Source organism: Prionailurus bengalensis, chromosome B3 (assembly GCF_016509475.1).
Source record: "Prionailurus bengalensis isolate Pbe53 chromosome B3, Fcat_Pben_1.1_paternal_pri, whole genome shotgun sequence".
Classification (NCBI taxonomy): Eukaryota; Metazoa; Chordata; class Mammalia; order Carnivora; family Felidae; genus Prionailurus; species Prionailurus bengalensis.
Window position 1 is genome coordinate 32,315,465 of NC_057355.1, and position 70,513 is coordinate 32,385,977.

Sequence of the window (70,513 nt, forward strand, 5' to 3'; positions counted from 1 at the left end):
GAGCATCTGTGAGTGAGGACGGAGAGAGGCCATCAGCAGGGGACCGAGGGGGTGGATGAGACGTCTTGCCCTTTTGCTTGCAAGTGACGGAAGCCTGGTTCACGCTAGCTTCAGCACAAGTGGGATTTATTGGAAGGGTCCTGGAGCATCTCACAGAATCTAAGTAAGAGTCTGACAGTTGAGACTGCTGTCTCTCTCTGCAGGAGGGGCAGAGAGAGAGGGAGAGCTAGAGAATCCCAAGCAGGCTCCCCACTGTCAGCGCGGAGCCCAGTGCGGGGCCCGATGCGGGGCTTGAACTCACGAACTGAACCGGGAGGTCATGACCTGAGCTGAAACCAAGAGTCCGACCAAGAGTCCCACTAAACCGTCCAGGCGCCCCCTTCTTTTTTACTTCCTGCTGCAGGCCAGCCTCGCTGTTTCCTCTCACTGTAGACTGGTCTCCTCACAGGGCAGAAAATACCACCACTGACAGCTTCCAAGCGTTGGAGTTTGGAGGTTCCGCCACAAGACAGGACTGACTGCCAGTGGCCCCAGAGGAGGCCTGGACAGTTAACCTAGCCCCAGGAGGGCAGCTCCACAGAGAAGCAGCAAAGGACCATCCCGGGAGAAAGAGGCTTGCTGGCCGTCAGACAGTCTGACGCTGGCCTCCTGCAAAGACGTGGCTCCCATTAGAGGTTCTGATGACACTGTGCCCTTCAGCCTCATGAGATCCATGGCAAGGGAAACAACAATAATATAACTAGTAATCATAGCTGGTGTTTACTGTGTGCTTACTGTGTGCCAGGCCCTGGGCTGTGCTCTGGATGAAAAATGTCTTTTATTCCTCACAGAAACCCTATTACTTACACCCATTCGGAGGATGAGGGTCCCGCAGCTTGGAGAGGTCAGGAGCCCAAGGTCATGTGGCTAGTGAGGGGCTGTCCTGGCACTCTGCCCGTGCCTGTCTGGCTCCCCACCCCACCCCACCCTTTTTCACCGTCAAGCTCTCCTGCCTCCCAGACTGAACGGCTGGGCCCTGGTGTTTCCAGAGAAGGAAGGAGAATCTTTCTGATCCGGGGTGTAGTTCCACTGTGTGGACTTACAGGCATCACAGCCAGAGCCTGGGAAACTCCCTGGGACCTGGCCGCATCACCATGAGGTCTCAGAGGGTGGTTAGGAGCATCCGAGATGATTCTGTGGGAAGCCCCTGCTGTGGTCGGTGGAATGGCTGCGTGGCCGGCCCCTCCATCCTGGTGGCTTTGAGGGTAGAAGGAACCCAGGTTCTGGTTTTCCCTCCTCCTGCACTAGAGGGAGGGGTTTCCTTGTCCCTGTCCAACCCCCCCCCCCCCCCCCCAAACCTGGGTTTGCTACAAGGGCTCTAGCTGGGTCCCTTGTAAACTGCAGGCAGCGCTATCCTCAGCAGAGGGCGCCAAAGCCTCTTCACACACCCAAAGCCCAGGCCTGGTGCAGGAGGGGAGAGCAGAGAGGCAGGCTGGCTGAGGGCAGGGGGTGGGGGGGTGGGGGGAGGGCGTGCAGCTGGAGGCTCCCTGCCCATTTCTCCTGCTTCAGTCAGCCTGAGGTGACTGCACCCCTACACCCTGAGCCGCACCCTGAGCTGACAGATACGCGAATGCCCTCGTGGGTGCCCCTGCAGCGTCCAAGGTCAGAATCAGGGTATAGGGACAGATACTTTGTCCATAACAATCCACTGATTTTACAGATCCCAGTAAAGCCATTTTCTGGGCAGGCAGTATAATTCTAGTTTCTGTCCTACTGTGGGGCAGGCAAAGAATGACTTTGCAGGAAAGGAGGTTACCAACCCTGGAGGTCTTGGCCAGGTAGGTCTTGGCTATAAGCTCACCCTTGTCATCCTGGTTGACCATCCCAACAGTCCTGTGAGCCAGGGCAATAGTAGCCTCACTTTACAGCCGAGGATGATGAGGCTCCGAGAGGTTAAGTTACTTGTCTGAGGTCACACAGCTAGGAAGTGGTGAAGCTAAGATCTGAACCCTGGTCTCTCTGATCCCAAAGTACATGCCGGTTTCGCATCCTCAAAACCGGATTTCTCCAACTCGCGTTTTCCTTACGTGCAGACCCCCGACAGTGAAGTTTCAGGAGCCGCAGCTGGCTCGTGGCTGGAATGGCCGAGCTGAGAAATACAAGTTGATGGACTATTAGTGGCCAGTTTGTAGGAGTCAAGGAGTAAGAGACTATATTTAACAGTTTGCTGTGGGCTCGTCAGCTGATAGGGCGTAAGGGCCCAGGCTGGGAGAGAGGAGAGGGAGGCAGAGGCAGTGAGACAGAAATGAGAGAGACAGAGAGACAGAAAGAAAGAGAGGGAGAATGAATATAAGGTGCCCGGCTGCCTGGCCTGGCTTCTCACCCTCACAGTGGGTCTCTGTCGCCAGCTTTGCACAGAAGCACGATGGCTGGTTGAGGTCTCTTTATGAAGGGAAGGCCCAGCAGTACCTCCAGGCTCATGGGACAGAGAACAGGGCTTGCGGAAGAGAATCTTCCAGGCCTGAGGGTGTCTTCTCCGCATCCGTGACTTTGGTGTATGAGCCATTCCAGCTTGGGGGTGCTGGGGCTCTCTCCACCAGCACCTGGCACAGCTCAGGTCCAAACAAGAGTCTCTCAGCACTACAAACATGTCGTAGATGTGGTCAGGCTTTGATTCACCTGACCTCAGTTGCCCCTCCTTGTGGGCGAGGACGTCTCTCTTCTTCCCACAAGAGGAAATCCAGACACTTGCTCTAGATATGCTTGGGCTTGGTTTTCTGGAGCAGTCAGCTTCCAGGGGAACTGAGAGATGAGTTCTGGCCTTCTCACACAGAGGTCTGTGGTTCTGCCCCCGCCTGCCCTTGACATGCTTTCTGGGCATTTCTCTCCACCCCGTCTCCACCCTTCTCCCCACTCAGTTCTCCAGCCTCCCTGCCTGTCCTCAAATCCCTCAAGATGGGTAGCACATAGGCCACCGGTCCCCAGGCCTCGGCTTCCCGAGAAGGCAGTGAAGCTATAAATAACAACAGAACTATGTGGAGAAGTTGCACCAGCTTTCCAGGACTCTCTTAGGCAAACAGAGAGGCACTGGGCTGGAGACCAGGAGACCAGCTGGCCCATCCCATCCGTGTCACTTGTGACTGAGAGCCAGCCACTTCCCTTGCCCGGCCTGCGTTTCCCTGACTGACACTCAGGATTCTCTGCGGTTGCCTGCCGTTCGGGCCAGGGCTCTTCCCTCCAGACCACACTGCCTTGAGGGGAAGCACGAGGGCCCAGCACTCCCACCCAGGCTCTGCCACTTGACCTTCCCCAAAGGGCATTCTGCTCTGCCCCTTGAGGGAGGCTCACACCTGAGCAACCTGGGCACCCTAAATGGGTGGGGGTGAGGGAGGTGGGTGAAGGAACTCACCTGAACGAGGAAAAAGAACCCGTTTGTCGCAGCTACCAATTCCCATGGTGTAAATACTGCCCCCCATGATTGATTTCAAGCTATCAACATGATGCCCCTACATGCAGAATTGGGAAAAGCTATGCAAATAATTTTTTTCGGAGCCAGTACAAGCTGACTGCGGCATGCCACCGACTAAGGGGAAGGGGGTGAATCTGGGGGTCCTAACCTCAAAGATTCGCAGAATCCCATGGCGGAGGGTGGGGGAGCCCCCAGGCGGATCTGTGGGTCTACACGTCCCTCCCCCGGGTTGTTTAAGAAGGAGGAATGAAAAACCCAAGAGAGCATTGGGAAGGAATTTCTTTCAGAAACAATCAAATCACTTCGCGATTTAATTGCCTAAATATTTTTTTACCTAATTTAAAATCACTCGTCATGTGAATAATTGGGCAACGCATTATTGAATTACGGAGGAATTTAGTACCTAAATTGAAGAAGCAATCAAACATTTGCTTTTTGGGTCAAGTAGTTGATTGATACCTGGGGAGGCATCCACACCGTGGCTGTGGGGCCTTGCTCTCCGCTCTCTGGGCCTCTCTTGCAAGTTGCCGCGCACACCCCGGGACCTTGAATGTGGCAGAGCCTCCGTGGGGCTCCCCTGGCCCGGCACCCTCTCCGGCCTCCCCTGTTGCTCCTGTTTTTATTCCATTTTTGCACCACTCCCGAGTTGTCCTTTTTTGTCACTGGATTCTTCCCTCGCTGCCCTTGGCTTTCACGTTTCTGGCTTCTCCCTTTCTCCGGCTGTCTTTCTGCCTCTCCGTCTGCCTCCCTGTTTGCCTTGTCTCACTCCCTTCTCTTCTTCTCTGCGTATGTTGTTTGTCTGTGAGCTTCATCTCTCCACGTCTCTCTTTCTCTTCTCTCCTGGGCTCTTCCTTGCCGTCCCCGTATCTCTTAGTCTCTGTTTTTCCTGGAGTCTCTCTTTACTACACAGACACACGCAGAGACACGGACACGCATGTAGACCCACACACACACAGACACACACACAGACCCACGCGGACACGCATGCACAGACACGAATACACAGACACACACACAGACACACAGAGACACTTAGACCCCCCTGCCAGACACACAGACCCACACAGACACCCGGCTGCACTCTGGTCCCTGGCTCCTGTCTGCATCCATCCGGGCACCACGCTGCCCAGTAGGCGCTCCCCCTCCCCGCCCCTGCTAATTCAGCCCTGCCTCTTGAAGGAAGCCCTGAGCGGAGTCCTGACATAACCATACCGACATCCCTGACATACCGAGATGCCATCACACCTGGGAGCCACAGGCTGTGGGGAGGGGGGGGGGGGAGGGCCAAAGGCCATGATGGCTCGCCGAAGAAAACTAAATCCTTGATTTGCAGCATTTGCCAATTTCCATGGTGTAAATACTCTCACCACAGCTGACGCAGGCTAACCGACACAATGTCAGTTGAACGCAGAGGTGGGAAAAGATGTGCTTTGGTTCTTTCGAGCCGGTGCAAGCTGACTTTAGCACACCACCGGGCAAGGGGAAGGGGCTTCCTGCCTGCCTGCAGGAGCTGGGGGTCTGCTAACGGGGCTGGCCAACGAGCGGCCGCTGTAGTCTCCCTCTGAGCATAAAACAGAAGCGTAGAGGGGGCAAGGCGTTGCAGGCGGAGGGCAAGAGCCAGAGTGGAGGGAAAATCGCTGTCTTGGGCGGCGCAGGTGACCGTGAGCAGTTCAGTGTGGCCAGAGTGTAAGGGCTGAGGATGGGAAAGGTGAGAGGTGCTACAGAAGAGGCAGACGCGGGCCAGGATCCCTGAGGGCCTTGAAGGCTGAATGAAGGAAGAGTCTGATCTTTCCTGGTGGGCAACGAGGAGAGTAACATGATCTGTTGCCTTAGTTTGGCTTCCCAGGAAACAGGTTTGTTGATAAGGATTTGAGTTCAGTCCTTTGCTTGGAGAGGATTTTGGGAAGCAGGTGAGGGAGTGGGGCAGTGAGACCAGATGGCGAGGAAAGCGGAGCAAATGTGTACTATTCCTTCTTCTGTTGGTGATGGGGGTCCAGTCCCAGTGGGGACGTGCCTTAGAACTGTCCAATTGAGGGGCAAGCATCCACCAATTCTCATCCCTTGTTGGGTGGGGGTTGTTCCTGGGGGGGTTAATGCCCTTGGCATTCCAGTCTGACCTATGTGCGGGCCAAGTTCAGTCCAGGGCCAGAGAATGCCCTTGTGAAGAGAGACCAAGAAGCCTATGGCGTGGGCACCAGGGTGGGAAGCAGCAGAGAAGCTTGTTCCGGTCAGTGCCTTTTGAGTGATGCCTTTGGACCAGGTGACACAGAGGTTGCTGGTGACTCTGGGAGGATGGTCTCAGTGGGATAAAGGGGCCGAAGCCAAAGAGGACTGACTCATGGGGAGAAGGAGAGACAATACAGAGAATAGAAGCTATTCTGAAAAGTATGGAAAATGGGAGCCCTATTGGAAGGTACTCGGGGCTGGGGAGCGGGGGAGCTGGGAGCAGGCTGGGGAGTTGCCCATAGCCAGGGAGAGCAAGCGGGTGAACCGCAGGGGCAGGAATGCGCTACTCAACCAGCTGGCAGCCCCAGATGGATGGAAGGGTGGGTGGGCCCTCCCCAGGGAGCCCCAGCCTGCACTGACTCACATAGAACAGCCAGAGCATGTTGCTGACACCTTGTACCCCCATCTTTCATCTTGGGAGCCACGGACAGGCACGGCATGACCCAGTTCTGCAAGCATTTATTTGATCGAGTGGAAGCAGACGAGGCCTCTTCTCTCCAGGGAAGCAGATCCCATGCCAGGCATCGAAGGGGGAGAGGAAATGAGGAAGACCCATTCTCACAGTCTAGGGAAGTTGTAGGTGAGCAACGAGATGCACACAGCAGGCTGGGGGCATATGCACCAGTGGGGGCGCCAGCGAGCACGGTGGAGGCCCAAGAGGAGGCAACTGTTTTGCCTGGGCTGGGGCAGCTGAGCCTTGAAAGATGAACATGTAGAAGCAGAGAAAAGGAGTGGGCATTCCTGGACTTCAAAGCCTCCCCAGCCTGCTTAAGCCTTCCTGGTAGCTGGTTATCACACACCCTCAAGACCAGGGATCTACTTCCATAGCCAGACCCTTCCCCCACTCCTTGGGTGGAATCAGCCTGTCCTTGTTTGGGAGATGGCCAAAAGAGGGTGCTTGGGAGGAGGTGAGCAGCGTCACATTGGGCCTCCAGCTTGAGGGGAGAAGGCTGCTTGCTTGGGTTCGGTTTCTTGGTGTCAAAGGCTATATAATAACACCCTCCCTTCCCTGCAAAATATCCAAATCCTGATCCCCAGAACCTGTTACCTTATATGGCAAAAGGGAGTTGGCAGATGTGATTAAGTTAGGGATCTTGAGATGGGGCGATTCTCCTGGACCATTACTTGTCCGATGTAATGCCAAGGGCCCTTATAAGAGGGGGGACAAGAAGGTCCAAGGAGGAAGTAGGACATATGACAACAGAAACGGAGGTACGCCAAGGATGCTGGCGGCCTCCAGAAGCTAGAAAATGCAAGGAGGGGCACCTGGGTGGCTCAGTAGGTTGGGCGTCTGACTTCAGCTCAGGTCATGATCTCACAGTCTGTGAGTTCGAGCCCCGCGTCAGGCTCTGTGCTGACAGCTCAGAGCCTGGGGCCCGCTTCAGATTCTGTGTCTCCTTCTCTCTCTGCCCCTCCCCTGCTCATGCTCTGTCTCAAAAGTAAATAAAAACATTAAAATAAATTTTTTAAAAAAGGCAAGGAAACAAATTCTCCTTTAGAGCCTCCGAAAGGAACCAGCCCAGTCTCAGTTGAGACTGCTTTTGGACTTCTGGTCCCCAGAACTGTAGGAGAATAACCATGTGTTTTTTATGTGTGTTTTAAGTCACCAAGTTTACAGTGATTTGTTCCAGCACCAGGGGAAGCAGACCCCGTGACGAAGATTTGCATGCTCTTAGAGAGTGCCCCTCTCCCGCGGGGAGTGAAGGGAGCAGCTGAACTGCTGGGGAGTCACAAGCAGTTCCAGATGGACGCAAGAGCACTTGGCACATGACCCACACTCGCTGAACGGGGCTGCCGCGGGCGGGGGGTGTGGCCTTGGATGAGAGCAGTTCTTGGGGAGGGACCGTGAACCCTCTGCAGGCCACACTCACCTGGTCCTGAAGGGGGTCTGGGGGCACAGCTCAGTATCCCCGCAGCTCTGGAAGGTGCCCCACTCCTGAGCCTTCCTCCTCTGGTCTGCAGGCCTGGCACCGGACCACTTTCTAACATTCTAGGCTTCTTCACCTACCAAGGAGCTCCACAGTGTGTCCACATCTTTCCCTGAGCAGGGAACTGGGGTTCTATTCCCAGTTTCTACAGCTGCCAGGCACCGTCCAGGCACCGCTGTCGTTAATCCTGGGAAGAACCCTAGCTGGCATTCCCATCTTACAAATGAGCAAATGGATACTCGGAAGGGTGACACGAATGCCCAAGTTCAGGGCCAAGATGCTCCCTAGGTCTGCCTGGCGCTTCTTCACTGCTCTGTGACTTTGCCTCCCGTCACTCACCATTTTCTTGCCAGCTGTGTTATGTTGAGCGGGCCATTCAACCTTTTGCTTGGCACAAAGGCACCATCTGCCAAGGGGCTGCATCTACCCAGGGGGGGATGGCCTTTTCACATTGTCACAAAAGTCCAGCAGTGGTTCTCAGTGGGCAGGGATGGGTTGGTTTTGCGGGAGGCCATCGTTACAGCTCAGACCTCAGAGCCTGGAATCCAGAGTCTAGAAGGGAAGTAAGAAGCAAATGCCTACCAACTCACTGTCGCAGTAACAGAAGCCACTGGAATCCCTCTGTGGGTGTTACCCAGGCCCTCCCAGAGATACGTGGGGGGAGCCTGGGGACTCCAGGGTGGCCCATTTCTGAGCCTTTGACTCTCTGCCAACCACAGAAGGGCACAAGTCCACATTAACTACCCCAAAGCAGTCACTTCCCTACTCACCTCTCCCTTCTCCCTTCCCAGTCCTCTCTGCATGAGCTCCAGATTGCTGTGCCTCAAAGCCAGACTTTCAGAAACTTCCATGGTTCCACCTTGTCTAGACTGGCGGTTAGTGCACATCTCTCTCTCTCTCTCTCTCTCTCTCTCTCTCACACACACACACACACACACCCTCCAAGGCCAACAGCTGCTCCTTTCTCTCCCCTCATTTCCCTTTGGCTCCCTGCCATCTCCTGTCCCCCAGATCCCACCTCCAGACCTTTGCACAGACTGTTGCCTTCCCGGAACTCTTTCCTTATCTTTTCCACCATCTAAATATTAACATCCCTTACGTGTTACACAAAGGCCCTCTGCTCCTGCGGGGCAGAACGACTTCTGGCATCAGCTGGGCAATGGGCCAGGACAAGGATTCGGGGAGTGTGGCTTGGTGCCTTGAGTGCCCTGGGGACTGGGTTTGAAGAGCGCCCCTGGTGTGCCCTCTGTGGGGCCCGCACCAGATGGCAGCCTCCTCCAGCAGGGTTGATGGCCCTTCTGGCTCTGAGTGGCTTCCAGGGCCCCAGGAGGCTCCCAGGGCCCCCTAACTGGGAGAACCAAAAGTAGAAAAACTAAAGCTCATCAGGCCTTTCAGTCACCGCTGCTGCAGGATTCCCAGGAGACCACCAGCTTGTAAGCCAGTCAACACACATTTATTGAGATTGGGGACCAGAAGATAGCGAGTGTGAGCGACCAACGTGCACTGGCCCATCCAGGAGCCACTAGCCACAGGCGGCTACCGCACACTTTTAATGTGGCTCATCCCAATTAAGACGTATGTGCCGAAAATGTACAATACACACTGGATCTCGAAGACCTAGTAGAAAAAAGAGAGAATGTAAAAATCTCGTGAATAATCTTTATATTGATGGGGCGCCTGGGTGGCTCAGTCGGTTAAGCATCCAACTTTGGCTCAGGTCATGATCTCGCGGTTCGCGAGTTCAAGCCCATATCAGGCTGTACTGTCAGCACAGAGCCCGCTTCCAGATCCTCTGTCCCCCTTGCTCTGCCCCTACCCCCCTCTCTCTCTCAAATGTAAATTAAAATAACATAAAAAAAATTTTTTTAAATACTCTTTATATTGATTACACAGTTGTAACAGTAATATTATGGCTATATTGGGTTAAATAAATCTTCTCACCCGTTTCTTTTTACTTTTTAATGTGGCTACCAAAATATTAAAAGATGCTTCTGTGGCTCACGTTATGTTTCTGTTGGACATTGCTGGTCTTGGGTGGAGAAAACATAGGGGAGGTCCCTGGATGGTTGTTCACACGGTGAAACAGGTAATGTTTAGAAATTGGGTAGAGAAAACAGAGGCGGCCTCCCACTCCAGGTCCACACGGGGACCTGCGGGCAGCTGGAACTGGCCGCAAGCACTGGCCCTGAGGCTCACCCTGCAGCGGGAGGGCAGGGCTGGCGCGGCTGCTGGCTGTGGGGGCGTGTCCTGGAGCACGGCCTTTGCTAGTGGGGACAGCGCATCCTGGGTGTGTGAGAGGGGCGGGGGTCGTGGATGGAGGCCTGCGGGCTCAGGGAGGAGTCTGACAGATCCTCTACAGGTGGTCCTCATTACTACCCCGAGATGATGACTCTGCTAGGTCCCGCTCTCCTCAGGCCACCCTGGGTGGTGATGGTCCACAGGCCATCAGGACGATTCTCATCACTCACAGTGAATGATGCTGGACCACGCACTGTGTGCGTGTTTTGGGAAGGGAGGGGAATTCCCAGTCAAGAAGGGGGGCCTGGGAGAGGGCACGGTGCTCCCTGCACCTGCTCACGGGGCTCTGGGGCTGTCCAGAGATGCTTCCAAGGGGATCCCAGGGGCTCCTCCTTCTCAAGCTAACGGCAGGCTCCCGGCAAATCTGCAGCCAGAGTAGAAGGCTTAGGACTTCTGAGAGCCAAGAACAACAGATTCCTTCCCTCTGCTCCCCTTCCAGTCCCCCAAAACAGTTCTGGCCCAGGGGACTAGGCTTCCTCCCCTGCAACCCCTCCACCCAGCCAGAGCAGGGGAACTTCTGGGCAGGTTGCCTTCTCCTTGGAGCAGCCTTGCCTTCCGGGTGGGATCCTGGTTCGTGGAGGAGGCGCGCCCTCTACAGGACGAACGTGCAAGTGCAGGTTCCACAAGAAGGAGGTGGCTTATTGTAGAGGCTATACCTTGGGGTTGTGGGAAGTCATGGGTCCTGGAGATGCCCTCTCCTGTGGCTACTTCTTCTGGGCTGACAGAATAAGTGATACTGGTGCACCTTACTCCTGCAGTATCTTCCCGACAGCTATGGGGTCTCTAAGTTGACGTTTGCTGGACCAAACACATTTATAGACATCCATGCTATAATCTATAAGGTAGGTATTTTTATTTCTAATTTATAAGTGAGAAAACAGAGGCGCAAAGAGGCTTATTGTCCAGGCTCATCCAGCTATTACCTGGAATCTGATTCCGGAGCCTATGGACTATAGGGTGTGGCCTTTTAGGAGGGAAATAGAGCTGTGAGCATAGTGTCAGACCCACAGCTCTGGAACCTTTCACTGAAGGGACCGAGATGAAGGGAGGGTGATGGAGAAGTGCAGAGGATCCGGGCCATGGGGTAGGAGAGACACTGGGAGTTTCCAAGTTCTCCCGAGGAGACATTTGTCAATGTCTCCCAAGCCCCAGTTACTGTGTGCTATTTTTCGACACTCACCCCTCTTCCCCGCTCCACAAGGCAGCTTCATTCCAGAGTCCGTGACCCTGCCATCAGCCACCTCTGCTGGGCATGGAAAGAGAGAACAAACTCACCTGTTCACTTGGTGGTCACACTTCCTCCCACTTCACAGAGCTCAGTGGGGCTGTGATTTCTCCAACCGTGGGGTCACTTGCACACCTTCCCTGAGCGGAACTGGGGTGTAACAGCCGAGTCTTTGCCAAGGAGACAGAAGTCAGGAGTTGTCTCTGAGCTTTCTCTGGGTCTGTCGTTGGGGGCTTCCCCCGACTCTCCCGTCCCCATCATGGCAGACCTTGTCTGTCCTCTTCACATTCCCCCCTGGTCCCCCTGCTTTCATCTGACAGGTTCTCAAACACCCTCCCCTGCTGAGGTGAAGGGTTTTGAGAGCCCGTTTTCACCAGCTCCCCCTCCCCATCTTCTCCTCTGTCGCATCTCCACCCGTCGGTCAGCTCATATTGGTCACACAATGACCGTCACCACCCATCACTCCACCCGGGGCCACCTATGCTACCGGCATCGTGGCCACGGTCACCCACCACCGTCACAACCACTGCCCTTCACTCTCTCCCAGCACCCCTGCATCACTGTCCTCCTCCTCCCCACTGCATTCCTTTCCCTCACGACTACTGTTAACATTACCTCTGTCATCGCCACTTTGCCCCCAGTGTCGCCTGCGATATTGCCAATGCCGTTATCGTCACCACCACTGCCGCTACCATCCCCTCCCAGCCCATGTTCACCACCCCGTCATCACCACCGTCGCCAGAAACACCACCCCCCTCACCTCTGCCTTATCCTCAATTATTTCCACCTCATCCCTTCCCACTATCACCTCTCCTTTTGCCTCAGCCACCTCCGCCATCCGTGTCACCACCTCTCTCCTCCACAGCTCTGCCTGGCCTTGAACCTGGGACTTGGGCAAGGAGCCCAGTCAAAGAACATCCCCCTGCCTGGCGGACCGCCCCCCTCCCCGCCCCCCAGATTTCTCAGAGAAGATCATCAACAGGCCAGTGTCAGAACAGTAGCTTCTCTTGATCCTTCCTCGGGATGCTTCTGACAGGCCTCCCTGTCGGCCATGCCTGTACCTGAAGAGACAGCTGCTGTCTGGTTGAAGGATGGAGGCCATTAATCCGGGGCTGCCCTTGTTTGCATAATGATTGCATACATTTGCATCCCATTTGCTCCCAGCTTCTGAGTGCTGCACCGTGGGTGTTCAGGTGCCATTTGCATATCACTGCAAGTGAGGGTCAGGCCTTTGAGACTTGGGCACTTATTAATTCCCTAAAGAGATCTTTTTTTTTTAATGTACTGGTGCAGAAAAGGTGGGATGCTTAATTCTAGAGTCGTTCAGCTTCAGGGCTCTAAGGTGGGGAGGTGGGGCAGTTCGGGAAAGAGCTGGCGAGGCAGGGGCAGCCGGAGGCTTTGGTGTGGTCCAGGGTTGGACCAGTGGTGGGGGGCTTGGCTGCAGTGACCTTGTGGGCTCTGCCCCATGGTATTGGTATCAGTTCAGGATAGTGCCCTGTGTCGCCACTCCTGTCCTCTCCAGGCCATGATTCACTTCCTGTGTGACCTTGGGCAAGTCTCTTCCCATCCTGAGTGGAAGGAGGGCGTTAAACCACGAATCCCACTCCATCCAACACCTGCTCTGAGCACCGGGGTTCTCATTCCTGGCTGCATATTGGAATCATGGAGGGGGGGGGATTTCTAAACAATACCAGTGTCCTGGCCCCACCCCCAGAAATTCCAATTTCATCAGTGGGCCTTGGGCATGGGTTGTTTTTAAAAGCTTCCTGGACGGGGCGCCTGGGTGGCGCAGTCGGTTAAGCGTCCGACTTCAGCTCAGGTCATGATCTTGCGGTCCGTGAGTTCGAGCCCCGCGTCAGGCTCTGGGCTGATGGCTCAGAGCCTGGAGCCTGCTTCCGATTCTGTGTCTCCTTCTCTCTCTGCCCCTCCCCCCTTCATGCTCTGTCTCTCTCTGTCTCAAAAATAAATAGACGTTTAAAAAACTTAAAAAATAAATAAATAAAAGCTTCCTGGTGATTCCATTGGGTCACCAAGATTAAAAGCTACTGCTTGTGACTTTACCTTCCCACCTTGCCCCCAGCCTCCTGCTGCCTCCCTTTGACCCACCTCCCTCATTTCTGGTTGCTGCTAATCTTTTCCCCACTATAGGCTCACTAGCCCCAGGGTCTGGCAAGACAGTGTGGCTGGTAGTGCTTTTGTTTCAGGTCTCAGAAATAACTCCTTTCCCCTCCTGGGTAAGGAAGCTGGGTAATGTGGCATTGTACTTGGCAATGACTGGAACTTCCCCACTCTCCACTTTGGTCTCATTCCATTACCACCTCCGGCCCAGGGCCGGTCCAGAGCGGGGTGGCAGGGGCTGGGGTGGGGTGGGCTAATCCTGTGCGGCTCTTCTCTACCCCACCTCTCCCACACTCACATGTCTGGCTCATTCTGGCCTCACAGGCTTTGCCGCCACCGTTTTGCACCTGGCAAAGAGGCTCGGCAGCCCCTCTTGGGTCCTCACGTTCACCCTTGCGCACCGACGTCCTTATAATCCCAGAGCCCCAGCTCAGCCCTTGCCCCATAGAAGGAATGACCGGAGTAACCTGAACTTGGTTGCAAAACAAGATGTGGGAAACATGGCTCTGGTCTGGCCTTCTCCAAACTTCCGGGGGTCATAGCAGGCATGGGCAGGCTGAGGGAAGTGGCACAGAGTCTCCTGCATGTTCCCCAGTTGTCCAGCCCTACATCATCTCCCCACCCCCCCTTCCCCCCGTGGGTCCTCAGTTGCCAAGGGCAGGGGTGGCCTGTGAGGTGGGGGGTCTGGCAGAGGACCGGACGGGAGACGGGTGTGGGCCATGGGGTAGACGGCACACCTGAGGCTGAGAGCAGGCAAGGAGGTGAACACAGGGCACCGCCCCAGAGCCAGTACTGTGGTGTTAATAGTGTAAGCTCCCGGGTTTGCCTGCCAGCGTTCATATTCTGACTCTGCATTCGTGGGCCGTGCACCCCAGCGCCTCTGGTTCCTCACCAGGAAAAAGGGGGTAGTGATGGTGTCTGTCTTCTGAATGAGGCCATGGGAGAGAAGGCTTATGATGCGCTTAGCACGGGGCTTGGGACATAGTAATCACTCAGCAAGTGCAGCTGTGACAACCGTGAGGGTTAGGACCACAGCACCCTCCCTGTTCCTGACCTCCGGGAACTCCAGCCCACTCCTCATTGTCATGGTCCCCTCCCTCTGGGGCTTCAGGCTCCTCGGGGATCAGTGGGAAGGTGGGATCTGGGAAGACGTGCTCCCTTGTCCTCTGGGGTGGGGGCTGCAGCTCCAGATTCGAGGGCCAGGCTACTTGGTGGGGTTCTGGCCATGGCACCGAGGCATGGCCTCTGACCATGGCTCAGACCTCGGCACTGATGAGCTCTGGCCTTGCAGACCCTGGCCTGTATCCACCCAGAAGGAAGAGGGTCAGAGGGCAGGTGGTCACCTATCCTCCCCCAGCAGTTCCAGAACCGGCTGGTCCACGTAGGGGCGAACAGGCAGGACTCAGGTGAGGAATTGAATGAAGTGTGTGTGTTGGGGGGTGGCGAGTGCCTGCAGTCAGGGAGGAGGAGAACTCCTTTGGTCTAGATGGATCCAAACGGCCTTTTTCTGAAAAGCAGACAAAAAGAAGACGTTTCCAAACCAGACGTAGTCACATCCCAATCCGGTTAAACAACAAAATCTCCAGGGGTACCTGGAGGCTGCAGTGTGAGTGTATGGTTGGGTCTGGGGGGGGGGGAGGGGTCTGGGAGACACATCAGTGAGCAGCAGTGGCCTTGAGGATCACTACACAGGTGCCATTTGTCACTTTGCCATGTTCCGCCTACATTGCTGGCTCTGTGGATGGTCCGTGACGTGAGTGGCAGGCGTTAGTTAGCTGAAGAAGAGACTTCATATTCCCTCCCATTTCACTCCCTCCCTCCATTTGCTAAAACTTCTCTTTTTCCTGCTTTTCCTTCTTTCTCACTGTCCTCTTCACAGGCCAGTGCTCCAGCCTCCAGTCTGGTCACTGGGGCTGGGTCCTGGGGAGTGGAGCCCCCGCCCCTGCTCCTCCCCCCCCCAACTACATGCTTCCTCCTGCAGCTAGGGGGAGCCCTTCCCCCTCGCTGGACACGGGTCTGTAGCCGCAGCCCAGGCCCAGGCTCTGTGGGCCTCCTCCACCTCCTTTCCCCCTCTGAGTCTGAAACACAGGCTCTGCGGCCCCGAGAACTTGGATCTTTATACATGCCGCCTCTGCAAAGCTCTTAGTGGGTAAAGAGCCACTATCCTGGCTCCAGGAACAAAGAGTGGGCTGGGGGTCACTCAAGGTGGGCAGAGAGGGGAGAACGAACCACCTCTGGAGAGAGAGAGAGAGAGAGAGAGAGAGAGAATCTCAAGCAGGTTCCATACTCAGCGTGGAGCCCAATGAGGGCACAATCCCACAACCCTGGGATTATGACCTGAGCCAAAATCCAGAGTCAGGGATTCAACTGACTGAGCCAGCCAGATGCCCCAGGCTCTAGGGTTCCAGAGCTTCCCATAGGTCTATCTCTGGTCTGGACCTTACTAAGAAAAACATAACACTGGATGATAAAGTGATAAACGAAGTGAGGAGAAGCCTGGGCCGTCTCTATGATATGCATAGCAGCACAGTGGGCCGATTCTAATCCACACCCCACCGGCCAGGGGTGCTGCAGATGAGCCGAGAAAAGTCCGCTCTTCTAAGATCTTTACTCCCATCGCTACATAGCCTGGAATTTCTCTGACCCTGGGTCAATTCAGGGTCGGGACTTAATCCAGGTCATGTGTAACACCAACAGAGGTTTCAAACGTGCTCCCAGTAGGCCAGAGGTTCCACAGGGAATGACGCGAGGGTCGAGGAGGGGCCTGAGAGAGATCACAGGGAGGAGGGCCCTGGACTCCCCACCCAAACCTCAAACACTGGGCTCCTGAGGAAAATTGTATAACGGTGGTCTTAAAAACACATGCTTTTATTTTTTTTTTAATTTTTATTTATTTTTGAGACAGAGAGAGACAGAGCATGAAGGGGGGAGGGGCAGAGAGAGAGGGAGACACAGAATTGGAGGCAGGCTCCAGGCTCTGAGCCATCAGCCCAGAGCCTGACGCGGGGCTCCAACTCGCGGACCGTGAGATCGTGACCTGAGCTGAAGTCGGACGCTCAACCGACTGAGCCACCCAGGCGCCCCAAAACACATGCTTTTAAAAACAGGTTTGAAAACCATCAGCCTAGAGAGTGACTTCTTGAGTATTTTGGTTTTGGAATAGATGTCTGGCATTGTGTATACGTCTGAGCCAACAATCATAGGCCAACTAATGCTACCAGGCCAAAGGACGCGTTAGGAACAGCACATCTCCTGTGTTTATGGACTCTCCCCAAGGTCACGGTTTGCGCGCGGAAATGTCTCTTACTCTGGTTCTTTGGTAAAATGAAAACACAGTTTTGTTTCTGGAGAACTGTATGCCATGCAGGAACCCTTACTTAAATAACCTGTCTTGGGAACATAAACCCAAGAAGAGTAGTACATGAACTTACCCATGTGCCTTCTTGCCCGGCAAGCACTGGCTCTTTGGCCATGCAGAAAAGACGCTGGTGGGGGAACGGGGCCGCACTCTTCAGCAACACCCCCCACCCCCAGAAGACATACGGCAGCCAAGAGACTCAGAGCCAGCCATGGATGGGGATTGTCACTTGAGGGGAAGGAGACCAGACATTAGTTGGGGACGTAGTGCCTTTTGAGTGACGGTCACTGAGAATGATAGGATGGGAAAGAAGGGGGAAGCTGGGGAAGAGTGAGGATAGTTATGCCTCCTCCTGAGGGCCAGGGTCACAGCAAAACCGGTGGATCCTTCCTGCCCATCCGTCAGCCCCTCTGAAAAGGTGTAACCCCCGGGCCGGGGTGTGTGTGTGCGTGCATGTGCACACAGGCGAGCAGATGAACACACTTGCAGAGCAGATATGGGGGCACCAGGCCAGCCCCGGCCCCTCTGCAGGTTCAGCCCCTTCTGGCCAATCTTCACGTCTGCCCCCAGGGCACAGCAGGCTGGGCAGGGGGCTCAGGGCTGTGGCACGGTCCGGTCCTGGGAGGGCACCCAGGGGGCAATCGATATGCCTGGGCCAGGGGACGGTTGTCTGGAGAAACTGAGTGAGGCTGAAGAAAAGAGTTTGGTTTGCGGATGCATTCCAGGCTGAGAAGGGACCGCGTGACCGGGAGGCTTTGAACCCAGGAGGGGAATGGCCTGTCCTGGGGAATGGCCTGCTAGCCAGAGACTTGGGCTGTGTCCTTCCTCAGACAGCCGGGGAAAGCCCTGGAAAAACACCTTAATGTGTGGCCGCCGTGTTGGGAGGAAGGGGGAAGACGCGGGTCGTGTGTGCAGAGGTGTGTGGTCAGGCCCTCCTCTCGGGACCTGGTCCCGGGGATTGATCAGACCTATTAGACACGTTCAGTTTGTCTTCCACAGGAGGCAGGGAGGCTCTCAAAGTCACTTACATCCTTACCCATTTGCGTCCGAGTGTGGAACCACTGTAGCCTTGGAAAGCCCTCAGCTGTGGAAGAGTTGTGACCCGCAAGGTCTCCCTGGTGGGCCTGCCCTCTCTCCAGCTCGTGATGGCCCTTCTCGCCCCCCAGGCCTCTCTTCTTATCAGACAATCCTCTCTGCCCTTACGTGTCGCCAGGCGATACACTGCCCACCACAAACTGTGAGCCCAGAGCCTGTTTCTATTGTAGTTGTATTACCTACACTCTCACCCTAACGCCCCGTCAGACTTCATGGCTGAAGCACCACCTTCCTTCTGTCCTTTGAGGGCATCTGTCCATCGTGAGAGTCTTCAGAGAAAGAAATCCTTTAATGGCTGAGGAGCCTGGGGAAGAGGAGGGTTCTGGCAGATTGAGGTGGACAGACATTGTTCTGTTGATCTCACTCTTCACGTTTGTCCAGCTAGTGACATTCTACAGAACCCCTGGGTGCTCAGTCCTGTGCCTGATCCACTGGGAGGGACACAGGGAACCAGGGGCGAGGGCCGTGTCCTCGGGCAGTGCAGTCTCCTTGGGGAGGCAGGAGTTGCAGATGGAAAGCAGCAAAGAACCAGACACAAACTGTGTCTCTGAAGCCGAATATGCCTGCCGGGTGCTTGGGCTGGGCTTGGGAAATCAGAGGAGGCTTCTTGGAGGAGGAAGACAAATAATCGGGGCAACTTACATCTCTTTGGATGAGCTCAGCGTAAATCAAGCAGGCAGCAGAGATCAGCACATCAGCATCAAGGTCAATGAGGTTGTTGCAGGCCTGTGCAGAGAGAGGAAGCTGGGACGAAGCAGGTCTCCTTGGGCACAGGCGGCTGCCTCCCGCTTCAAGGGACAAGGCGGCTGCCCATGGCAGTCACTGGGGCCACCTGATCTCTCTCCAACCAGCCCAGCACAGTGCCTGATATTTCACCACTGGAACTTGATATATGGGGGAGATGGTAAATGTAGCTTTCCTGCTGGGCTCTAGGGAGTACCAGGGTTCCACTGAGTGATGCAGGGGCTTCTAAGGAGGACCCGTTTTATAATCGGGCTGCTACTCTAGAGCGTGTTGAACGTAGACCTCAGCTGCTTTTTTGAAATGTCAGAAAACTCTCTGTCTTTTGCCGCAGGAGGACCCTAGGGCTAAGGGATTAACTGTGAGGCAGCGAGCACGGACAGTAAGAGGCGTTCAAGGCCTCAGGTTCTTCCTGTGCTAAACAGGGGTGCTGGGGATGGTTATGTCCCTCTGCATCAGGCTTGTCGTGAGGCTTAAATGAGCTGCTCTACAGAAGCACCAGCGCAGTGCTCAGGACATCACAGATTCCCGCCAGGGGCGAAGGGCTGGCCTGGCCCCAGGGCGGGTGCGCTCACCAGGATGATATCATCCCTGGTCATGCTCTCCTGTAGCACCTGCTCGCGCACCATCTGCAGCATGCTGTAGGCCACCAGCACCTGGAAGTTCCTGCAGGGCTTCCCCGTCAGCAGAACCTGCAGGTGGCCGGTGAGTGTCAGCCTGGGCCCCGCAGCCGGAGACCGCAGCGGACCCGAGGATGGTGACCCACCCGCTGACTAGGCACCCGCCCGGGGTCAGCCATTCCTGGACCTCACTACTGACTCCCTCATTGGCTCAAGTGCTATCTCGGGGGTCCTGAGGCTACTGCAGGCTTGGAGAAAAAGGCTTCAGGGAATTCATTAGCTAGGGGGAAGGAAGAGGAGGAGGAGAGAATGAGAGAGGGAAGGAGGGGAAGAGGAAGGGAGGGAGGGAGGGAGGAGAGGGTGAGGGAATGACCCAGTGACTGTAGCATTTGAGTGGAGCTTTGGCAAAGCAACGGTTGATGAGAAGTCAACGATCCAGGGGTGTCAGCAGAGGTCTGGGGGTGGCCATGGACTTGGGCATGGAGACCAGCAGGCCGTGAGGGAGGGATAAGGCAGGTGGGAGTTGACTCGGGGGGGCACTGAATGCCAGGCTGAGGACTGGGCTGGGCTGGGCAGGGCAGAAAGTGGGTGGTGGGTCCGTTCCCAGGGAGCTTCATCTGCTGATGGCCCAAGGGTCTGGTAGCAAAGAACTGCACCTTTGACCTGCCCTTTGGTGGGGGGGCCCTCCTTCTCCAGGAGTGAGGGGCCAGTAGGGAAACAGCACTCAGATGGAGGGGAAGGCAGAGGAAGGGGCAGCTGGGGAAGCAGAGCAGAGGGCGGCCCACCTGGGCAGGTGGTGGGAAAGCAGGCCAGGCTCCCCCCGCCCCCAACACGGGCCAGAGGCCCCTCCTTCCACCCCGATTGCCCTCCAGGAGGTGCTGGTGGGCCTGGATGAACAGATGGACCAGCTGATGTCCTAGCCTCCTCCCACGAGGCGGGAGCAGGGTCGCTGGCCCAGTAAACCCCAAGCTGCCGAAGTCCAACCCAGGCCAGCAATAAAGGGGAGGCGAGGGAAAGGGCTGCCCGCTGCATGCTGGAGGGGTGGGGCCTAGCCCTTCAGTCCAAGGAGGCCTCACCTCCCACAGCCTCCAGACATCTTCGAAGGACTTGAAGGCACGCTGGAAGCAGAAGCAGAACCAGGGGAAGAGGGACCGCACGGTCCCGGCACCCTTCCTTCCTGCGCAGAAGAGACAAGGGCGTCAGCCCAGAGGCCGTGGTCGGAGAACACAGGGACAGCTCACGTGACAGAGCAAAGGCACACAGAGGGCGAAACGACAGCACGCCAACACGCTGGGGAAGTACGAAATGCCTGGCCCTCACTGTTCCAACCGCCTTTGGAGACTGGGGTGAATTTTCAACTGTCCGGATGCCAACGCCGTGCTCCCAGGGCCTGGAGGGAAGACCAAATGACCCGCTCCCGCCCACCATGAGTGGGCCCGGCTGCCTGGGGCTGGGTCCTGGTGCCCCTCATGCCTGCCCTGGTGGTGGGGGGGGGCGACGTACTGTTGCAGGAGGCGGAGGGTCCACTCACTTAGGTGCTCAGCGAACACGGGGTCCAAGAAGTCGATCAGGTCGTTGAGCATGTCTAGGTTCTTGCCCACTCCGATGTTGATGACACAGCAGTGCTCCTGAGAAAGATGGGCGGGAGGGAGGGAAACGGCACCTCTCTCCGTGTGGGGGCACCGGAAGAGCCAGCCCTGCTTCACAGCATCTTGGTTCTGGAGGCCCCGCGCGGGGCTGGCTCCAGGCTGGGCTCATGCCTCTGGATGAGCCTGGCTGCCTGGGTCCGGGCGTGTCTATGTGATCTGTGTCTGTAGGGGTGTTTGTTTGCACATGTGGATGCACCTGTGTGTGTGTGTGTGTGTGTGTGGTGGGGAGGCAGGGATGTTCCAGACGTGGCTCACGTGCAACGCATCCAGTTCTGCCTCTACACACATGCTGTGGGTCAGAACCAGTTGGGACAAGGAAAGAGCAGTGAGCACCTTGCTGCAGGGATGGAGAGAGGGGTGAGGGTAGATGCTGAACAGCCTCTCACAGATCATAAGGAAAGGTTTTCCAGGGAGGATGTTCCAGGGAGCAGCAACTTTAAAAGCCCTCAACGTGGTCATTGTGGGGGTACATCTGGGGAGTACCAAGTCCCCTGCTGTGCCTGAAGTGCAGGGCGTGTGAAGGCGGCAGCGAGAGACAAGGCCAAAGATCGTCCTTGACTGCCTGGCCAAGGTTATTGGACTTTATTCTGGAGGCGATGGGGAGCCATGGAGGATTTGTGGGAGCAGAGCCAGGTTTGGGAAGGGCAATGCCAGGAGAAGAAACCTTCACTGGGACTGGCCAGTTACACTCTTTCAAAGTTTGGGGAGAACTGGACCCAGAGCACCTTTCTAGCCATCTCCTCAACTCCAATGCCTACAACACACACAGCACTGTCCCCCAAAACCTCACTGGTGTTAGTGTTGCCTGTCCAGGCTCCTCTGGGACCCTGAGGGCTGCTTCAGGGCTGAAGGAAACGACCGGGCTGCCAATGCCTGCCTGACCTTAAGGGGTTATTTGGGGAGTGGTAAGGAGGTGGTCCCTGAACTCAGGCCCAGCCCTCACCGTTTTCTGCAGGAAGAACTGGAAAAGCCAGAAGGTCTCATGGTCATGTTCCACCATCAGCTGGAAAAGCATCACCATCTCGTGGAAACCCTGCTGATACTCTGGGGTGGAGGGGGAGGGCAGTGAGGAGGGGCTGGGTGGGGGCAGGGAAGGGATTCCAGGAAGGAACCGAGAAAAGGGGGCTGCGGGGAGGCCCAGCCCTGTGGCCCACCTGCCTGGGTATTGCAGACATAACTCAGGAGCAGGATTTTCTCCAGTCTCTTCTTGTCGATAAGGATGTTGCCTAGGTGGTCTTTGTCGTAGAGTTTCTGAATGTCATATGCTAGGTTGTGGAAAAGAGACAGGTAGGGGGCACCAGATCACCTCCAGCAGGGGGGCCATGAATGAGTTCATTCCCCCAAAGGGTAAGACCCAAAGCACCTTGGGGAGGGGGCTGTGAAAAGTACATCGGCCTACATCTGCCCATGAGACTCTACCTCTCACCATGCCCTGAGCTGTTTGGCCGTGTCCCCACCTCCAAATCTTTGACGAGGCTGTACCCTCTGCCAGGAATGTCCCCCCATCCCACCCCACCGGTTCTGTCCAACTGAAATCTAGCCTAGTTCAAGGCCCAAAGGGGAGAGATGAAGGCGAAGTGGCAGGAATAGGAATCACCCCGGGGGGAAAATGGTGCTGGGCCTCTAGGGGCCCCCAGCAGAGATGGGGGATGGGCTAACCAAGGTTCAGCCAGCAAAATTCCAGGCCCCTGTGGAGGCAGCTCCCAGGAACCAGGGGACCCATCGGCCCCTGGACATGACTCAGGAGGGGGCAGGCATGGCTTTAAGCCCTCCCCTCCACCCCGCCCTGCCCACCCAACTCCGCTCACCAATGTTATTCCGAGTCTCCATAAAGTTCCGGTGCAGGTTTTCCAGAAGGGGCTGAATCTTTTCATATATCTCGCATAAGGCCTTGTAGTTCTTCCTGTGAAGACAGAACTGAGGCTGAAAGAGGCAGCCTCCCCCTCCTGGCAAATCAAGGGAACTCTGCGGAGCACTCTTCAGGAGGCTGCACCCTCTCGCTGTGATGCCCCCTCTCATCCCCACCGGTGCCAGCCCTAACCACACTCTAATGTGCTCCTGGAGGGCAGCATGGAGGCAGGTTCAATCTTGTGGCTCTGGGGTCCCATGGCTGCTCCTGAATCCTGGCTCCACAAATTAATAACTGGGTGTTTGCAACTAGGGTCAGGCCTTGTGGACACCACTATACCTAAGCCTCAGTTTCCTCCTCTGTAGAATGGGGAGAATACTGGCACTTCCGCCTTAGAATCGGAAGGATTGGATGAGGCAGTGTCTAGCGTCCCTTACCAGAATGTGCTTAGGACACGTAGGAGGCTGAATGGTGGCCCTCCAAAAGATATGTCTACGCCTTAGCCACCGAAACTTGTGCTTGTGAACTTATTTTTAAAAGGGCCTTTGCAGATATAATTAAGGATCTCGAGATGAGATCAATCTAGATTATCCAGGTAGACCCTAAATCCAATGACGAGCGTCCTTCCAAGGACACACAGAAACACACAAAGGAGAGACAGAGAGAAGGCGAGTAGGCCATGCGACCATGGAGGCAGAGACTGGAAGAACGCCCAGAGTCAGCAGGAGGAGGCATGGAAGGGTTGTCCCCTGGAGACATCAGGGAATGTGGCCGTGCTGGCACCTTGCTTTTGGGCCTCCGACCTCTGGAACCGAGAAAATACATTTCTGCTGTTGCAAAGCCCCGGTTTGTGGTGCCTTCTTTCAGCAGCCTCAGGAAACTAATACGGGCCTTGTCAGGGCTCTCAGGAATAGAGCATTCCAGGCGGACCCTCAGTTCCCCTACGGCCCTGGATCATTCTCCACTGGCCTCTTGTGTGTGAATCTTCAGCTCAGAGAGGCGCACAGGCTCTAGGAAAGGATGGGATGGGATGGTGGCGGGCCAGAGGAGTTGCTGGAATGAAGCCCATGCAGGGCAGTGTGTGAGCTGCCAAATGGAGCTGGGTGGGAATGTGCTGGCACCTCCCGTGTTCAAGCCCTGGGTCGGGAGCACGTGGGGGTTTTGTCTCTCAGAATAAGAAATCCATCCGAGGGAAGAAGACGGAACTTGCCAGGCTGGGGTGGGCACTCCCACCCACCTGCACTGCCATCCACCCTCCCCTGACAGGATCTGGAATGTTCTACCTCCTTGTGCTGTCCACCGTGAGCCGCTCATCCTGGGAACTCTGCCATGAGTAGTAGCCCGTGAGGAACTTCCAGGCTTCTGTCCTCACGAAGGGGTGCAGACCCTGAGGTGTGGGTGAGAGGTGAGAGGTCACAGGCCCTTGGGGTGCCTGCTGAAAGGGCCTCTCCAAACACCTGCCTGCCCTCTTGCCCACCCATGCCCCCCAGTGCCAGGGCAAGGCCTTGGGGATTGTACCCTTTCCAGGATGTTAACACAAATGGAGTCTCGTGATTTGGCCAACAGACCGTTCTCATCAAAGAAGGCATCCCATTCTGTCTTGTCAATGGGTGGTTTTCTCTTCACCTGGCGAGGACAATCACTTCAGCCTTAGTTAAGAAGCTTTGGTTTTTCTTTTAAGTGTGCTTTTTTTCCTTTATTTTAATGTTTTATTTCTTTCTGAGAGCATGTAAGCAGGGAAGGGGCAAAGAGAGGGGGACAGAGGATCTGAAGTGGGCTCTGTACTAACAGCAGCGAGCCCAAGGTGGGGCTCAAACTCATGAACCATGAGATCATGACCTGAGCCGAAGTCGGATGCTCAAACAACTGAGCCAGCCAAGTGCCCCTAAGTGTGCTTTTTTCAATGTTATACTCTGGAGTTTGTAATATGAGTCAAGTTCCCAGTCTCTGACTCACTTCTGGAAATCTATCCTGAAGAAATTACTGCAAAGTTATACAAAAATGCTGAAAGCACAATAATTTCATTGCACATTACTTACCAAAATGAAAAACGCACGTGCTCTAAACATTATGCAATAAGGGAATAGTTAAATAAACTATAGTTTATATACTCAATGGAATATTGTGAGGCATAAAAAAATGATGCTGACAGGGAATGAATAATAATCTGGAAAAATTTAAATGTTAACAGAAAAAAGCAGAATACAAAATTACACATTCCGTATCTATCCTCTATCTTCCCTATGTGCTATCCTCCTTGTATACCTATGTCATATATTATAAAAACTACACCTCATATACTCTAATATAGAGTGAATTAACATGATTAAGATTCTGGTAGAAAAAAAACTGAAAAGAAAGCCCCCACCAATACCAAAAATCCCCACTAAAAGCAAGAGTGATTGTCTTCGAGAAATAGGATTCTACATAATTTTTTTCCTTTTTCTTGTATTTTTGAACTTTTCTGCAATAATGTCTACTGCTTTGATAATGGAAAAATATAAAATAAGCACAAATTAAACACATCCATGGGCTCCATTTTGCCTTTCTTGGAAGAGTAAAACAATTCATCATAAGGAGTGGTTTCTGGCTTACATAAGAGATGTGTGTGTGTGTGTGTGTGTGTGCGCGTGCGCACGCGCGTGTGTGTGTGTGATATGGGGGGAAAAGAGTGTGCTGCATGCAGAGTGATTAAAAATGCTCATAAGACAGTAACCAGGAGGTAAGAGCTCCTGTCAGGAATCTTCTATTGGAGAGAAGCATGTCTTAAAACGCCATACTGCAGGGGCGCCTGGGTGGTGCAGTCGGTTAAGCGTCCGACTTCAGCCAGGTCACGATCTCGCGGTCCGTGAGTTCGAGCCCCATGTCGGGCTCTGGGCTGATGGCTCAGAGCCTGGAGCCTGTTTCCGATTCTGTGTCTCCCTCTCTCTCTGCCCCTCCCCCGTTCATGCTCTGTCTCTCTCTGTCCCAAAAATAAATAAACGTTGAAAAAAAAATTTTTTGAAATGCCACACTGCAGACATGAAGACATGCTAATGGACAGAGCTTGGCAGGTGACTAGACTTGCCTAATATATACACTCCCAACTTCCTGAGTACACCTGAATAGGCACATGTGTGACTTAAATTCAAATTTGCATATGAGTCACCTGAGGATCTTCATAATATGCAGATTCTGACTCAGAAGGTCGGGTGTTGGGGCCCAGGGTGATGCATTTCTAACAAGCCCCCAGGAGATTTCTTTTTTTTTTTAATTTTTTTTTTTAACATTTATTTATTTTTGAGACAGAGACAGAGCATGAACGGGGGAGGGTCAGAGAGAGGGAGACACAGAATCCGAAACAGGCTCCAGGCTCCGAGCTGTCAGCACAGAGGCCAACGCGGGGCTCAAACTCATGGACCGTGAGATCATGACCTGAGCCAAAGTCAGAAGCCTGAGCCAAAGTTGGAAGCTTAACCGACTGAGCCACGCAGGCGCCCCGCCCCCAGGAGATTTCTGATGCTACTTGTCCTCTGATCACGAGAGACAGGCAAGCTATTAGAAATCCCTTTAGCACTGGAAATGAAACAATAAGAGCCCACAGGCCCAGATTTGGGATAATTTCTATCGACTCCACATTCGATTGGGATGGATTGAGCACCTTTTTAACTCAAACATGCTCTGTCTTCTGAACCAAAATAGGACATGTGGGCCCAAGAAGATATCAGAAAAATCCCACCCTCATTGGAGATGGCCTAACCTTGGGGAGCGGGGTCTGTCCTGATGTCATGTCCCAAGTGCACAGACACTGTTGTCTGGGCAGACCAAAGCCAGGGTTCCATCCCTCCAACTGCCACCATGTTCTCCAAACCTGTACTCAGACTGCAACACTCAGCATGAACTGTGGCAGGAAGCAGGAGGGAATAGGCAAAGTTGGGCTGTGTCCTGGGATCCTTAATTATAAAAAGGAATGCATGGACTTTAGCAATGCATTTCCATATAAATCTTAGTCAACTTGTCAATTTCCACAGTAAAGACAGCTATGATTTTGATGGGGATTGCGCTGAATTTAAAGGTCAATTTGGGGAGCAATGATAATAATATTGAGCTTTCTGATCCATGAACATGGTATATTTCTTCGTCTATTAAGATCTTCTTTAATGTCTCTAAGCATTGTTTTGTAATTTTCGGTATATAGGTTATTCATATATTTTGTCAGATTTATCCCTAACTATTTTGGTTTGGGGGGGTGTTATTTTAAAAGTTGGTGTTTTTAAACTTCTCAACTATTCATTGCTATATATAGAAATACAATGGATTTTTGCATATTGATCTTGTACTCTGCCCCCTTATTAGTCTTAGTGGCTTTTGTGGGATTCCATGGGATTTATTATAGAGGTCAAAAATCAGTAAACTACAACCCATGGACCAAATCTGGCCTGCAACCTATTTTGTTTTTTTTTAAATAAAGCTTTATTGGCACACAGTCATGCCCATTCATTCATGTATTGTCTGTGGCTACTTTCATGCTAAAATAGCAGAGTTAAGTAGTTGTGACAGAAACATTTGATACACAAAGACTAACATACTTACTATCTAGACCTCTGCAGAAAAAGTTTACCAGCCCTGATATAGACAAATTTCTTCTCTTATAATTTCATTGATTTTGGTACCAGGGTAATGTTGGGTTCATAGAATGAGCAGGGATGTATTCTCACTTAAAAACTTCTTAGAATAGTTTGGATAGAATTGATATTATTTCTTTCTTCAATATTTGGTATAACTTACCCATGAAGCCATCTAGGCCTAGGGTATTTTTTTGTAGGAAGATTTTTAACTATAAATTTAATTTTTTTATTAGATTGAAGGATAGAGTCAGAAGAGTTTGTTTTATTTTTTACTTAAAAAATTAGAGATTTATAGGAACAAGGCATTTCCCTTCTAATCCCCTTTAAAAATAAAAGTAAATCATACAGGAAACAACAAGGAATTAAGAAAAGCATAAACGTAAAAAATGATACAAACCCAAAGAAATCAATTATGAAAATTAATGTATTAAATTCTCTGGTTAGTTGTAAACATCTACAAAGCATTGATGAGGTGCCAGGCACTGTTCTAAGCACTTTATATTTATCACTTAATCTTTGCAACCACCCGTGAGGTAGGTGTGGTTATTACACTGTTTTACAGATCAGGGAATTGAGGCTGGAGGAGGGTTGGTTAGTATATCTGAAGTCATACAGTAAATATTAGGGCTGAGATTTGAACCCAGAGCTGTTTGGTGCAAGAATCAGGGAGTTTAACCCCAATCCCATGCTACCAGGGAGAGTAAAAAGCAAGGATTTTCCATTTGAATGGAAAATATGTACCTGATACCTGATACAAGCTGTTAACAAAAGGCATACCTTAAAATCTAATGTCGTAGAAAGATTAAAAAATAAATGATGAACAAAGATATGAAAAAAGGGTAAAATGCGATGAAAGGGTGGCAAAGTAAGTGATGTGCACAGAAACCATAATAAGAGGTATGGCATCAGCACAATAAGGCAGAGATAACTAGAAATGTCACAAGAAGGTGTTTGCCGAGTGCTCAGTGAATTTATATTACTAAACCTCTACCTGCAACAATTGGCCATCCTCCTACTTTGCCATGGCTGAATTTGCTTACAAAAAGCCACTGACTTGTGGGGTGCCTGGGCGGCTCAGTCAGCTGAGTGTCCAACTCTTGATTTTGGCTCAGGCCATGATCCTAGGGTTGTGGGATTGAGCCCTGCGTAGGTCTCCATGCTGAGCACGGAGCCTGCTTAAGATTCTCTCTCTCTCTCTCTCTCTCTCTCTCTAGCCCCTCTCCCCCGCCCTCACTCTCTCATTAAAAAAAGAAAAAAGAAAAGAAAAAGTCACTGACTTCTCCTTCCAGGAAGCTCAATTTCTCTATGTCCACCACTTCTGTGGGCAAAACTTAAACAAACTACAGGCCAACCACAAGAACATCTAAGACATTTGCTAGCAAGCCAAGAACACAAGAAGCTTGTTGACCTGCAGAGGCCTAAAGGGAAAATTTCCACACAGAGGGCCCCTCCCTCTCTTCTCCAGGATATTCACACCACCTGTCTATGCCGGAAATCAGAGACCAGAATCTGTATCTGGGGTCCTTCGAAGTAATAGAGACTGTCAACTCAATAATCTCTCAAATCCGTCTTCCTACTCCCACATTCGCCCATTCCCGGCTCCGCTTACCAGTAACGCCCTGCACCACCATCTGGGTACAATTACCTGGTGATCCAGGAGGGGAGATACATAGGCCATGAGGTGCTGGATACCCTTTAGCTCTGCAGTAGCTTTTTTTCCTGGTCTCTTAGGAACAGGACTGCTAGACGGAGCCGTTGTGAAAATCTCCCACCTCCACGGTGTGCTTAAGTAGGTTAAAACTCCCCACCAGCAAACCTGGGGACACCTTGGCCACGTTTCCTCTAGAGAGGGGGGCCGGAAGTAGGAGTCCTAAGTGGCTCAGTTTCTCTAACATCCTCCTCCTGCCGGAGGCCCGGGCTGTAGGCATACATCTCCCCACCCTCCTTCTCTTCTGCTTCATTGGGTTGAAGATTTTCTCTAGCATTCTTACAAAATAGGAAAGCTACTGGAGGGTAAAGCAAACTTTCCAGGAGGGTTCCTGATGCCATGTTGCTCTGAAAACTCATAGGGACAGAGCCCCCAGTAGGTCTCAGAAGGGTCACAGGCTACTTATGGTTCCCAGCCGCTTCCACTCCAGTTCCCTTGAGGGACAAGACACGCTCTCACCAGTAAGAGTGGCTCATCATGGCAGTGATTCTCACCCAGGGGAGAGCAGGGTGGCCCAAGGAGGGAAGGAATGTTAAAATTGGGGTGGGGGGAAGCATATATGCAACTTGAAAGTTACCTGGGTGATTATTAGCAACCCAGGTGTGGGGGTGTATCATCCATACAGCAGAGCGATTAAATGAATGGTTTAAAATAGTGGTTCTCAAAGTTAGCTCCGGATCATACTCCCCCGGAGTGCTTGTCAAAACACAGATCATTGGCCCTCACCTCCGGAGTTTTTGGTTCAGGTCACCTGGGGATCAAGAGTCTGCATTTCTTACAAGTCCCCCATTGATGCTGATGCTGCAGTTCTGGGCACCACATTTGGAGAGTCACCAATGTAGAATGCCACCTCTGCCACTTAACAGTGTGACTTTACACAACAGTGTGACTTTAGGCAAGTTGCTTAGTCTCTGTGCCGCAACTTTTTCATAAAATGAAGACAATAGCATCCTACACCTCCTATATGGTTACGGTGAGAATAAGGGACTCTAAGTAAAGCATTTAGAATAGCCATTGTACATAATAAAGGCTATGTGACAGTTTGTTATTTTATAATTATCACTCTCTACATTCAGAGAAATGAATAGAGATATAAACAAAATCCAAATCAAGACCTGGTAGTAATCTGCAATAAAGCAATAACATTTAAAACTCAGGGAGAGACCAATATTACCCTATGTGTTAGCTAACTAGAATTTAAAACAAAAACTTGGAACAAAAAAAGGAATATAAAAAATAAAATACAACTCAGGGAGAAAGGTGCCCATTTTGCAGTTCTGCTTTTTTTAATGTATCATTCTCTTAATCCGTATGATTAATGAAACTCAAGATTGGTTAAGGTCATTATAATCAGTTATGATTTTAAAAAATACACTGTGTGGAAAATTTTTATGACTGAGGCTGCCTTTTAATGAATACATTTTATTAAGTGGACTTGAAACCACCTACTAACAAAAGCATTACTGCCACCTGGTGGCAGCATACCAAAATTGTTGGCAAAAGCGCCAAGGAAAATTTATCAGCATCTACAAGTTTGTACTTGCAAACCCAAAACTCATTAAAGTTAGAATATCATATACAGGGAAAGGTAACTGGCTTAGAGAGAAGGGTGAAAGGGAGAAAGACGACCTGTGTTTTTCAGTCCTGTGGTTAGTGCTGATGTGAGATCAAGGTACAGCCTACCCTGCTCAACCTTCCAGGCCAGCTCAGGGTTCTAGTCCTACCCACCCAGCGGGGGAAAGTGGCCCTAATGCAAACCAGAAGTTGGGGAGGGAGGGACTTGGCGTTGATGAAGAACACGCACCAGGATGAAGGAGGCTGACCACCTGGCAGAGAGGCTGTTTTCAGGAGAGAGGGTGGTCATGGCCCCTGTGGTCTGGCTTCAAAGCAGCTTTTGACCAGAGCTCACTTGGAGCCCTAACTGATGCAGGGGAAGGCGGTCTTCTTTTGGGGGGATGAGTTGCATTCCCAGAGGGAACTGGGCCCCTCCTTGACGCCTGAACAGAACCAGCCAGCATGTGTCACAAGGCCCCTGGAACCCTCATCACAGTGACCTTGGAACCTGGGAGCACTCAGCCTCAGAAGTAAGGCACATCCAGGAACTAAGATGACCAGCCAGCCCGAAAAATCACAGGACACACAGGATGTGTGGAGGTTGGGGTCACAGGACGCGCAGACCAATGTGCTGGGCAGGTCAGGGAAGGCTTCCTAGGAGAGGTGGGCCAGGAAGCCTTTCTCCCTGTCTCTGGCTGTCCCTTCTCTGGGTTCCCTTCCCTTGTTATCCCACAGATCAGTACCCAAACCGGGATAACACCCAGAATCTGAGCTTCAGGTTTCTTGCATGTCAATTCCAGAGATTCAGAATCAGCGGCCTGCGTGGGGGACCTGGCGTACTGTGTTTTGAAAAACTCCCTGGCGACTCAGAGTCAGTATTTGAATGGTAGCTTCTGGGGATAGAGACCGGTTTTTCCTATCGTTATATCCAGCGCACTTCAGACAGGGGCCTGCGCGACTGAATGAAGGATTTAATTGAATGGAAGAACGAATGGATCTCTCTTAGATCTCGTCTCCTTGTCCTCTCTGAAGGCATCGCAGAGGTTTCTGTTCCATGTCTTCTCTCCCTTCCAACCCTGGGTTCCTCAGGCCAGGGTCAATGTCGGATTTCCTTTGTGCTTTCCTCCCAGTGCCAATCTCTGCTGCCTGGCACTTGGCAGGTTCTCCGTATTTGAATGAATCTGAGGAGTTGGCTCCTCTCGGCTCCAGCATCACTATTTCTCGACCTTAAGCATGGCTACCCGGGTCCAGGCCATTAAAGGCATCTGGCCCTAAAGCATCCATAGTCATTAGGAGGTAGCAGTAATTAGACCAACTAAATTGGAATCGGGAGCTGGGAGATGGAATTCGGACTCTGACCTTAAATTTGGATGTCCCTCCCCCCCTCCTCAGCCATGGGTCCCCCAGCCACGAAATCAGAACACAGTCAACCTCTGGCTCTCACATCCTTATTAGCATAATGAATCGGCAGCCACGCAGAAGTCTTCGAGTGGACACAATTCGCTGTCTCATTTACGGTTACTGTTCTGCTAGCTTGTGGCACCGCGGGGGTCCTTTGAAATCAAACACCTTATTCTCTGCCTCCCTCCACCACGCCATGCCAGCCCAGCAAAGCATTATAGCCTCTTCCCCTTAATCTGCTGCCCCCAGGTCTTCATGGAGGAGGGGGTGGGCGGCTTTGAGCAGGCAAGGCGTGGAATGAGGGTGAGGCAGCCTCCCACGGCCGGGCGCCTCCATTCTGACGCCTGCAAGAAGCTTCCAAAGCAAACGTCCAGAGCAGGAGGCATGGCGTGAGCATTACTCACCATTTGGGATCATCTATGCCTCTGCTGCTCCACATTAATGATGTCGACAACTGAGAAGCAACTGCCGTTTTCCCCGAAGCTCGGGATCTGGCAGGGGGTTGGAAAAACTGTGCGCTAAATCCGACGTGGTTTCTAAAACGAACGTGATGGCCATAGATCATCTACTGAACTTCCCTTCACCTCTGGCTCCCCATCTGTAAATTGTAGGTAATAACCCTTGCCCAAATTAGCCCGGATAGTTTGGTCATATTACAAAAGCCTCAGAACAACCACGTGGAGGCTTAATATTCAAATGGAACTGCAGGACACTGAGCTGAAGCAGGAAGGGTTTTTGATCCCTTGGACTCTCTTTGCTGATACTTACAAGGGATTTACAAGTGTCAATCTCTTTTCTCCAGGGCTGAACGGTTCCTTTCCGTGTCCATTTATTCACATAATCCCCCAAATTCTTTAGATTCCCCTGTATCGTTTTTTCTCTTATGCATTTTCCCCCCCTCTCCTTGATGGGAGCCCAGTTTTTCTGCTTTACATTTCTGTACTTGGGGGTTCTTCAGGGCACAAGAATCCCAGGCTTTTCAAATATTATTCTTGGTACTGGAGTATGGGCCAAGGACGGAGAGAGCTAGAATTTGCATTAAAGTAGTCCCGGGAGGGAGCAAACCTTGCAGCCCATCTTTTCTCCAGAGGATCTGGTTGTCCACTGGCTGACGGGTGTAGCGGTGAGGCAGGAGGGTGGTGGTGAGGCTTGGAAGGTGCCGGGGGAAGACCCTCTCATCCTCAGAAGTGCAGGGCTCATGCAGTAAGAAAGCCCATGGGCTTTGGTGCCAGAAAAACCCAGGTTCAATTCCTGACCATGCCGCCCAACCAACCACGTGATCTTGGTCCCACCTAGGGAAAGCCATGAAGTCTTTCCACTTCCGCCTGGCCACTCAGGAGGGGGCTCTGGGCCTGGGACACTTCCTTACCAAGAGACAGGGAGTCCTCACAGCCTGTGCTGGATTTATCGCCTCCTGTGGGAACGCCTGCCTCCGTTCCAGATTCAACGTGCACGCTTCTGTTCTGCTTAAGTGTGTGCATCACATGGCGCCTGGCCAATCCCACTGCCGTATCTCTTCCCATCCGGGAGGGAATGGGGTCCTTTGTCTGCGGCATGAGAGAGGTGCGCGTAGATCAGAGCCCTGTGTCCGCTTGTGGGACGAGACCCGCTGGCCATGGCGGACCAACGCCCACTGCTGAAGTTGATCCTGATCTATCTCTTTATGTGAGCGAAGCCTTGTTCCCTCCAGCTCCTGTGTGAGTAGTGTCTTTCCTGGTGATGCTGACCCCTGCAAGCCATGAGTGGGTTGACATGTCGAGATGCTGCGCCTGGAGGCAGGCACTGCTGGGCTACTTGCTCTCCTCCATGCAGCAGGACTCCTCCCCCAAGGGTAGACACCATCTCTTACCCGTCTGAGTGGGCGGAGGGCAGGGGAGGGGAGAGGTGTGATAATACCTCACGGAACTGAAGGGTAGGTGAAGCGATGTGCATGAAGAGCCTGGCCCGGGCCTGGAGCACAGGGCCACCCAGTGCATGGCAGTTATTGTTAATCTCAGCATCACCATTTTCATTACTGATGCCCAGGACATGTCCATACAAATCTCTGTGGACTAGACTTGAATCAAGTGCTGCCTGCTTCCGTGAGGCTTGTAGTAATATCAGTGTGAAGGTTCAAAGATCCCACGAGCCAGACAGTTTCTGTTTCTCTGCCTTTCTCCAGGAGCCCAAGGACCAGGATTACCATAAAAGTGGGTTGAGGCCAGTATTAGAAATTAAGTTCCCTTAAGCTCCTTAGGTCAGTGCAATACAACACAACTCAATGACATGCAGTGTGACAGTGTCCCTGCAACAACTACCCATTCGCCCCTTCAAAGGACACCTACCCATGACTGTCGAAGTCTGGGACATGCTAGTTCTTGGAACAAATCACACACATTTTGATTTTATTTCATTCCAAAGTGCCAGCGATCTTTTATGCTAAAGCGGTATTTTTCTCTTTGCCCCTCGTTGTGAGGAACCAGGATAAGTTTAGATTTCCCACAGCAGGTTTCCTGCCCTCGCCCCCATGGAGCACGGTATTTCTGACAATGCCGGAGACAGCTGCACATCACGTGTCACTAATATGAGGGAAGCGGGGAACGGGGAGCCGGGGACGCAGATGGCTGTCTTCCGAGCACTGTGGTAAGCTGGAATCCCCCAGAGAAATAGCCAGCCACCCCGAAGTCCCCTGAGCTTTTGGAGGGCTTAAGGGTTATCTGCTGCATGTTGGGTCATTTTTTAAAAAATGTTTAATGTTTATTTATGTCTGAGAGAGAGAGAGACAGCAAGCAGGGGAGGCACAGAGAGAGAGGGAGACACAGAATCCCAAGCAGGCTCCAGGCTCTGAGCTGTCAGCACGGAGCCCGATGCGGGGCTCGAACCCACAGACCGAGAGATCATGACTTGAGCTGAAGTCAGATGCTTAACTGACTGAGCCACCCAGGTGCCCCTGCATGTTGGGTCGTTTTCAAGGTCTTGGGGAGCCCTCACTGGCTCCCCAGTCAGTTGAAGATGACACCTCTATTACCTCCCATCCAGCTGTCATGCACACCGGAAATAACCCACAGGAGCAACTCTGGCCAGAAGCCACCATAGTCAGCCAAAGAGGGAAACTCAGCCCTGGGCAGTAAGGCTGAGTCCCAGTGCACTCCCTCCTGCTCTGAAGGAGCCTTGCCCCCTTGGGCTCCTCACCCTCATTCTCCCTGACTCCTGACCTCCAGCCCAGTCTCCTGGGGCACCATCAAGTACTTAGCTCTGACTCTCGCCAAGCCATGGCTGGGTCTTTTATGCTGTCATGTCCACTGATCATTTGGCCCCCACAAGTCCCCTGTTGTCTGCAGATATCTAGATCACAGGGCGCTTGCTCTCTACCTCTGGGAAAGAATTTTATGAATGTCAGTGCTGGCCTTGACCGTCCTGTGAGGGCAACAGAAGCCCAGAGAGGTTAAGTTACTTGCTTGGGATCACCCAGCGAGAAGTGAGGGAGCCAGCCACCTCCTAGCTCTACCCAGCTTTGCCACTAACCGGGCCGTCTCTGTGTCACTTTGGTAGAAGTGGGCATCTCTGCGCCCCTTGCTGGCTCAGGGGACTTGTGATCCCACAACCCAGCGGGGAGGAGGCGGTTTGCCATGGCTCCTTCTTCCAGATTCTAAACTAGTCATTCAGCCCCAAAACAATGCGCCGTGATGGTCGGGGGACGGAGTGTGGAAGTGTCACAATGTAGCTTATAAAGGTGATGGAAAGAGTGAGATGGAGAGGAAAAAGGACAAGAAATTCCAGCAAACTCCAGGGACTGCTAATGGAGAGAAATAATGTGGCTAATTACATCTCTGAAGGCCATCCGTTCCAAGATGAATTTTTAGTGCAAAAATAATGCATTTCCCCTGCTGCTTGAATCAGGGAGGGAAGGGACTGAGCGGTCTCCCAGTGCAGGCCAGAGCAGCTGTGCATGCCAGCGCCTCCCCCTTCACCCGTGTCTCCTCCCAGCGTCCTCATCCCTAGGGTGCCCATGACGCCACAGTGCAAGCCGGGTGCCCCTCACGTGCCCTAGGCTCCAGGAACACCAGTGTGGACAAAGGCCAGTAACTGTCCTCACAGCCTCAAAGCTCCGGGTTTCCCTCCTGCAGCCCCCGGAGGGCTTCCCGAGGTATTCCTCTGCCCACTCCCCTTTCCCCCTCTCCCCACCAGGGAGTCATGGATCTTAGATCCAGGGGTGTAAAGCTCCCCGTGTGAAATGAAACCCTTGCCTCTAACGTTCCAAACGCATCTGTTTGCTACATGTGGGTTTTGCAGGAAATGAGCCCCATTCTCCCCTCTTTCTGGGGGTAATCTATAGATCAGAATGGAAAAGAGAAGCATGAGTTTTAGAGTCAACCAGACCTGGGTTCAGATCCCAGGCTTGAAACTTATTTGTGGTGTGACCCAGAGCAAGTGATTTACTTTTCCAGGCTCAGTTTCCTTACCTGTAAAATGGGGTAACAATATCTGCTCGATAGTACTGCTGTGAAGGTTGAATAGTGTCTGTAAAGTGCCCAGCACAGTGTCTGGCGTTGTCCAAGCGGTGGTTCGCGTTGTTATTATTTGCCCCAGAGCACACCCAAGCTAACCTTGAACCTCGCCCCCCTCCCCTCTGCCCCTCGACACACACACCCAAGAAACTCTGTTCTGAGAACTCCCAGCCTCAGTCAGCTCCGCTTGCCTCCTGGGCAAGCCAGCAAGGACCACAGGGACAGCTGTGATCACTGAGGTTGCTGCTGACCCTTGACCTCAGCTGGGGTGTCTGGTCAAGGGCCCAGCTCACCCTCCAACTTGGAGAAGGCAGCAGGGCGGGAGCCAGCAGGAGGCTCCTCCAGGCAAAGCGGTGACCAAGATACTCCAGATCTCACAGCTACTCCACCCACACTGCCCTCAGGCACATATGTCTCTACAGGCAGTGACAGCGTCCATGGCCACGTGGTCAACCCTTTGTGGGTTCACACTCTCGGCCACTCATTCTCCTACGTGAAAGTTCCAAAATTATACGCAACACCCCTCATATCTGGGAGTACACCAGCACCCCTAAACTGCAGGATCACGCGCTTCAATATCCACTCTTCAACATATTCAGACCCACGGAAACACAAACAGCCCCACAAGATGTGCATACAAACACACACATATACTATAGCGTGTGTGCACTTACGTGCTTCCCCAAACACAGCACAAAACCTATCCAGAGCACCTCACTTCTTTGCAAGACTGTCCCTCTGAAGTGCGTGCACAGAAACATGCCCCCGCCCCCCGGGGGGAATGCGTGGGAGGGGGCCAGGGATGGCACCTTGGGCCCGCATCAGTATTGGCAGTGTTCACAGTGGTTCCCAACCCAGAGAAAGCCCAAGCTGAGGGGGCCAATGAAGGCAGGGAGGCTGGCCCTGGGGGACTCCCTTGGAGGTCAGAGTTCATGAGGGACAGGGTAGAGCAGGAGGGCCCCAGGTGCCCGGAGTGACAGAAGGGGACACACTGAGCTGGGGTCTGAGGAAGTAAAGAAGGGTACTGAAGATCAGCACCAACACCCTCCAGTCCTGGGAGCAGAGAAGGTTCTGGATCCAGACTCACATATGCCAACACCTGGCAGAAGGAGGCAGGCAGTATTTCTTTCCCACCTCGTTCCCTGTTTGTTTCCGTTTCTGGAACTATACTATCCCCCAGACTCTAGGAGACTCTGGGAGATCCCCACATCTGGCCTGCTGAGTAGGTCTGTGAGTGTTCCAGAGACCAGATGCAGCCAGCTTATTACTGGGATTCTCAAAAGGAACAGGAGGAGCAGGGCTCCCGTGGCCTCTGCCCTCTGTGTGGGGGACGTTCTCTGCAAGGCAGGATGTGAAGGGCAGATCTTCCTCTGTGTCTCAAAGTCTTTCACTCACCCAGCTGGGGAGGGGCTGCACCTGCCTGGAGTAAGCCAGCATTCAGGGCACAAGAGGCTCCCTTGACCCTGACCCAAACTCATCAATCTGGTGTCGTCATAAGCACGCGACACCTGGAGGCAGAAGGTTCCAGGACGTTTCTCCTTCCCGTCCTGTCCCTACCCCTACCCCACTCTCCACCCCGCTCCAAGCCCCATACTCTTCTTTCCTTCAGCCTTTCAGGCCAGAGTGGCCCTGCAAGCTTCTCTTTGAAGTCTTTGACCAAGCTGGGGACAGTGCTGTCATGGGAATTGTTCCTGCCCCTCATGGGCAGATCCCACAGACTCGGGATGCTGCTCTGCTGGCAAAGCATTTCTTTTCCATGAATGGGATTGTTGCAGAAAAACATGTGGCCAAGAACATGAAGCCAGTCAGTGTTATGGGGGCAATTTTCTGAGACGGAATCTGAGAAAGACAATTTTATAACCTGAACCCACATGGACCCTGACCTTGGCCAAGACTGGTCTTGACCACAGAATCTTAAATCGAGGCCTAAAAAACATTTACCGAAACTCTACTTCACAGATAGAGAAATGAAGCTTCAGAGAGGGGCAGTAACTTGCTCAAGGTCACACAGCAAAGCAAAGACAGACCTATTACTAGAATCTAGTCTCTCGCCTCCTGGCATAGTATCTTTAGATCTCAGTTAAAGGTGATGTTTTAAAGCCAGGCTTTGAAGAAAAGAGGAGAAGCTCCCAGATGAGAGGGGCTCTTTCGAAAGTTTAATGAAGGAGTCCTGGAAGCTGTTACTTTCTGGGGCATGGGCAACTTTTGTCCTCTCCTCACTCTGTGGTTGGGCCAGGCGATGGCCAGAAAGGGGTGGGTTCTGCTCATCACCCTCACCCCGCTGGACGGGGATGCGGGGGTGGGGGCACAGGCCTGGGGTGGGCATTGCCTCCTCGGTTCCAGTCTTCTAGAGTAGCAGCAGCCGCTGCAGGGGCACGTGATGCCACTGCGCAGAGAGGCTGAGATAAGAAGAGGGATTGATCTTTCTGCTGCTTCAAAGAGAATACAAGCCATCCCTGTCATGGCTGTTGATCAAAGGCTCTGCAGAGGATGTTTTATGTGCCCTACCCTGCCCCCATCCCAGGCCTGTGGAGGCAGGGCCCCCAGTCCTTATGGTGAGGCCTTCCTCCAAGCCTCGCTGCAAACCAGAGAGACCCCCAACCTTCCAGCCTGGATCCCACAGAAGCCACCAGGAGCCAGGGGTTCAAATGCTCCGCGAGCCTTTTCTCCAGACAGCTCAGCCCAAGGTCAGATCCGTGGGAAATAATACTATCCGCATTGCACAGATGAGAAATCGAGGCATAGAGAGGTTAAGTAACTTGTGCAGAGCCATGAGCTAGTTAACCGTTGGGAAACCCCCATTCTTACAGAATTACGTCCTCAGAAAGTCCCCTGTCTGATGGCAGGAGTGGGCTCCTCCCTCTGGAGCTGCCAGTTCATCTAGCATGTGTAGATCCCAGAAAGACTGAAAATATTCTCTGTGAAAAAGGAAGGATGCTTCTAAAATATCTCATTTCAAACATCTGGAAAAATCCAAATTTTTAAATTTCTCTTTGTCTCTCTGGTGGGACAGAAGGCAGATTTTTCCCACCCTTTCCCATCCTCTGCATCCCCCATCCCCCACAACACTACCCAACGCCATCTATCTGCAAATAGTGTTCTGCCTTCTGTATAAAAATCCTTAAATGTTTATTTATTAATACAGTGCAAATTCCAAATTCCTTAGCCTGGCATTCAAGGCTCTAAAAAACCCTTGAGAGGCCACATGGCCTAGTGGTTAAGAGTGCGGGCTCCTGGACCAAACCTCCCAGGCTAGCACCCCAGCTTCTCCACCTTCTAGATTTTGACTCATGGATTGTTTAGAAGTGTGTTGCTTAATTTCCAGTAATTGGAAGATTTTCCAGATATCTTTCTGTTATTCATTTTGAATTTAATTCCATTACGGTCAGAGAACACATTTTGTTTATATGACTTCAATTTTTAACCATCTGTTAAGGTTTCTTTTATTAACCAGAATATGGTCTATAGTGGATGATCCATGAGCAACTTGAAAAGGAGGTACATTCTGCTATTGTTGGTGGAGTATTCTATAAATGTCAATTAGTTCAAGTTGACTGAGAGTGTTGTTCAGGTCTTCTATATCCTTGTTGATTTTCTCTCTATTTTCTACCAGTTACTGAGCAATGAGTCCCTAAGCAAAACTGGATTTGTCCATTTCTCCTTTTAGTTGTATCGGTTTTTTGCTTTGTGTATTTTGAAGGTCTGTTGTCTGGGGCATACACATTTTGGATTGTTACGTCTTCCAAATGAATTGATCTTTTTATCACTATGGAATATTCCTCTTTATCTCTAAGTTTTCTTCTTCAGGAGTCGGCTTTGTCTGATATTAAGATAGTCATTCCAGCTTTTTTAAAAAAAAATTAATGTTCCATGCTATATTTCTTTCATCCTTTTGCTTTTAACCTATCTATGTCATTATATTTAAAGTGAGTTTCTTATAGACAGCATATAGTAGGTCTTGCTTTTTAAAAATCTAATCTGACAATCTCTGTCTTTTAATTGGTATGTTCAAACCATTTACATGTGATCTATTTATTGATAAGGTTGGATTTAGGTGTCCCATTTTATTATTTGGTTTTGGTTTGTCCTCTCTATTTTTCATTCCCTGGTTTCCCTTTTTCTGCTTCCTCTTGAATTATTTGAATATTGTCTTAGTGTTCCATTTTTATTTTTCTGTTGGCTTTTTGACTATATCTTTTTGTTTATGTGGTTGTTCTAGGGATTATGATACATGTACCTAATTCAGCATCGTGACCTATTTAGGGTTAATATTTTACCACTTCATGTGGTATATATGACTCCTGCACCCATGTAGGCTCCCCTCCTCCCATCACTGTAGCTGCTGTATGCAGGAAAATAGTCTATTATATTTACCCAACTATTTTCATTTTTATTTCTATTTTTAATTTATTTTTATTAAAAATTTTTTTGACATTTATTCATTTTTGAGAGACAGAGAAAGACAGAAGCACAAGTGGGGGTGGGGCAGAGAGAGAGGGAGACACAGAATCTGAAGCAGGCTCCAGGCTCCCAGCTGTCAGCACAGAGCCTGATGTGGGGCTTGAACTGATGAACCGTGAGATCATGACCTGAGCTGAAGTTGGACACTTAACTGTCTGAGCCACCCAGGTGCCTCTTTTTTCTCTTCTTTTATTCTAAAGTCCCAAGTTTCTTTCTGGTAGCACTTATCTTTTTCTTTTCTTTTCTAAGTTTCTATTTAAATAATTTCTACGCCCAATGTGGGGCTCAAACTCATGACCCCGAGACCAAGATTTGCACACTTTTCCAATTGAGCCAGTCAGGCACCCCACTTATTTTTTTTTAATTTTTTTTCTTATGTTTTATATTTGAGAGAGAGACAGAGAGCGAGTAGGAGAGGGGCAGAGACACAGAGACAAAATCCGAAGCAGGCTCCAGGCTCTGAGCTGTCAGCACAGAGCCCAACATGGGGCTCAAACTCACAAACTGTGAGATTGTGACCTGAGCCGAAGTCAGACACTTAACCGATTGAGCCACCCAGGCACCCCAACCCCACTTCTCTTCTTCAGGAATTTCTTCTAACATTTCTTTTAGAGCTGAAATGCTGTCAATGAATTCCCTTAGTTTTCCTTCCTCTGATAATATCTGTTTGGGGGAAGGAGCTTAAAAAAAGATATTTTCACTGGATATAGAATTCTGGGTTGACATTTCTTTCCCTTCAGCACTTTAGAGATACTGTTCCACTGTCCTCTGGCCTCCATGGTTTCTCATAGGAAATCTGTAGTCTTCTTAATTGTTGTTCCCTTGTATATAATGTATGACTTTCCTCTGCTTGTTTTCAAAAAAATTTTTTTCTTTATCCTTGATTTTCATTAGTATGATTAAGATGTATTTGGGTCAGGGGCACCTGGGTGGCTCAGTTGGTTGGGCGTCCGACTTCAGCCCAGGTCATGATCTCACAGTCTGTGAGTTCGAGCCCTGTGTCGGGCTCTGTGCTGACAGCTCAGAGCTTGGAGCCTGCTCTGGATTCTGTGTCTCCCTCTCTCTCTCTGCCCCTCCCCTGCTCATGCTCTGTCTCTCTCTGTCTCAAAAAGAAAAAAAAAGATGTATTTGGGTCAGGTTTTCTTTGAATTTATCCTTTTGGGGGGGTTTACTGAGAGTCCTGAATCTACAAATTTATGTCTCTTCACCAAATTTGGAAGGTTTTCAGCCATGGTTTCTTCAATTTTTTTTTTCTACACCGAGTTTTTTTTTTCATTTCTACCTGAAACTCCAATGACACGAATGTTAGACTTTCTAATGTTGTCCCATAAGTCCCTCAAACTATATCTATTATTTTTCCAATTTTTTTAGCCTCTGCTGTTCAGATTCAATAATTTCTATGAATCTATTTTCAAAGTCACTGACTCTTCCCTCTGTTATCTCCATTTTGCTATTGAGCTTATAGAGTGAATTTTTTCTCTCTATTGAATTTTTATGTTATAAAATTTAATTATATAAAATAAGTTACAAGATTTCCCTTTGGTTCTTTTTGGTAGTTTTTATTTTGTTCCTGACGGTTTCCATCTTTCCATTCATTTCAAGATCATTCTTCCTTACTTCGTGGATTATAGTTATAATAGCTACTTTAAAGTCTGTCTGTGCTAATGCCATCATCTGGTCATCTTGAGGCCAGCATTTATTAATTGTCTCTTCCTTTGAGAGTAATTATGATCTTCCTGGTTCTTTGTTTGTAATTTAGGGCATTTGAATATTATGTAATCAGCCTCATTTTTTTTTTCAGACCACAAGTCCTCACCTGCCTTTTGCTTTGAGTCAATTCTACACATTCACAGCTCAAGGGTGGGTGTAGGACTTCATACATAGATTCTCCAGCTCTCCATGCCTTCATACTCCCTGACTCCCACCTCCTGGTCTCTAGGCTAGAATCTGGGATTTGGGCCTCTCCATACTGTCATACATTTCCTTTGACTGCATCCACCTTCAGGGTGAAGCAGTAAGATAAAAGAGAAAAAAAGGGAACAGAATTTCCCTATACTCCCCACAGGGGCCCTGTTTCTCAGTTTTTCCAGTCAGAAAGAATGATTTGTTCTCAGAATTTTAGGTTTTGCACCCCAAACATTGCCAGAGTATGGCTTCAAGATTGGGGCTTTCCTTGGGGCACACCCTGGAGAGTAAAAGAGAAGCAACTGAGATTATTCTCTCCACCCCACTCTCTATCCTGCGGGTCCCTGTCCCCATTCCTCTGGCTGGAAAGAGAAGGGTTCTCTTTGAGCTTTTTCTGTTTGTGCCCACTGCACAGATCTGGGATTTAGGCCCTCTAGAGTCCAATCTGGGAGGTATGGGAGGGAAGAAACTCAGGAATCACATTGCCATATTGGTCAATCTTTAGTGTTTATTTATTCCCCTAATCTACCTGCTTTTGTTTTTCAGAGTCCATTGACAGTGCTGTATGTATCTATTGCAGGGTTTTTGTTTGCACTCAGTGGGAGAGAGAGGGTAAAGTGTGGTTACTCTGTCTTAGCAGTAACCAGAGGCCTGTAGACAAGTCATTTTAAGGGATAATTTGACTAATTTTGTCAACAATATGACAATATTTAAGAGAAATTCAAAGTCAGTATATTTGTAAATTTAATTTATTAGAGTTACAACAGTTTTTCAAGTACATGATGCAAAGGTTTTGCTTGTGTAATTAGACATTTAAGTTACTTAGGAAAGTTAAATATATGAAATGTCCAAATGTAGTTGGAATTGTTTAAGCAAATTTAATTAAGTTGTAAATGGCACTGGCTGTTTAAGGGAGTTAGTGTTTCAACTTGAGTTAATCAAACCTTAATTGAAGAAAAAGTGAAGGTCTTGTTCTTATTTTATTACATTTATAAATAGAACAATAAGATTGGTAAGTGGAACTTAATCCTTAAGAAAAGCTCCGTTTTTAAATGTGTGTCCTTAGTAAATTGAATATTAATTTAAAAAATGTAACTATAGATAGTATTTTATATACTCCCCATCTCCCCCCCCCCCCCCGCAACATGCACACCAAGAAAGCTTCACTGATGGGAGCTCACCTCCTCCAGAGACAGCTGTGTCACTCTCAGGCAACTCCCGCTGTTGGAACAATGTCCATCTTTCTACCTGAAATCCGTGGGCAGCATAGACAGTACAAGCCTTTGAAGACAGACTGGTGAGTTAATTTACTCCTCTGGGACTCAGTTTCCTTATCTGCAAAATGAGAATGAAAAAGAACCTCCTTCAAAGGTTTGTTTTGGAGGTGAAGTAAGATGATGTAGGCAAAGTACATGTGTATCTGTATGTGAAGTGCTCTGCACAGAAAGCTCCAGGAGTCATTCTTGATGACGCAGACAGTTGTCTGAGGTACCAGGGAATGGTTAAAAAATGCAGAGCTTTGGCCTCAGGAAGTCCTGTGTTCAGATCCCAGCTCTGCCTCGCCTCCTGATTGGTTTGGAAAAGCTGCCCAGACTCTCCAAGGCTCTGTTCCTTCACCCTTCCGTGGTGCAGAGCTGAGGATCATGAACTCATAGGGTGGATTTAGGTCTTAAATGGGTTCCTGTGCTGTGTCCAGCATGATGCCCAGTATGTGGGAAGCTTGCATACACACATGGTGCTTAGCTTTCATCTTCACCATGTAAGTTTTATTCCAAAGTGGATTCTTTGGCTGCAGGCAAGCTATTTGTCTACGCTGACCTGGATTATCTGATTAGCTTGTCTACATTGACTCAACTGAGGAGCAGGAAGCCCATTTTCTCGTCTTGGGCCTTGACACTTAGGTCAAACCCTTCTCCTTCCTGGGACTCAGTTTTCTCATCTTTAGATTGGGTATGACAGTCTCCATTCTGCCCCCACTGGACCCATGTGGCTTAGAGGTCCTGTGGATGCAGAGGGCTTAGTTCTGAAGGGTGATTTGCCTTGACAAACTTAGGAGATCTATGACAGAGCATAATTCTTGGTCTCTTCTTACCCTGGCAGGAAGTTGGATGCCCTGTGCTTCTGAGGGCTGATAATTGGCTTCCATTCTGGCCAAGCTGGAGGTTGGTAGCAGGCAGCCACTGGTAAGCTTGAGTTCTGGGTCACTTGTACATCAACCTCCTTCAAAGCTGAAATTGCTACGGCTCGATGAGAAGGGGCACTCTTGGGGCATCTGTGCCACCCTGTCTCTGCTCAAACCCCGTGTAGCCACCATTGGCTCCCTTGCTGCTGGGCTTCTATGCATGAGGTCTGGTCCCGAGATCTGGGACGGGCAGTGAGAACATCCCCTGGCATTTGGTTCACTTGTCTCTGGGCATAATGACCTCCATCAGCCATGCTAGTGCTTACTGCAGCAGCAACTGGATCCTATGAGGTCACATCAAGCCCCCTGCTTCCTCCAGGAAGCCCTCCCAGCTCCTCCAACTCACACCACCCCTACCTTCCCAGAGAGTCCAAAAAAGCTCCTGCTTATACTCTGTCCTGCCTTGGACCCTTACTATTCTCTGAGTGGTTCTGTCACTTATCAATATCCCAGGTGGAGGGCTTCGGAAGGGAGGAGCCAGAACACCTCCTTCTCTACCTTGCTGACAGCCGCGTTCTGGGATGGTCCAGGGGACCTCTAAGACTGCTGGGACATGAAGTGGAGAGTGGGGGGAGGGGCAGAGAGCAGGTCTTGGCTGTGCTCCTCAGAACCCAGGCAGCAAAGAAGCTGCAAAGGAGGGGCATGCCCCACAGTGAGGCCCAAAGCATGTTGGGACCACTCTCTGGTCTCAATAATGCAAACACCTCCTATGTGTAGAGGGCCTCATGGATTTAGAAGATCTCCCCCACCCTTGCAGCTATTTGACAAAACAGACCTGACTACTTCTTACCTGCAGAAGAGATAGACAGGTATCCAGATGTTCAAAAGAGGAATTCCCAAAGGCACAGAAGTACCTAATGTAACACCCCGACTAGAAGCTCCAGTTCCAACTTCCAGCCTCTTAATCTCTGTCTCTGACTTTCACAGAGGTGGGGTGGGAGGTGGGGTGGGAACAGAGCAGTGAGTGAACACCCACCCCCAGCCTCTCTGTGCTTACTTCAAAGACTTCTCTGCTAGAGGGAGGGGCAAACAAGGAAGGAGGCAGAGCGGACAAGCAAAGCTGGAGACTGCATCGGGTCCACTCTCATCGCCGGTACCTGGAAGATCTGGGGGGCTGGGCAGATATGAGGGCAGGCCTGGTGTTCCTCCACCCTGCAGACCCAGCCCTGGCCTCAGACACCCCGTGAACTCCTATCCCATGCTCCTTCCTGGTATCCCAAGGAGACGCATGATCTGAGCATCTCTGGAGCTTTCCCACCTCCAAAAAAGAGCCTAGAAGAAAGGTTGGAGCAAGTAGTGACATTGGCTAGAGCCTATGGTCTCCAAGTCCCTTGCCTCCCTTCCTGCACCGTATCCCAGGTTGCTCTCTAAGCACACGCCAGGCTGGCTCTCTGGCTTCCAAAATCTCTCATCCTAGTTTTTGGTAAGCTGGAGTGAAAAGGTCTTCCTGTCTCTGGATAACTGCAGTGGTCCATTTTCCTCCTCTCTCTTCTCACCTAACTCTAGCAGGGAAATATGGCCAGTCAGCATTCCTTCTTACTGGCCCAGAAGAAGTTGCCGAGAGAGGAACCTTGAGTGGATGTGTGCGCGTGTGCACAAGAGAGAGAGAAAGAGGGATAGAGAGAGCCAAAGGGACAGAGAGAGACAGAGACAGAGAAAGAGAGGGAGGGAGAGGGGGATAAGGAGGGAGAGTTGTTGAGAGAATTTCTTGAAGACAGGCCAGTCCTCCCCTATCAGACAGGCAGGGACCAGCCTTGCCCAACAGATCTTTTAGGAGTGAGGACTCCTAACATCAAGGCCTCATCAGTCGCATTGGCAAGTTCAGGAAGCAGACGATGTTGCAGTCAAAGGAAGCCAGGCCATTAGCCACGACCATCCAAAGGCTTGGCCAGAGCTGCTAGCAGGCGGGAAGCTCTGACATGCCACTCGGAGCCAGTGAAGCGTGGTGGGAGGAACCAGGCCAGAGCAGGAGCCAGAGTGCTGGACACATAGGCAAACTTCTCAGATACTCAGCATTGGCAGGGGGCAGGGTGATGAGTTAGCACCATCCCTTATTATGCAGATGGGGAAACTGAGGCTCAGAGGGGGACAGGGCCCTGCCAAATGTTCCAAAGCAAGACCAAGGACTGAAAATCGATGTTTGGATTTCAACTTAGGTTTTTTTGTGTTTTTTTGTTTGTTTGTTTGTTTGTTGTTTATTTAATACAAAGCATCTTGCCAGGTTGTTCCGAAATCGATAGCTAGTAAATTTTTTAATCTCTATGCCTTGCCCACTCCCCAGGTGTTTTCTGGGTACTGGGACATGTGCTGAGGCCATCGGAGATCTAGGGTTCTATGGGCCTTGCTCCCTCAGTGGCCGGGCAGGACCTACTTGCTGTTCTGCAGACATCACAGTCTGGGTTGATGACTATAGGGAGAATGTGCCTCAATAAAGCTACAAGCAGAGCACAGTGGGATATGGGGGAGGAGGGACAGACGAATGGGATTTTCCTTACTTTCACCTTACCTCATTTCCAAAAGGTTTACGGTGGCCGTGAGACTGTGAGTCCCCCAAGGTTTCCAGGGTATGGACTTGCCCTTGAAGAGTGAACAGGATCCAGGGGAGGACAATATGGGAACAGGCATTACAGAAGGAGGGAGCAGGTTGTGCAAAGATACAGGACACGTGTGGGGCCTGGCAAAAGCCAAGGTGGCTGGAATGGAGGGTGGTGGGTGATGCACAGGGAAGGTGGACTCTCTTGAGACTCCCTGTTTGCTAGCTGGTCTGCTGAGGGCGCCCTTGTAGGGAAGTCTGCCTCTCCAGAGGCTGATCTCTTTGGCCTGGCTCACTGTGTTCTCATGATGCTTCTGTTAACAAACCTCAGAATTCAGTGGCTTGAAATAATGAGCATGGAACTTACTGTTCTGTGGGTCAGCTATTTCAGCTGGGCTCTGCTAGGTGGTTCTTCGAGCCTCAGTGGGGCTTGCTCACATCCCTGGAGGTGAACTGGCTCTTGGCTACCTAGGCTAGCCTTGGCTGGGTGGAGGGCGCTCCAAATGTTGCTTATCCTCCAGCAGGCTAGCTTGGGCATGGTCTCACCCGGATGGCGGAGCACCAGAAGGCCGGTTCCAGTGTGAAAGCCCATTCTAAGCTTCTGCTCAAACATGTCTGCTAACACCCCATTGGCCAAGGCAAGTCACGTGGGTGGGCCCAGCGTTGAGGGGCGGGGCGGGTGGGAAAGGGCAATACAAAGTTGCAAGGTAAAGAGCACCGACCCATGGATGTGACCGCTGCAGTCATTTCCGCCCAGCCTTAGCACGGTCAGCCGCACCCACCGCCCTGCAGAGGTGCAGCACAAGCCTCCAGGACCTGGGTCAGATCCTGCCTTCTCAGGGGAACCCTCCTTGATGGCCTGACCCTCAGACTAGCTCCACTGTGAAGGGTCAGGTGGTTGCACGTGTGTGCGTGTGTGTGGAGAACGGGATGTATTGTGTGAGCGTCTGTTGGTGTGCGTCTGGTGTGTGTATATGGGACTGTGTGGTCGTGTGAATGCAGGAGTAGAAGTTGTAGGTGTGCATGCATGTGTGGGTGCGTTTGTGTGTGTTGCTGCTCAAACCAGATGGTGGGAAGGGAACGGCGGCTGCCTGTTTCTTTATCATCTCCGCTGTGCTGGGCCGCGGAGCACAGAAGTGAATCAGACAGGTCCCAGGGCCTCCAGGAGACCCAGTTTTCTGTGGAAGACACTCCCGCCAGCAGTGACAACCCAACATGGCAAAGACCAGGACACAAGAGCACAGGACACAAAGAGAGACCAGGGCAGCCCTGGGCCCAGCCTGGCAGCCAGGAGAGGCTTTCCAAAGAAAGTGAAGCTTGAGTGGAGTCTAGAAACTGAGCAGAGGAGTAAGAACAGACCAGTGCATCTTGGAAGGGATGGGGGAATCCGTCCCCTGTGGAGGGAATAGCATGGCAAAGGCCTAGTGGTGAGAACCGATGCACACATTTAAGGAATGGCTGGGGCTGAGCGTGTACGTTGGAGAGAACGGGGACAAGCCTGGAGAGGCCGACAGAAACTTGTCACCACACGTTGGAATGAGGGATGCAGGGAAGCCGAGTTAGAAAGCAGGAGTGCACAGGGCAGACCAGAGGTCAGAAGACAGTGTGTGACAAGGTGGGGGGAGATGAGGAAGGTCTGAATCAGGCAGAGGGAGTGGAACCAAGAGAAGTGATTTAGAATCCGTGGGATGTAGTGACCGCGAAATGGGACCCCCAAGGCAAAGATGACCTGGGCCCAGGGTTCAGGGGCTGGAGCTTAGGGCAGGGGCATCGCCTGAAGCCTGAGGGTGAGCAGTGCTGGCACTGGGAGACCATCTGCTGGTTAGAAGGCAGCAAGACATGGGCCAGGACAGCTTGGGAGCCAGTGTCCCCAGAGGTCAGGGTTATGCATTCCTGGGCTGGGCCTGGGCCGCACACAGGCTTCAGGGCCCTGACTCTGCATGGCACTTGCCTGAGGCCCCAGTTCCAGAGTGGCACTGCTCTTCCCTCCCCAGCAGCCTGGCACAGCCTGTGCGCCCCCGCCTGCTTCTTCATCTGGCACATCCTGACACGACAGCGCTGCTGACAGAGAGCAGAGCGATCTGAACAAGCCACCAAGGAACAGAGGCATCAAAGTGCCTTCCAAGACCTGACCTCTCTCCCCAGCTCCAAAACCTGCTTCAGACACCCCACTCACATCACAGGCCTGGGGGACCGACTGATCACCAGGGAAGCCCCAAGTCACCTGTCCCTACCCTGGGGAGCTTCAAAGACAGAGGTCTCGGTCCCATCTGGGAACCTTTGTCACCCTCTCCTCTGAGCCTCTGGCTGACTGACATTCCTGACCCCCTCCCCTAAGGTGTCCTCTTGACTTTGGGCTCCTTGTCAGAACTTGTCACCAGCTATGCCCACCCTGTCCCAGAGCAAGGGCTTCTCCCCTCTGCCAAGCGCTCGGGTCCTCGTCAGCCTTGAGTCTGGCTCAGTATGCCAGCCACCGAGCCTCTCTTTCCTGAAGAGTTGGGTCTGCCTCTTAGAGCAGCTACTGAAGGCAGAGAGCCCCCTGGATCTGAAATTAAGAACTCCTTGGTGGGAAAAGACTCCCTAAGTCTTTTCTTTCCTTCTTTTATTTACAGGCAGGAGCTGAGTTTCAGAGCAATGCCTGGCTGTGTAATCAGGAGACCTGGATTCCTGTAATTTGACTTTGGGAAACCTCTTTGGGCTTCAACTCTAAAATGGGGCCACAAAGGCTGGTCTATGAATTGAATAAGGTAATGCATCTGAAAATGTTTAACAGTGCCTAGCACATAGTAGGTGCTAATTTTTTTCTTCTTCTTTTTTTTAATCTTTATTTATTTTTGAGAGAGAGATAGGGTGTGAGCAGGGGAGGAGCAGAGAGAGAGGGAGACACAGAATACAAAACAGGCTCCAGGCTCCAAGCTCTCAGCACAGAGCCCGACGCGGGGTTCGAACTCACGGACTGTGTGATCATGACCTGAGCCGAAGTCAGACACTCAACTGACTGAGCCACCCAGGCGCCCCAGTAGGTGCTAATTTTTCAAAAATTAAAAATTCAATATGTTCTTAAGAAGTTACCATGTACCCCTATTCCTAGTACTCAGGGAAGCCCCAATAGGGAAAATGCTCAGAGGGGAAGGACCTCAGAGAGTTCACAAGTGGGTCCTACTAAACATTCTTATTCCACACCCTGTAGCAAAGAACATGGGTCAGGTTAAATCTGGTCAGCAGGTGCCAGGATGGGAGAGCTCGGTGCTGAGGGCACAAGACAGGCAACCAGGACTCCGGGAGCTGGGGCGAGAGACGGTGGTGTGGACTGGTGATTAGGAAAGTGAGCAGGGCCCAGCAGGTGTAAGGTTTGGACAGCTGAGAGGATAGTGAGTAAGGTATCCTCATAGTCCCAGCATGATGCTGGCTGTGGGCCCTCCAGGGAAGCCTCTGTTCTGGAGAAGAGACTTTGATTTATGAATACTGAATCTCATGATAGACCCAACAGTCCTACACTGCAGGACCTGGCCCAGGTCTCCGTGGGCCTGGGATGGTGGAACAGCATGGCTGAGGGCCTCTTGGGCATCTTGGAGCCCCTGCTACTAACAGACCCATCCAGGAAATGTCAGCTCTTTTGCTGCTGGAATTGGGAGCCTCAGGGAAGGCAGGCCTGGGAACCTGGGGACATAGAAACTGCATGTGGACCAGGGGGTGGCTGGAGTGTGAATCCTCTCCTTCATCTGTAGAAGCAAGCCCTGGAATTGCTGGGAGTTGGGGGGCAAGGCTGGTCAAGATACAGGGAGAGGAGAACCAGAAAAAGGCAAAGCACACCTGGGACTGCTAATGACAGGGGCCTGCACATTGCTTCTTTCCCAGAGCACAGCCAGAGCCTGGCCCAGTGGCAATGAGTGTTGATCAAATTGATTTGACAAGAGAGATCTAGAGTGAGATACAGTCACAGAGACACGGGTGATAGAGAAGCCAAGAGATGAAAAGACATGCATACTCAGGGATAAAACCCTAGAGATAATGGAAATGGAGAAGGGAGAGAGAGGAGAAAAACAAAACTGAGCAGAGACAGAGAAGGAGAGAGCAAAGATAGTGTCTTCACCAAGTCCCAAAATAGCAGCTGCTGGTGCCGGCAGCCTGCCCTGAGATGGCCCTTTAATTGGGGCTGAATTCAGCATTCTCTGAGCCCAGCACGGATGTCACAGGACGGTGTGTGCTGGGCCAAGGTTGTCAGAAAAGGCCCAGCTGGAGCTGGAATGTGTATCGAGTGTGTGGCTTCCTGCCCTGGGCTCCCCACACCCCCTCTAACTCCCATCCTGTACATGGGCCCAGACCAGAGATGCTGCTCTGAGGGGAGGTGACAGCTCTGGGGAGGTCAGAGTATCACCTGCTCCGCCAGGAAGCGGGGAGAGGGACTGGACTAAGGAGCAAGGAGAGGGTGGAGGGGAGTGGATTATCCTTGCATTTGGGGAAGAGATGATGGTTGGACCGTTGGATACTTAGTGCTGTTATCATAGGGCCAAGTTACACTTTCACATAACTCTCTTAACAGGCTGATTTGTCTGCCCACGTCCTCTCTTCCAGATGCCAGCACCCAGTTGTGTGACCCAAGCAGCCATAATTTAAGGTACCACCTCCTCTCCAACCCATTCCCCTATTGCTTCGGAAGGAGGGCTGGTCCTATGTCCTAAGGGAGCATAGCCTCTGCTCCGGCCAGTTATACAAGGAGGTCTGGCTGGGCTCCATTTCCCCTTAGGATAAAATGAACACACCTGCTATTCCCCATGCCATGAGGAATTTTTGTTAGATGTCAAGAATTTTCCAGCAGCATGAAATCAAGACTAGCATACAGGATAGCTGAGTGGCATGACCACCACCTCATGTCCCTGCTCCATTACAAGGGAAACTTGAAACTTCTTCTACAGATTAATACCACATCTGTGCTCGTGACGCTCAGTGCTGGGTTAGTTTAAAAATATTAATTGGCAATTAGTTGAAAAGTGCCCCCAGACCCAAAAAAAGAAGGGAAGGAAATGAATATTTACATGCCAGGCACTGTGCTAAATAGTTTCCCTTATGTTGTGGCATTTAATCCTCACAAGAGGCCTAGGAGGTTTTTATTATCATTTCCGCTTCTGGATATGGAAAGAGATTAGATAATTTGCCCAAGGCCACTTAGCTGGTTAGTGGAAGAGCTGGGGCCCAAACCCTGATCTGCCTGCCTTCAAAGCCCATTTTACTATGCCGGGTGACCCAAAGACCTCAGGGAAGCCTTGCTTCTAGATGAGAACTAGGAGAACTGTCATAGAAAGTAGAGTGAATAGTCTCTTAGGAGACTTGAGGGAAATTGATATGCAAGGCAGCTCTACTCTTGGTTGGCCTTCTTCCATGTAGTCAGATGGTGGGCAGATGTCATCAGGATGCCTAACCCAAGGGGCCAAGACTTTAGAGCTATCATAGGTTGGGTTCACCTGGAAGCAGACTCTGAGATGATTAGTTTGCAGAAAATTTACTGGGGAGCAGTCTCAGGGCTAAAGCTTGTGGGGGAGGAAAGAGACAGGATTGGGCAGTGGAAGACAGTGACCTGCCAGTACAGTCTCAGCAAAGACCAAGACTTAGCTGATTCTGCAGGGTCCTGGAAGCTGGGATGATCCTTCAGAGCTGTCATGAGTTGGGGTGAGGAAGCTGGACCTTCACTCTCTATCATTGGCCATTGGGTGTTGACTGCCCTGGGAAGTGGGTCTGACCTTGGACAAGGATGCTTGCTTCAGTACAGACAATTCCCATAGAGAGTGGACAGATGAGAGCTGTCAAACAGCCACCTCCCAGCAGCTGGGAGAATAACCTGTAGGGGCCATCTGGGTGTTCAGCACAGCATTCCTGACAAAGTTTCTCTGTGACAACAGTAAGACACGAGGCTGGGGAAAGCCAACTCCATGACAGACAGAAACATCAGACATAATATAGACCAGAAATGAGGATTCCCTAGGGGCAAGGGTCCCCTTGAGAGAAAGGGAATGAAGCTGGGCTGAAGAGTTCTGGAAAACACCTTGAAGTTTGCCTCTGCCTCCTGTGCCAACAATGCCAGACAGAAAAAGTGCCCAGGAAATCAAAGCTGAGGACAGAGTCACCCCTTGGCTAACATGTCCTCCAGAAAGACCCTGCATGCCTAGCCCTGAGTGGAGCTACACTGGGTGGAAGGAAAAGAGGGAGAGAATGGAAGGACAAGTAAAGGACAAGTAGAACCTGTCTCAAGGCATTCACATTCTGGCTGGGGGTGCAGCTTCATATGTGGGAGCAGGCAGAGAGTAGCACATGGTGTGCTCCCAGGCTGTCTTGGATGGTTCTGCCAGCTCTTAGGGTAAATTAATTCAGAGAAGGAAGCCAGCAAGGTGGGAAAGTCAAAGAGAGATCCTCAGAACAGAAGAGACTTAGGATAAGCCTTGAATAATGGAGAGGAGTCAGGCAAAACAAGGATCTGCACTTCTGAAATGTCCTCTCACTACCCTGCTCTGTGACCATGGGGGAAGGGAGTCATTACTCACCCAAGGTTGGTTTATCTCCAGATTAAGAGGTGACCCAGAGAAGCACCCAGTCTCTATTTTTGCGTTTGTAAATACTCTGTCATCTCAGGCACCCTGGATCTGTCCATGGTTCTGAACCCCAGAGAGCTTTTCCATGCCTCACCTTGGGAGGACTAAGTCTGCAGAATTTCAGTTTCTCCTTCTGCAAGAAAGTGGCAAGATGAGCCTTGTCATGTAGGGTTTATGCACGGAGGCTTCAGCCAGTGCCAGGAGATATGCCCCTGGACACTCAGGCCCTACCTTAGCTTCACTGGGCAGAGCAGGACAGGATAAACCCACCTTTCCAGTCATAAACAGAGCCCAAGGGCTACCACTTGATTCATGTTTATGAGCAGAGCATAATATGAGCAGTTTAAAGGTGGGCCTTCAAGGGAGCTCATTTTTGATAATGAACCAGTCTGTGTCTTGATTGTAGTGGTGGTAATACTGATTTATACATGTGATAAACATATAGAGCACACATATACGCATACAAAAATGAGTGTATGCAAAACTGATTAAAGTTGAGTAAAGTCTGTAGTCTAGTTAATTACCACAATACACGTGCTAATTTCAAGTTCCTAGTTTTGAAATTGCTATAGTTATCCCCGCATTCCTTCATATCACTGGGGGAAGCTGGGTGATGAGTACTTGGGACATTTTTGTACTAATTTTGCAATTTCTTGGAACCTATAGTTATTTCAAAAAATTTTTAACAACAACAACAACAAAAAAGTTGTACCTAGTGGCTGGTCCTGCTTCAAAACCTCTTATCAGCTGTCTCTTCTTTACCCCATGTATATACTTTGGGGGCCCAACTCAAGTTTTTTCTTCCCCAGGAAGCTTCATGAACACCCATGCCCACTTCTTTGTTTCTACGGCACTTACAATGTGAACACATAGCCAGGTGTCTGTCCTATGTGGTTTCATGTATTTCTTTTGCCTCCCCAATGATACTGAGATTTCTCTGAGGGTGGGGTTTTATCTTCTGGGTCTTCTACTTCCTTCTTGGATCCTAAGGATACACAACCAGTGCTCAACTATTACTTGGTGATGGACTGATAAACATCTGTTTCCCTCAGGACCCAGACTTTTCAAGCCCTGAATTTCCTCCTTCATTCCTGAGCTCCTATTAAGTCCAGCTCTGTGGCAGTCTGTCTCCAACAATCATGTGAGGAAGTGGGAGAACATTGGACTTGAAGATTGGGAGCCATGCACCATGGCTACCACTTAGTGAATATCCACATGATAATAACACTTAACATCTCTACAACCCTGCAAACAGGGAGCTGCACCCCCATTTTACACATGGGAACAGTCATGAGCAAGAGATAAGTAGCAAGAGATAAGTAACAGAATTGCAAACATAGTTCTGTTTCCCAGCTTTGCCCGTTGCTTAACCTCTCTGATCTTCAGTTTACTCATCTGTAAAATGGGGAGAATAATACCATCATCACAGAGCTTTTGTGAGAGGTAATGAAATAACTTTCATAGCGTTTGCTTTTCTGCAGCTTCCTCAAAGGTAGGACCAGGCCTGGGATATTCACTTCGTGTTTGTTGAAATAATCAATAAACAAATTAATGGTTGCAAGAATAAACAAATGCTTGCAAAGTGCCCTCTCAGTTCTGAGCACAGGATGGAACTCTGTAAATGTTAGTTCCTCCCTACTTTCCTCTTCATTCCAGCCCAGGCTTTTCTGGCATGAATTGCCATCCGAACAATGCCAGGACAGTGGAAAATCTGCCAGTCCCTTCTGGTTCCAAAGGAAAGAAAATGTGTCCTTTTCAATTTGCAGAGTTTGAGCATGGTAGGAGGCATGGGGATCCCTCTGCCCCTGAACTCATCCTCAGGCCTGTGGCCAGGCAGGGCCGAGGGAAGACTGTGCAAACCAGCAGCCTGGGCGGGGGCCACTCAGGGACCCTTTTTCAGGGTGTCAAAGAGTGGACTCTAAGGGCTGGGCCTGGAGCCCCACTGTTCTCCTACAAAGTAACCTCGCATGAAGATGTCAGGGGATCCAGGGAGGGCTGTGGGACACCCACCTTTGGAGAAAAGGCAATAGGGATTTATAGCCCCTGTGTGCTTATCCCTCACGCAGAATCCTAGAATCCAAATCTGTCAGGGATGTGAGAAACCCTGACTGTCATTAATACAGCTTCAAAAGGCTGATTCCTCTCCGGGTAGGGACGGGTCTAAGGCTTGAACCGCCGCCCCCCTCTCCAGGGTACAGGAGACTTACTACTTCCCTGGTATGATCATTCACTGCTTGTCCTGCTGGGAAGGGCAAAACAGGCCATTCCAACACTTCTGGAAACCAGGCTTGCCTGAGTCAAGCCAAAAGAGCAGTGAAGTGGTAGCTTCATAACTGAAGGTTCCATGGCCAATTGTTTTCATGCTAATGCCTAGGATAAAATCTTGCATTTTGAAGAGTTCAGGCTGATAGGTAAAGCCTTGGGGAAGAGTAAATCGGCCACAGAGTTCATACTAAGGTGTAAATTATTGACAAGCTAAGTTCTTCCTTGTCTGAACAATGACTGGCCTACTGACTCCAAATACAGACCTCTGAGAGGCTGTTCTGCAGTTCTTGCCTCCAGAGCTGTTTGATCAGGTGGATGGGCAGTACATCCCTTATGCTCCCTCTCCCCTAGGTTCCAACTTCCCACCCCCCTTCTAACCCCAGGAGTCCACTTAAGTATAGGCTATTGGATTTAATCCACATGCCCTTGGTTTGACATAATCCCCCCCATCCTGGCCCAGCAAGGATGGGAAATTCAACTAGTTGTACAGGCTCCACGCCCCCTGCTCACTCCTAATTTCAAGGCTGAAAAGAATGCTTTACACTTTTAAGGCCCTTCCCATAAATCCTCCCTTGTGGTTGAACACGTATGGATTAATAGTCCCATATTAAAAAATGTTTTTAAGTAGGCTTCACACCCAGCACAGAGCCCAACGTGGGGCTTGAACTCACAACTCTGAGATCAAAACCTGAGCTGAAATCAAGAGTCAGAGGCTTAACCGACTGAGCCATCCAGGCACCCAATGGTTCCATTTTAAAGATGAGGAAACTGCAGGTGATAGTAAAGTGACTTGCCTAAGGTCACACAGCGAGACAGTTGGCAAGACTGAATGTAAATCCCGGGGCTCCTAATTTCTGTTCCTGCCCTTGCCAACTCTCCACAGTCTGCCAGTGAACACCAGCTGCAGTGGCTTCCTCAGCCCTGTTCTCTGCCTCCAGTTCTTCCAGCTTGGACACGGGTGTCTGTTTTCAGGAAGATACAGGGCTTTGTTCTCAGGAAGCTCACGTTAGGGTAGGCAGACATGAGTGTGCATGAGGGAGCAAGGAGAGGCAGCAAGGCAGGTCTTAAGGGGCTTGGAGCATGGAGACCAGCTCCCACAGAGGAGTGTCAGTGAGGCAATGGGTTCCTTGGGGGTGGGGCCTATGAAAGCCAGCAAGGATTCCATGTCAGTCTACCCCTCTGGCAGACATTTGCTCTTTCCATTCCATAGCCACTCACTCAACAGAGTCCTCCAGACATCCAGTGCCCCTAGTCAAGCTCAGTGCTTCTATCACCAGAGGCCAGGTCTACCAGCTGCCCCCACATCCACTTCTAAAGTCAGGTCTCCAGAGGGAGTCTGGATCTCATCCTCACATTCTCCTACCCCCTTCCCCAGCACCACAACTCAGGCCCTGCCTGTGTACTGGAGCACATTCTAACAGTAGCATCTTGCCCCAAAGACTCTCAAAGTCCCCAAGGGTCTTGATAAGACATGACAAGCTGGACAAGAACAGGATTAGTTTGTGTCAACCACTCTGTTCTTGCCCCTAGGGGTCAACATTTTTCCTAAAATGTGTACGGGGTGAAGGCTCAGGCTAGTCCTAAAATGAAATTCAATCTCTGGACAGAGTCAGGGCTTAGTTATAGGAGTTAGGGATTAGAGGGTGTCCCAAACAGTGACACAAATCTGGTCTCTTTGGTCTTGAAAAGCAGGAAAAGACATACAGCCAAATCCACATGGCTTTATGGTGAGTGCTTCTCTTTCTCCATGCTCCCTGGGGACCCGGTCCCCAGCCCAGTGCAGTGGGAGGTGGAAGAGGCAAAGATCCCTCTCTCAAGGGGCTCCAGGCTCAGGGGATGAGATCAGTGTCACATCAGCAACACCTTCCAAGGACATTAGTTTCCTATGGCTGCCATACCAAATTGCAGTGAGTTTGGTGGCCTAAAACAACACAAATTTATTTTCTTACATTTCTGGAGATCAGAAGTCTCACAGGGCTAAAATTAAAGTGTTGACAGGGCTGTAGTCCCTTCTAGAGGCCTTAGGGGAGTATCTGTTTCCTTGCCTTCTCCAATTTCTGGAGGCCGCCTCTTATCTTTGGCTCATGGCCTTGCCTCCATTTTCAAAGCCAGCAATGCTGGTTGTGTGTTTCTAATATATCTGGCTGGTATATTGACTCATCTGACTCCCACTTCCACTGTTAAGGACCATTGTGATGACACTGTGACAACTTGGAGAATCCAGGACACTCTCTCTATTTTAAGATCAGCTGATTAGCAACCTTAATTCCATCTGCAAATTTAATCCCCCTTTGCCATATTAACATACTACATTCACAGGTTCCAGGGATTAAGACATGCACATCTTTGAGAGGCAGGGGGAGCTGATGGGATTATACTGCCCATCACACCAATTTATAGAGAGTGTAGTACACATAGGGACGTGGAGAGGTCTCAGGATCCCTTTGGGAGCTGGAGACCCGGGTTCTCATTCTGGCTTGCCCACTGCCTGGTGTTTGGCTTTGGACAGGCCCTTCCCCTCTCAGGCCTCAGCATACCCTTCTATATTCAAGGAGGATGAACTATATGATGGCTGTACTAACTAGTGTAAAGTTGGGCTCTGAAACATAGACACCCAGCAGTATTTCAGTGGCTTTAAGAAAGACAGCCACATATATCAATCCAGGATGAACATCCCAGGTGTATGGGGGCTCTGCTTCATGTGGTGATTTAGGGATTGGGATTCTTTCTCTGTCTTGCCTTGGGGCCTTGATATTCAAAGTGTGCTTCTGGGGGCTCCTCGGTGGCTCAGTCGGTTAAGCATCTGACTCCAGCTCAGGTCATGATCTCATGGTCTGTGGATTCGAGTCCCGTGTCTGGCTCTGTGCTGACAGCTCGGAGCCTGGAGTCTGCTTCAAATTCTGTGTCTCTCTCTCTCTGCCTCTCCCCTGCTTCTCCCTCAAAAACAAAAATAAACATTGAAAAAAAATTTTTTTAAAAAGCAAACAAAAACAAAGTGTGCTTATTGAACCAACAGCATCAGCATTTACCTTAGAGCTCTTTAAAAATACAAATTCTTACTTCCCATCCCCGGACTTAGTGAATCAGAAACTCTTGGGAGGTGGGTAGCAATCCACAATCCAAAAATACCTATAGGTAATTCTGATGCACACTGAAGATTAAGAACCACTGTTCTGGAGAATTATACTTACCTGCTTGGGTGCAGCTGGGTCACGGACATGTCTGAGTTTGGGTTCATGAGAAGGAAGCACGGTGGAGCACACCCCTAAGGCTTTGTGGGCCAGGCTTTAAATCCACCATTGGTGAGAATTCGGTCCCATGACCAAACTTAGTTGCAAGGGGGTGTTGAGAAATGTAAGCTCTAGCTGAGCTGCCACATGGCTAACTACAGTTCTACCACTGTGGAAGAGGAGGAGGAAAGATTTTGGTCCTCTATTTCATAAGAACAATGATTTCTTGCATCTGTCCTAAATCACAGGCCTCATCTGGCAAGCTGAATGCACCCAGAGGGGTGTCCTCATACATTTCAACTCAGCTCTAGCCTCAATTGCCACAGTTTCCTAGGCATCCTGATGGTGGTCGTGAGACCAAGGTCATTCTCCAATTTGGAAAGAGAGTGGGAGACGGGAAGGACTGGCTTTACAAAGCCTGGGCCTACCTAAGCTTAAGTAGGCAAAAGTGGGGGTGGAGAGGCCATGTTTAGGATATCAGATCTGCCCCAAAAAATGCTGGAGGTTTTCAAGATATCCTAGGTTCAGCAGGATGGAGAACACACTTGTTACCACCCCTCCCTCTCCATCAATATCATCAGCACCAACATTAAAAAATTTTTATTTAATGTTTATTTATTTTTGAGAGAGAGAGAGAGAGAGCATGAGTGGGAGAGGGACAGAGTGAGGGAGACAGAGAATGTGAAGTGGGCTCCAAGCTGACAGCAGAGGGGCTTGAACTCACAAGCCGTGAGATCATGACCTGAGCTGAAGTTGGATGCCCAACCAACTGAGCCACCCAGGCACCCAAATGCCAACATTTTTTGAGTGTTCGCTTTGTTCTGCTCCCTGAGCTGTATGCTTAATGAGAAATTGGCACCAACTGCTGAAGATTCAGGTGGGAAAAATGGGGAAATAACTGTCCATTCTACCCTCTCTCCCTGCACATTGTTCTGGGAGCTTCTTAGAGTAAGGTGAGAGGCCTCCTTCTTCATACTGGGCATGGCCCCAGGGAGGGAGAATCGGCCTCCTCCACGGGCTCAGAAACCAAGCGGATGTGTTTCGTTGTTCTCTCTCCTTCGTCACATTGAGCCCCTCGGTTCAGATTTTCCGATGGTGTCATGGGTGTTCTGGACTTTCTCAGATGGCCGTGTTGGCTGAGCCTCCTGCAGAAACACTGTCCTGAGCCGGGCTTGGTGCCAGACCTTGACTTCTGCAGGGCAACAGTGAAGAACATGCCTCCCGCATTTTCCATGGCTGTTGGGGAAGATGCTGCCTGTTGTGCAGCCCAATGTCCCTAAAGTAATGGCTCCTGTGATAAATTCCACTTCGAATTTAATGCCGGGGACATGTTTATGTCTCCTGAAAAACTGGCCTTTTGTTCTGGCAGGGAGAACACTATATCCTTGTGGTTCCACTTTGGTCTGAGCTGCCAGGAACCTCAGAGCTAAATTTAATGATTAATTGCAACACCTCAATATTTTCAGTGTAGGATGTAGTTCTTGCTTCCTTTTCCATTCACTAGAATTTCTCAAGGGGGAGATGTATAGATGCCTGGGACAGAACCATCTTGCTGAAGTGCACCTTACAGCCCAATCTCAGCCCCACAGGACCGGAGTCCTGGCAGGTTCAGCCCCACAGGACCAGAGTCCTGACAGGTGCGGTAGGGTTGGGAGGAACGTCTGATGCATCCCAAGTCAGTTCTTAGAGAAGCCAAAGACGGAGACCCACTGTAATGAATCCTATTAAGCTTTATCTCAAACACTGTCTACTTGAAGGCAGGCTCTCCCAAAAACCACCTCAAAATGTTCTTGGATGTGGGAGGAATTTGAATAATAAATAAAGCCTGTCCTGGAATACTAAGCAGCTATGAAAATGAATGAGGGAACTTATTAAGAAATAAAAAGATATTTCATCAGGTGAAAAAAGAAAGGAACACAACAGCACGGATAGAATACTAACTTTTTTTTGTAAGTTTATTTATTTTCAGAAAGACAGAGCGAGTGTGAGCTGGGGAAGGGCAGAGAGAGAGAGAGAATCTCAAGCAGGTGCTGTGCTGTCAAAGCAGAGTCGCACTCAGGGCTTGAACTCACGAAACCATGAGATCATGACCTGAGCCGAAATCAAGAGTCGGATGCTTAACCGACCTAGCCACCCAGGCACCCCTAGGATACTAACTTTTGTGATCAATAGGGGGAAATATGAATGCATATTTGTTTTGCTCATATAAACGTAAGGGGACTCTGGAAGGCTTTGTCAGAAATTAGTAACAGTTGCAGAGAGGAGATGGTGGGAACTGGGGTCTTAGATAGGAATGAAAGGAAACCTTTCACTATATAGCTTTAACATTTTTCCCTTTTTGAACCATGTGAAGATATTTAGATTCAAAAAATTTAAATTATATGTATCTCTGCTCAAAAGACACTGCTCTCTCACAACCATGTTACCTGTTTCATTAAGACAGGCATTTGGAGGGGCGCCTGGGTGGCGCAGTCGGTTAAGCGTCCGACTTCAGCCAGGTCACGATCTTGCGATCCGTGAGTTCGAGCCCCGCGTCAGGCTCTGGGCAGATGGCTCGGAGCCTGGAGCCTGTTTCCGATTCTGTGTCTCCCTCTCTCTCTGCCCCTCCCCTGTTCATGCTCTGTCTCTCTCTGTCCCAAAAATAAATAAACGTTGAAAAAAAAATTTAAAGACAGGCATTTGGAGCCACAGAGTTTCCTCTGTGAACCTCACACAACAGCATCCCAGGTCAGCTTCCCTGGGAAGGGGTCCCTGGGACTCGCAGCTTTGGACAGAGCTGGCTACACCCTCAGAAGAGTAGAAAATGGGTTGAGCAAAGGAGAGTGAAAATGCTCCCCCAATTCTAAGAACATTTAATGTTCAGTGTCCAGGTTCAGGAATGTTCTGCCATCATTTTTGCCTGTCCAAGGGGATCTCTTACTCAGACAGGCTCCGATGCCGTTAAATATCATAAGACCAATCAGAGTTTGGGAATGGAGGCTTCGGATTCTGACCTTGACTTGGGTCTGGGTCGACACTTGGGACTATTACTTGTTTGGCAAGATGTGGTTTGAAAGAAGTAGGTTGTGGGAAGTAGACCACATCAGATGAGAAGGAAAAGGGAGAGAGAATTTGTGATCCGAAGACAAGACTGGGGAAGGGGGGGATGGCAGTACGTCCCCAGCACCCTGTCCCCGAAAGAATGACTCCCTTTGGGATCCCCCATATTGAGGGATGGCTGAGCATTATCTTCATGGTTCCAGGCTTTGTCCTTGGCTCCAACTTCTCTCTGGAACTCTGGGTAGAATGCCCACCCTTTGCCAGGCTTTGCCTTGAATGAGCTGAGGTCTCCAGGACTGTGCTCACACTGTTTTAGAGTGGAGAGAAGCATAGAGCTCATCAAGTCTGGCCCCTTCATTTTATGGAGAAGGTCCAAGTTCCAAGCACAGAGAGTGACTTCTCCAAGGCTGCACAGCTGGGACCTAGAATTACAATCAGGGGTGAGGGACTGGGGCTTTCCTGGAATGTTCACAGCCCCAGGAATCCAGCCAGCAAATCAGGAAAGGGGACCTTTCTCCTCCTCATCAAACAGTTTAGACTCTGGGGGTCTTTATTCTCAGGTCACAGACAGGGGCTGCCCCAAAGTGAGAGGCTGGCCCATGGGATGGGGGAGATAACGGGGGAAAAAACACTTAGAAAGAGCTACAGGTGGGCAGACACACTCGTCTGGGGCCATTTGGTTGGCAAGTCAAGGAGATAGAGATGTTTCAGGAAGACTGTCCCTAAAAGGGAAGAAGAGTAGCATAAATGATGAGTTAACACCCCAGTAAATCCTGACCTGATATTTCAGTGTTCTAGCTGCAGGCGTAAATGCCGGGCATGTGACGGAGGGATGGATGGTGTGCTTGAAATGATGGAGCACTCCAGCCTCTCTCCAATCCCTTCCATGATGCTGGCCCTGTTTCATGCTCAGTACCAATAACAAGGATGTGTCCTGGAATAAAAGATGGCCCAGGAATGACAGGACCAACCTGTCTCCATTACATCTTTTCTGACAATGGAGTACAGCCATGTCTGCCTTGGAGTCAGAGGAGATCATGGTCTGGCTCCTGGAGGACGGAGAGTGCTCCGGGCACAGGCCTCCTCTCCCACCACACTGAGCCCACCCAGGATGCAGCCCTTCCTCCAATCTTCCAAGCCATCCCTTCTCGTCTTGCAAAGGTCAGGTTCAAGCTCTGACTCATCTAAGAAGCCTGCGCTGACAACTCTGGCCTGCACCAAATTCTTCCTTCCTCTCGCTCCTGTGCACTTACCACATGAACCACCCATCACCTCCAGTTAATGCCTGAATAATTTCACTTATATCTGATTGCTTCATATGTTTCAATTCCCAATAAAATACGTTTGTTAACTTCACCGTGGGTCCCTGCCCCACTGATACCTAGCGCAGAGTAGATGCTCAATAAATGGGAACTGAATGACTGACTATCTTGAATTGGAGGATGAGTCTCTTCTCTCTCTCCAATCTAGTAGCTCATCGGGCATAAAGAAGCCACCTTCTCTAACCACCCTGTTGCCCAGTGCAGAGTACTGGTGCAAGACGTACGGAGAACGGAGGCCAATAAAGCTGGTCAGTTCAGCCCCTCCAAGCGAAGGCTGGTTGCAGAGCAAGCCTACACCAGATGTTGGTGCTGACCCCCCTCATTCTTCTCGCGTGAATCTCCCCATAGGTCCCAAGCATCCCACCTTCCACAAAGGCTCAGACAGGCTCTCCCCATAGGGCCTTTGGGCTTCCTTCTATCACTGCATCCACAGAGCTGGGGACCAGGTGGACTGCTGCTTCCTCTGTAGGCTCAAGGAGTGGCCACCATGCCCCCTCTACTCCTGGTTTGACCAAGGGGCAACAGCACAGAAGGAGAAAAAGAGGTCACCTGGAGATGTCAGGTTCAAGCATTGTGACATGCACTTCCACGGAGGCGGGCTGATTCCACCCTCCCAGCTCTGGCCTGTGGGAAACCCTGAGCCCTCTTCCCTTTGTCTTCTTCCCAAATGCCATTCCCCTCCACCTTCACAGACTTCTCATGTGATAACGAGGCCGTTCTTATTCCTATAGATCTTGGAGAGGGAGGTCAGGTGTATCCAAGCCTGCCCAGGAGGCATACCTGTGTCCTTGGGCCAAGGAGATGATGTCACATGTAGGACAGTGTTGAAGCGCCCTCCTCTCCAGGAAGTTCATCCTTGTATCTGACCCAAATCTCTTTCAGTGCAACCGAAGCCCAGTTTGCTCACTGTCCTCCACAGAGCTTGGCTCCTATCCTTGAGCTCATTCCCTCACTTCCTCTCTGCCGGCTGTGCAGCCAGGATGGGGTCATCCTGTGACCTCGCTTTAAATCTCAGGGCCTGGGGAACGGCTTTTATCATCCCCGCCGGTTGGTTCCATCTGTCTTAATTACATTTTCGATTTTGTCACTTACCGTCACTTCGTATTTCCTTCAGTGGCTGAGCGTGCCCATGAGGACCTGGCAGGGGTCGGTGTTGGGGGGGGGGGGGCGGGGGCGGTGTCCCTGCCTTCCCAGCCACTCAGCAGTTCCCGGCTCCGTCACTCAGGACGGGCAAATTGCTGGCACCTGCCCCGGGGCTCGCTGCAGAGCAGGCTGAATAAAATCGCTGCCCTCACCCTCCACCCCAACTAAACAGCCTTGGCTGTGGCCCAAGGCTCTGATCCAGGACGTCCCTGCTGCCAACTCCTCCAGCCAGCTGCCTGCTCGCCTGCCTGCCGCCTGCCCGTGGGTTTCAGGGTGACCTGGGGCTTGTCTCCAAAGCACCGCAGGAAGCTGAGAGTCCACCAGGATGCCCTGGGCTGGGCACCTGCTCAACTGGCCTGTTGCCTGATTCCATCTCTTTCTGAACTTGCCGGGAATCGAGGCAGCTCATTTTACCCCCCGTACCTGTATACCTTCTTCTCCCAGAGGGAATAAAAGAGTCTACACAAGTTTGGAGGAAAAGTAAACAGAGGACCCAGGAGTGAAACGGTTTTGAAGGCTAAGTGTGATATCAATGAGGAAATTATGCTTATATTCTGATAGCCTTTCATTATGGTTTATTTTCCAGGGAACTAAGGAAATTGAGCTCATACGCAGGGGGTCAGGTGGCTCCACACTCTTTCCCCATCAAAAACTGAGTCCAGACTCCAGTCCCAGACTGAGCCCTACCACCGGCCTAAGACTGGGCTGTGATCCTTGGCATAAACTAAGTTGTGAGCTGGCCCCAGGCTGAGCCCAACCCCAGTCACAGATCGGCCCCTTCCCCAGTCTAATTTCTCATCCTGGCCCTGAACTATTCCTCCACCCTGAACTGTCCTGGCCTGGGCTCTAAAGATGCCCTGACCCTGGCCGGCCCCCACACCCCAAACACACACTCTTCACAAAGGTGGGTGAGGAGAGAATGGCTGACCGGGAGTGGCCCGACCCCAGTGCTGGGCTTGCAAGTTCCTGTATCCATCCTTGTGCCTGGGCTGTAGGCCGACTATAGGCATCCCTGTGCGAAGGCTGAATACAGTGTGCCTTCCCGGGGAGAAGCTGCAGTGGGGAAGGGCAGGCCAGAACCAGGTGTCACTTCGTGACCTTGAGGCCATGTCTTGAGTGTGTCCGTCCCCATCCCTATCCTTAAGAGTCTTGAAGCTAAGGTCTTAGAGACACCAGTCCCTCCCTTTGGAATAATGCATAGCCCCTCTACCCCCGAGGCCTCCCTCCTTCCTGATCTCCATCCTGCTCCAGGATGAAAGTCAGCTCTCCTGGCGGAATGGGCATCTCGCCTCTCTCCTCTTGCTCCTTGAGCTCAGAGGGCCGCTCCCTGGTTGGCACAACTGTGGGGAAGGGAGAGAAAAGTGGCCTCCACTGCAAAGCCTTTCTTTTTCTCTCCATCTCCAGCTCTGTCTCCTCCAAGAAGTCTTCCCCAACACCCCATCCCCTCTGAGCCCTCTCCAACTTCCTTCAAACTCAATAGACTGCATTCGCACCAGCCGCCACAGTCCCGGGTGCTTTGTCTGTAGATGAAGTATGTATTGTCACACTCCTGATAACCAGGCTGATTTGACACCCCAGGAACATCAACACTACACATTCTGGAAGGAATACCGCTGAGGCCTCATCTGACACTTGACGGTGCTGGTTCAGGACACCAGCTCTGTGGCTGAAACAGTGACTAAAACAAGATAGAAGTTTATTTCTGACCCATGCAAAGGTCCCAGTTCCCTGGGCATTTCTGAGGCCTCTGGAGTGATCCTAAGAAATCACCTGCGGCAACACGCCCTTATCCTAGTTGGCAGGAAGGGTGCGGTGGTGTTCAGCATTCTCTCCCCCCGCACTGCTGTCCTTTCACTTAATCACAGAGCCTGGAAGCCTTGCCAATACATTTCTCAGACTCCCTTGCTGCTAGGATTCTGGATAAGACTATTTGCAACCAATGAGTTTCATTCACGTGCGATTTGGAAGGTGGAAAGAAGGCTGTGACCGTTCTTCCTTAGGCAGTGGACGCCTCTGGCCCAAGAGAGTCTTGACTGTGGCTGGATCTCCAGTTGCTGTCTGGTCACCTTGTGTCTGTGGGTGGCTCTGACACTAGAGCAGTTTCCTGGAACTTCCTGACCTCTGTTTTGTATCTGCCTTCCATGATGTGACCACAAATCCTAGCCGCACCCCACAGCCTGCATGCTTCCAGCCTGCCAATGACTTCGTAAGCCCCAATTCCATCATTAAGCCCCATTTTGCTTAGAACCCAAGAACAGTTTCTGTTTCCTGTACTGCACCCAGACAGATTTTCAGATTGTGTCCACCACACCCTACTGGCCAGACCACATCCAGGGACACTGGGAAGTGTAGCTTTTGTCCTAGGGGGCCATGTCGCCAGCTCCAAGGCAGGTGGCCTATTACAGAAGGAAGAGAGAAAGAATGGACGTGGAGGAAACCTAGCACTCTGCCTCGGCTGCTATGATAAACCCAAACAGCTAGAACAGGCCTCATGAGTGCTATTAACCCAGCACTGTTAACTTTAAAGGGCCCCAAGACCACATAACGACTACAGACTTCCATCCATGAGCCCAAGTCTACCGATATAACCAGTTTCTCTGCCACTCATGTTTGGACCACAGTGTGGAGATACAGTGAATGAATGAAAGCCTGGGGTCACAGGCTCTGGGCTACTGTGTCCACTGGGCCTTCTGCTGGGCCTGCCTTTTTGCCCTACACTCAGGTCACCTTGATTCATTCATTTAACAAGCCTTAGGTAGAGTGAGCCTCGCCTTCCCTGACTTCCCACCATTCCAGTGCTTACCTCCCACTCATTACTGTCTGTCCAGGACTCTGCCACTCCCACAGATGGGGGTGGGGTCTGAGGTAGCAGGGGCCTTGTCTGATTCATTTCTGGACTCCTAGGGCCCAGCACTGCCTGCCCAAATCCTATCCTCCATCCACGTTCAACACCCTACCCTTCCCAAATTTGCAGTGCTTTCTCTCACCTCTGGGACTTTGCAAAGGATGTTCCTTCTCCTGGCATGTCTTTGCCACTTTTCTCCTCTGATTCTTACCAGCCCAAACCCACCAGGTTCCACCTCCTCCAGGAAGCTTTTCCCTGATGCCTAAAGGTGGACCAATGCCTCCTCTAAGCTTCACAGCCTCTAAGCTTCCCTCTCCACTATTACTACTCAGAGTGTGGCCAGGAAGCAATGAATGGCATCAGCATCTGCTGGGAGCTTGTGGGAAATGTAGTCTCCGGCCCCACCCCACACCTCCTGAATCAGAACATGCAGTTTAACAACATCCCTGGGTGATTCCCATGCACATTCAAGTTTGAGAAGTGCTTCTCCCACCCACTGATTACACGGGTTGGGATCATCTCTCTGGGGTCTCCTTCCAAACTGTGACTTTGTTCTGAGCGCCTTAAACATTTCTTATTCTTTTTCTCCCCTCCTTCCTTTTCCACTAGGGTTGCCAGACTTGGCAAATAAAAATACAGGACACCGGTTAACTTTGAATTTCAGACGAACAGTGAATAATTGTTTTAGTATAAGGATGTCCCATGCAACATTTGGGGCATAGTAACGCACAAAGCAATTCTTTGTTTATCTGAAATTTGAACTTAATTGGGTGTCCAGCATTTTATCTGCAACCTGATCCCTGTCCCGCTCAGTACTTGACCTGTACACGTATTCAAATCTATGTTTGCTGTGTGAAGGCTTAAAATACAAGAGAATGTGAGCCTCTTCTATAAACCAAGGGAGCTTGCCTGCTTACTTTTCAGTGTTGCTGCTAAAAGCAACCCAGTGAAAGTGCTTTAGAAATGTAAAAGCTGTGTACAAATGTGGTTTGATATTATAGTCATCATCACCCTTGCCATCATCCAAATGGCCCCAAATATGTCAAAGCTACACTTTGTGAGCATTTGTGTATGTCGGTAATTCTTTTCTATTGCTCAGATCAATCTGGATGTAGCACATTAGGGCAAATGACATTATATTATAATCATGTTATTACTATTATTATTGCTGCTATTGATATTGTTACAGTATGCTACTTTATGGATCAGTGTGATTATTTTTCCTGCAGAGAATGTTATGTTCTTGTCAGTGACTTCATTATAGTACTGATACCCGAAACCTTCCCCCAGGGCTCTGAATAGCAAGTGCTTGAAAGCCCTGCCTCTCTCTCAGTAACCGTAGTCATCAATGAATACCAAACCGACAGAGTGTGTGTGCTGGCACCGGATCCTTTGGGGGAAAGAGAGATAGAAGGTTATTTTCTGAGTCAAAATCTAGGTCAGTGGTTCCAGAGTGTGAACCTTGGACCAGAAGCACTGGCATCACCTGGAAGGTTGTTAGAAATGCAAATTCTTGAACTCCACTCCAGACCTCCTGAATCAGAAAGTCTGAGGGTGGGGCCCAGGATCTTACGGGCGATTTAATGCACCCTAAATGTGAGAATACTGATCTAGGTGGATGTGAGAGGACTTGGAGCTCTCAGGAACCTTCCATCCCTGTTCCGTAATTCTACCATAACTCTAATCTCCACATTATAAGTCTACCATAAATTTAATCCTCATACTGTAATTGTACCGTAGTTCTAATCCCTGCACCGTAATGCTACCATAATCCTAATCCCCATACTTTAATTCTACCATACTTATTCCTTTTCCCTCAGGGGGGAAATACCCTGGCCTCTCTTTCTCTGATTTACCCTCCCACCAGGGGTATTTGTATGTATGTTTGTATGTTTGTATTGATTTTAATTCCGGTATAATTAGCATACAGTGTTACATTAGTTTCAGGTGTACAGTACAGTGATTCAACATTTCCATTTATTACTCAGTGCTCATTGTGATAGGTGTACTCTTTAATCCCCATTATGTATTTCACCCATCCCCTCACCCACCTCCCCTCTGGCAATCATAACTTTGTTCTCTATAGTTAAGTGCCTGGTTTTGGCTTTGTCTCTTTTTCCCTTTGCTCATTTGTTTTGTTTCTTAAATCCCACATATGAGTGAAATCCTATGGTATTTGTCTTTCTCTGACTGACTGACTGACTTCACTTAGCATTATACTCTCTAGCTCCATCCATGTTGTTGCAAATGGTGAGATTTCATTTTTTATGGCTGAGTAATATTCCGTTGTATGTATACACCACATCTTCTTTATCCACTTATCAGTCGATGGACATTTGGGCTCTTTCCATAGTTTGGCTATTGTTGATAGCACTGCTATAAACATAGGGGTGCGTGTATCTTTTCAAATTAAGGCTTTCATATTTGTTGGGTAAATACCCCGTAGAGAAATTACTGGATCATATGGTAATTTGATTTTTAACTTTTGGAGGTACGGTTCTCCACAGCGGCTGCACCAGTTTACATTCCCACCAACAGTGCACGAGGGTTCCATTTTCTCCACATCTTTGTCAACATTTGTTGTTTCTTGTGTTTTTGATTTTAGCCGTTCTGACAGATGTGAGGTGATATTTCATTGTGGTTTTGATTTGTATTTCCTTGGTAATGAACATCCTTTGATGTGTCTGTTGGT

The 70,513-nt window shown here is 50.7% G+C and overlaps 1 protein-coding gene across 3 annotated transcripts; it reads right to left on the reverse strand.

Moving 5' to 3' along the window:
- Positions 1–17,850: 17,850 nt before the first annotated feature.
- TBC1D21 (TBC1 domain family member 21) lies at positions 17,851–30,885 on the reverse strand. Of its 3 annotated transcripts, none has more exons than XM_043555049.1 (11): positions 30,675–30,883; positions 24,074–24,181; positions 23,839–23,942; positions 22,515–22,609; positions 21,861–21,971; positions 21,650–21,750; positions 20,589–20,685; positions 20,134–20,234; positions 19,013–19,129; positions 18,339–18,422; positions 17,851–18,000 (listed from the first exon to the last, which is right to left on the reverse strand). In XM_043555049.1, exons 1-11 carry the CDS (start codon positions 30,732–30,734, stop codon positions 17,968–17,970), a joined length of 1,011 nt encoding a protein of 336 aa, XP_043410984.1. In that variant the 5' UTR covers positions 30,735–30,883; the 3' UTR covers positions 17,851–17,967. The 3 variants fall into 3 exon arrangements, with proteins under 3 accessions (XP_043410984.1, XP_043410983.1, XP_043410982.1); XM_043555048.1 differs by lacking the exon at positions 17,851–18,000 and adding an exon at positions 18,007–18,200 and having other exon boundaries at positions 21,650–21,709; positions 21,865–21,971; positions 30,675–30,885; XM_043555047.1 differs by lacking the exon at positions 17,851–18,000 and adding an exon at positions 18,007–18,200 and having other exon boundaries at positions 30,675–30,884.
- Positions 30,886–70,513: the final 39,628 nt, after the last annotated feature.

What these genes read in the sequence shown, in the direction of transcription:
- TBC1D21 (XM_043555047.1), bottom strand. Translation starts at nt 30,734, where the DNA reads ATGACCACCCTCTCTCCTGAAAACAGCCTCTCTGCCAGGTGGTCAGCC. An exon ending in TGTCTGCAATACCCAGGCAG is followed by an intron (nt 21,751 to 21,860) that starts GTGGGCCACAGG and finishes CCTCCACCCCAG; the next exon opens with AGTATCAGCAGGGTTTCCAC. An exon ending in CGTGTTCGCTGAGCACCTAA is followed by an intron (nt 20,235 to 20,588) that starts GTGAGTGGACCC and finishes TCTTCTGCGCAG; the next exon opens with GAAGGAAGGGTGCCGGGACC.